The 72089-nt window shown below is 34.5% G+C and overlaps 1 protein-coding gene and 1 non-coding gene across 4 annotated transcripts; one reads left to right on the forward strand and one right to left on the reverse strand.

The window, feature by feature from the left end:
* Positions 1-32915: 32915 nt before the first annotated feature.
* LOC112703276 (probable pre-mRNA-splicing factor ATP-dependent RNA helicase DEAH2) lies at positions 32916-37705 on the reverse strand. Of its 3 annotated transcripts, none has more exons than XR_011864075.1 (7): positions 36808-37630; positions 36081-36283; positions 34870-35954; positions 34336-34572; positions 34008-34246; positions 33764-33882; positions 32916-33438 (listed from the first exon to the last, which is right to left on the reverse strand). XR_011864075.1 is itself a non-coding variant. In XM_025754656.3 (7 exons), the coding sequence occupies exons 1-7, from the start codon at positions 37084-37086 to the stop codon at positions 33312-33314; spliced, it is 2178 nt and encodes a 725-aa protein (XP_025610441.1). In that variant the 5' UTR covers positions 37087-37705; the 3' UTR covers positions 32916-33311. The 3 variants fall into 3 exon arrangements, 1 of the variants encoding a protein (XP_025610441.1); XR_011864074.1 differs by having other exon boundaries at positions 34336-34562; positions 36808-37622; XM_025754656.3 differs by having other exon boundaries at positions 34336-34461; positions 36808-37705.
* Positions 37706-69572: 31867 nt separating this feature from the next.
* On the forward strand, positions 69573-69680 carry LOC112704615 (small nucleolar RNA R71). Its single transcript, XR_003155232.1, has one exon. It is a non-coding gene; the product is annotated as a small nucleolar RNA R71 (small nucleolar RNA).
* The last annotated feature ends 2409 nt before the right edge of the window (positions 69681-72089 follow it).

Raw genomic sequence — 72089 nt, forward strand, 5'->3', positions numbered from 1 at the left:
GGACCACATGGACCATGTACTATATAATTTTGAACAGCTCCACGTAGATTTGGCCTTTTATTTTCATCAGGAATCTCAGTCGTTATATGTTTATCTATGTCATTTGGTATTTGTAGCTTGAACTCGTTACTCATGAATAAAATGATATGTGCATCTGGAAGCCCTCTCTTTTAAAACTCTATAGTGTAAACATCTGAAAATTGAAAAAGACAAATAAGTAAAATATTACAACATAAGATTTTAATAATGTGTTGCATAAACACAGATTTACATCCCAAAATTTTTTCAAAGATTTTTCCTTCATTTAGGTCATCAATCAAACCATCAAGCTTGATTTTGAAAACTCGACACAATATATCAGGGCAGTCTTCTGCCTTCAATCCAATGGGAGTCACTTCTCTATTTATCTCATCCCATTCAGGGTTACAGGTTATAGTGGTAAAATAGATAGGATATCCTAGAAGTGTTCATGGATCAGATCTGATCCGCATATCCGTAGTATTTATCCGAATCCGATCTGAAAATTACATATATGGATCCGATCTACACACTTATAGGATCGGATTGCGGATTTTATGTAGGTATCCGCATATCTGAGGATCCATAAAAATAAATAAATAAGTAAATATTCTTCTTATATTTTATTTTAACTAATAATTATCATATATGTTTTATTATTTTAATATTATTATTTGAGAAAAGTATGTTTAATATTATTTTAAGAGTAAATATATTTAAAAAATATAAAAAAGAATTTTATTAATATTTTTTAATAAAAATAAGTTTTTACAAATATTTTTGTATTTTGCGGATATATCTGATATCCAATTTGATCCAATCCACAAATATCCGGATCGGATTGGATCCAAGCTTAAAAATTGCAGATATTGGATCCGATCCGATCCGATGATTTTAGTGCAGATCAGATTGAAATTTTGATCATATCTGATCCGATCTGATCTGCGTTCACCCCTAGGATATCCTGCATATATGCAAATTGCAAATGCATCTTTACAATTATTCATCATGTTCCTAAGTCCATCGGTAAAAGTATTGGGAAGAATGATTCTTTTGCCAAGCCTTGCAGCTTTGCATCCCCGTTTATAAGACTTTTATGCAGATATTTGTATTTATCAACCCTCAACTGTCGTTGTTTACACCTAAAGAATTTTAACCTCTTTGATTTCATCATTGTGTAGGCATCCATAAGAAACTATTGGAATTCACCCGTCCTTTTCTATAAGCGAAACAAAGAATTGTCGCAAAGTGATTGTTTTATTTTTCTTTGTAAACTTAGCAGAGATAGAATCTGATGTTGCAATACCCAACCGAAACCTATCCTCCCCATACAGAAACAATAATGGATATTGCAAGGCTAAATAAGATGGGTGAAAAGCATCATTCCGTTGGAGCTTTCTAGTTTGACCCTCTATAATAATATCTCTATCTTTGCTTAGTTGTTTGACATCGCCAACAATCAATGCAGCCACTTCAGATGCAGATGGCAAGTTGTATGTGTTGTCATCTATAGTCTTTTTACTAATCAACTTAAGTTTTATGTCTGTGTAATTTTTCTGTTAGTACCTATCTCTTACATAGCAAAAACTCTTTACCAAACTGTTATATTTGTCTAGCATATTTTTTAATATTGTCATAATTTTTCTCTCTCGCTCATTTACAGCTTCATTGGAACTGCAAAGAAAAAAAACACAATAAAATATATGTTATTCTCTCTCATAGATAAAAAATAACTAAAATATTTGACTAGTTGCATACAAATTATTGAAGTGTGCTTATCCGATTATCAATCTCATTTTCTGTGTTATAGATATATAGCTGGACAAATATTGGTCGTAGAATATCCGGAGGAAGTAGACTACCAATGCTATGGTAGTTTTGACACCTAAGCTTAAAAATTGGAGGAGCAGTCCCATTGTTCACCCTACGGTCAATTTTTTTGCCATTAATGTAAAACAAAACATTGAATTAAATGCCTTTATCTTTTTCAGAAAATTAATACTTCTTTGATCTCCTTCAATATAAAGCTGAATGTGCTCATCAGGAGGCACAGAAAGTAGAGAAAGTTCAATCTTTCTTTCCATATAACATAATGAAAACTTTGGTTACAATGACTGTTTGGATTTAGTAAGCCTTTCATCAGACCACATCCATATTTTACAGTGCTGACATTGATAAATAGGATCTCATATATCCTACACACCTGCTGAATGAACTCTCTTTAGATACTCAGTTGTCATACCGACACAATTTAGTCTATGATGTACACAAAGATGCAAATAAACATAAAGATAAAATTTGTACATAACGTCTAAAGTTTCTGAAGATGGTATAAACAATATTCTAAACCCACATTCAACATTGAATTATCATAAGCATTAACAACTACAATAAATAGAAATTATAAAAAGTGAAAACATATATGTTGATGTATTACTAATCATTCATATCTCTTGCAAGCTACCAACTTAAAATCTTGATAGTTGATATAATAAAAAATTACCTTCATAATCAACAAAAGGATCAATATTTTGACCACTTTGTGTGTCACCGCTTGGTGGGTGCACCTTAACAATCGATAAGTGTATATCTTCATAAAGTTGTGCTAAATTAATAGCCACCGAAGTAACAACAAAGGAAGATTGTCTTTTTTGCTTCCTATTTATAGTAGAATTTCTTGACAAAATGTTCAATTTTATTCAATTAAACATTAAACACTGTAGAAAAGAAAAAAATATAATAATGATTACCATCTTTTCTAAATTACATTCCTGTTAGGCACGATCTTTAAGAACCGCAGTGTGACGGAAGCTGATTTTGCAGAACAACTTGTGTTAGATTATTGGTGGGTCCTTGTATATTGAAATATGCTAGAATTGTAATAAATCTATGTTATATAAATGATTCACGATGAAGCATACCTTTTTTAAATATTGGTGCATGAATCATTTGGTAATCATTAATTATACGTATTATTTGTTAAGACGGACAACGGAGTTCTTGTCAATGAGGGACCCGTTGGTAGAGTTAAGAATTATTTAGATCTTATATTTGATGGAGAAGGTCTTACATAAGTAGGAGTAATATTTTCATGTCCAATTCCATGCGATGTATAGTGTACACCATACATAGAGAGTTGCTTTCCTATGAATGAGTAATGAGAAATATATATTTGAGATTCACATCTCTGTATGTTACAAAAGAGAGATGTATTTTACTTTTATGTTTTGTTCATTTTTATGTTCAATGCAATGAATTGTTTAAATTTTTTTAAAATTAACAATTATTTGCTCAGACACTATTAAGTTATTATTATTTTAATTGGTAGTTTTTCATTGTACGTTGTATATATTCCGATTACTTATGTATACTTTTTCAAGAGTTTCAATTTATATATGAATTTATGTAATAGAATTATTTTTATTTTAGTAAGCTATAATTGAATAATTGTTACTTATAGTTTACCATTTGAAATATTATTAGAATCATGTTATATAGTTTCAATGCGAATTAAATTACATGAGAATGTTTCACATTAAATAAATATTTATTTATTTATTATCAATATCTATTCTATTATATAAAAATCGGATTTTTACACTTAATGATGACGCTGACGTGGCATGCTCCGGAGATGTTTCCCGATTTAATTATTTTAACCTATTCAATACAATTTATTACAATGACTTAATTATATCAACTAATTGATTCAATTAGATATTTAAATATCAATGTAATTTATTATAATTTAGATCATAATCTCAATTGTTGTGTTGTACCCTTGCATCCATCGATTTTAGGATGCTGTATTTGTTACTGCCGGGACGATTAAAGAAGTTGAGATCGAGTTTGGTTGGTGGTACAAAGGATGTAAGAAGTGTCACCGTAGCTTAGGGGAATTTGAGAAAAGATATTTCTGTCCCAATTGCATTAAAGACTACGGATTTTATGTGCCAAGGTATGTCTCACGATACTTCTTTAACATTCACACACTACATACTCTTTGTCTAAAAAAATAATGGTATAAACTAATCATTTGTATTATTTCTTGATAAATTTTGTTGTTGAGTTCTATCATTTGTGATTCAGTTAGCCTAATAAATACATTGATATTTAAATATCTAATTGAATCAATTATTTGATATAATTAAGTCATTGTAATAAATTGTATTGAATAGGTTAAAATAATTAAATCGGGAAACACTCTCCAGAGCATGCCACGTCAGCGTCATCATTAAGTGTAAAAATCCGATTTTTATATAATAGAATAGATATTGATAATAAATAAATAAATATTTATTTAATGTGAAACATTCTCATGTAATTTAATTCGCATTGAAACTATATAACATGATTCTAATAATATTTCAAATGGTAAACTATAAGTAACAATTATTCAATTATAGCTTACCAAAATAAAAATAATTATATTACATAAATTCATACATAAATTGAAACTGTTGAAAAAGTATACATAAGTAATCGGAATATATACAACGTACAATGAAAAAATACCAATTAAAATAATAATAACTTAATAGTGTCTGAGAAAATAATTGTTAATTTTAAAAAAATTTAAACAATTCATTGCATTGAACATAAAAATGAACAAAACATAAAAGTAAAATACATCTCTCCTTTGTAACATACATAGATGTGAATCCCAATATTCACAATATTTTGCCATTAGAAAATAAATCTATTCTAATAAAAATATGACAATAAAACGACACAATTAAATTATAACTCCGTAACTAATTAATTTATTACATATGATTATTAAATGAAAACATAAATAAAAGCAGTTTAACAGCACATCACAACCCCAAACAGCACGACCCACAAAAAATACTATGTACACTTTGATATACCTATCCAAATGACAATGATACCGTTTCATTTGGTTAATTATGTTTAACTCTTGCTATATGTTATGCTTTGAAAGAGATGGTTAGCCTTATTTAAAATAAATTATCTTTAACCTATTAGGCTAACTGAATCACGAATGATAGAACTCAACAACAAAATTTATCAAGAAATAATACAAATGATTAGTTTATACCATTATTTTCTTAGACAAAGAGTATGTAGTGTGTGAATGTTAAAGAAGTATCGTGAGTCATACCTTGGCACATAAAACCCGTAGTCTTTAATGCAATTGGGACAGAAATATCTTTTCTCAAGTTCCCTTAAGCCACGACGACACTTCTTACATCCTTTGTACCACCAACCAAACTCGATCTCAACTTTTTTAATCGTCCCGGCAGTAACAAATACAGCATCCTAAAATCGATGGATGCAAGGGTACAACACAACAATTGAGATTATGATCTAACAAACATTAGAATTAATAATTGAAAAAAGGAAGACTAATAAAAAAAGAATTTTACCTGATTATGCTTCTTTATCTCGGTAATTGTTTTGTAGGCTGACAAACGCAAAAAATCTTCCTCAACTGAAACAAGTTGATCACAGACCAGCGACATTATGCCTTGTCCGTCAACAGGATCCAATTTGTTCACTCTTGCATTTTTAAATCAGAATTTATGAAATTGGCTAATAATTAAATAATCAAAAGCCTTGTATAAATATTCTGCTGGCCACACTACTGATCTATACGCTGTACCTTGCAAAGAAATCCCTGGCAGCTAAAAGTTACCTCAACATTGATAAATAGTTTTGAATTGTAGTTTGTGTTGGACACACCCATGACCCCTACAAAAAGGCATAACAAATTAAAAAAATATATCAGAAGCATATGATGACACAAAACATGCATTCAAATACCAGTAAAACAAACCACTATAAAATTTCATCTTGCCCATTTGGAGAATAACCACATAGGTAAGACACGGGTGTTTCTCCAGATATTTGAACAAATCAAAAGCAAAAGACTGCCACAACGTTACCCTTAATTTCTGTCCACCCCTATAAGAAATAGCAATACTTGTACAGTAAAGAGAGGCATAAAATTCTAAAATAAGATTTTAAAACAAAAGCCACTATCAAAAAGATATTAAGCATTACTCAAGATCATCAAGTTCTATGGTGATATAACTTGACGGCTTCCCATCCCGTGTGAACTCGACCAAATTACTCTTAGAGGCAAGCTAACCTGTCACATCTACAAAATAAAGGCACCAATCTTTTCATTAAAAAAACTCTATTTGCTCAAATTTTTCTCCGAAAATGACATATTTTTTCCAAAGTTTCATCCATGTTGAAATCAGATTTTTTTTAATTTTCTTAAAAATAAAAATATAAAAGACTGTTAATAAATATTTATGGCCTAGAAATCAAAGTTCGTGAAGAAACAAAAAATAAATAGGTTAGTACTTGTTACTAACGACACCTTTAAGGGTACTAATTCTTTAGTTGCTATATATATGAAATCTGTCTTTAGATGTGTTAAAATAAAACGCATAATAATAAAAAACAAAGGCAATAACAAATTGAAGAAAAATTTTACTAAAGAATACAATTTTTTTAATACTATACCTATAACAAAAAATGATGCATCAGCCAATTTAAATGACATACATTAAATATAAACATATTATGTAATACAATCAGATTGATAAATTACTTTGCTTAAAAAAATTATATTTCGTTAATGAAATTTTTTAATACATAATTTAAATAAAAATAAGACATATTAATTTTTAAAGTATTATTTAATTGTTATAGAACATTATAAGGATAATACATAAAATTATATAAAATTTTTTTATTAAAAAAATTTAAATAAAATAATATTTAATTGAGTTAGAAATTATATTATTTCTTAATATAAAATCATAGGAAGGGAATAATTATTACAGGAAGGGAATAATAAAAAATTATTCCTTAATACAATTTCTTAATAAAACAACTTTAAAAAAAAGACATGCTCCGTCACAATATATTATATTATATTATGTAAAAATTTTCAATCAATTCAAAAGATACAAAGTTAACATTCACGGCAAAAGCCCAAAATAAAGCCAAACTCTTTTCCGTAGATAATAACTAATTTCTTACGGGTTAGACCCTATAAGCTCTTGAGGTGTATATTTGGTTAGAAGATAAAAAGAGAAGCAAATTTTACTTAAATAAATTTTACGAAAATTAAATGAATCTATAATACTTGAGACTTGAGAGGAATAACAACAACCATTACTTGAATCCATATATGTCCACTATATGCTCATAATAAAAAAGACAACAAATGGTGCAAAACAATATATAGGATTAAAAAATTAGACCTCAAAGAATTAAACAATATATGTATTATAGATTAATCTAACAAAATACTTGCCAACTAAATAACCATTTTCTTTAGACACTGCATGAATTTTTTTGAACGGAACAAAATTGAATCCGTTCAATGGAACTGAAGAATCTTGTACCGGATGCACAATCGTGTCCCTCTTGAAGTAGATTCTAAATTCGTGTCTAGTAAGCTTGAACTTAATGGTATTCAAAGCAACTCCAAAATTAGTGACCATGTACACGTTTCCTTTAGCGAGTAGGCCCTCGAAGATAGGAACAAATATATCTTTAACAGTGCATTGAATTGTATCCCCCTGAATGCATTAATTTTATAGAGTCATAGATAAATGAGGTTTATTGCTCAGTCATTACCAAAGTAAATCTCAAATGCAAAGAGAAGATTTTACTTCTTCATCAAGGACAACCATCTCAATAGGTGCCTTCATCCCAGATTTTGCAAATTGAGAAACGGTCCAAAGTCTAATGACACGTACTTTGAGCTTCCACACCTTATGCGCTGGACCAGCATTGATACACTTGATGAGATCATACCTAAAAATCAAGAACCTCATATTTAGTGAAAGATAAAAAAATATTGTGAAACAATCTACATGGCACATGAATTCACCTAGCTGTCATTGCTACTTGTCACTACAAAATTACTCAAATATTATGAATTTCAGTATAGATAAAGAGTAAGTGTGGTGATCACCTATGCTATACTTATAGAGAGTCACATCACTGTTCAGCCCCAGTATTGGTAAGGATTGCTAGAATCTTTACGTTTCTATCAAAATCCAACTAAGAAAAAAAAAACGTAAAGTTTTTGGACTATTCAAGATTAAAGAATCTGAATCATATCAATAATAATAGAGATTTGTTACCTGTGAATTTCGCTATCTTAATTCAATGGTGATTAATGCTATACTTTTTTCTCTAAAGTAACAATATAACTTTAGAAAAGGCAAATCCATATTAATTAATGCAGAGTAGATATTGACGTTACTTAGTTGTTATTAGTTATTAGTGTATATTTTGAGTAACTTTAGTTTTTTTAAATATTTAATTAAAAATAATAATTATTATTAATTATTTAGTTTATATTTTTAGTTGCATCTAGTTTTAATTTTAAATATTAATTTAAAGCACATAATTATTATTAATTGTTAGTATATATTTCTAATAAATTTATTTTTATTTTAAATATTGATTAAAAAACAAAATTATTGATTGTTAGTATATATTTTTAGTAATTTTAGAGTTATTTGAAATATTTATTAAAAGAAAAGAATTATTAATGGTAAGTATATATTTTTAGGGTTTTATGATTATTTATTTCAAATGTTTATTAAAAAAACTTAAATTAATTATTAGCATATATTTTAAGTAATTTTATTTTATTTAAAAAAGATAATATTATTAAATATTAGCATACATTACTAAATTTAGTTTTATTTTAAATATTTATAAAAAAACAGAATTATTATTAATGGATAGTATATATTTTAGTAATTTATCTTTAATTTTAAATAATTATTTTAAAAACAGCATTATTATTAATTAATTAATTGCATATATTGTTACTAATTTTAGATTTATTTTAAATAGTTATTAAAATAATAGTTTTAGTATTAATTATTATTATTTGTTCAGTAAATTTAGTTTTATTTTAAATATTATAAAATATTAATTTCTAGTAAAAATAGAGATTTTTTAACTAAATTAATTAAATATATTATTTAATAAAATCCAAAACATACCGAATATTTATTGATATACACAATTTCACACATCTCAATTATTGTAATCCAAGAAATATTAAACACATATTTCAAATACTCAATCATTGGGATATAATTTTAACAAAATCTAAATGTATCTTGGATGCTCTCAGAATATGGTATAACTGCGAAGTTGTACATAAACTAAATACTTAATATCTGAGATATAGGCTCGTTGAGTTTAATGTTAGTGTAGCCGATACTATATTATTATAACAATTTACTTACAATATTACGTATTCATATTATTCTACTCGTATGGTTAATTAAATATTCTATTTAAAAATATAATTTGTAAGTATAAAAATGTAATTTTTTTAAAATAATAAAAGATATTAATAATTTTATTTGGATCGATTTAAGAAATAAAAATCAATATATTTTGTTACTACTATCAATATATTGGTGGTTTCAAATCACTAGTTTCAAACAAGATTTTGAAAATGGAATTAGTCATTGAACCGTTTTAGTTATTGGTTTATTGGTTTAATCGATTCAACTGAAAAACTATTTTATAATAAAATAATAAATAAAATATAAATAAACACATTAAAATATAATTATAATCTAAAATAAACTTTAAAATATCATCCAAATTAAAGTATTACATAAACCACAATGTTATAATTTCATCCAAATACAAACTCAAAAGTTAAATAACAAAAGAAACAACCAAACATAAAATGGCAATATCAAAGTTTGTCATTAATCATTAAAATCCGTCAAAACTTGCTGTAAATTTGCTTCGTTGAGACCGTTGTCACCTTTATTTCTACCACTTGGACTAAAACAATCAAGTGATGTAGCGTAAAGTGTACTACTACTTTCACTACCACTGCTACTTTTTTTTGAAAATCGGTATCAATATCATCTAAGAAAATATACAACACGTTATTAATAGATTAAAAATTAAAATTATTCTAATAAATTATCAAAAAAAACTATAATGCTCACGTAGTAAGTCTTCAACATTACTAAAAATATTAGACTTTTTCTCAACAACCTCTTCAATCATCAAAAAATCAACCAAATTAATACTTTCATAATCAATTATATCATATTGTACCTGTTGCCTTTTTTTATCTTTTCCTAATAAATTAAATACAATATATGAAAAATAGTATAACATATTAAATACAAAAAATCCAATGATATGAAATAAAAGTATGAAACATATATTACTTGGATTTAAGATGCAAATTATATGTAACAAACACAATATCATTTAGCCTCTCATGCTTCAATATATCCCTTCTTTTCATATGAATCTGATAAAAAAGACTCCAATTCCTTTCACATCCCAAAAAAGCATATGTTTAACTAAGAATGTGAATTGTCATGTTTTGTAAGCATGAAACAGAATCGCCAAACAGCCTCCACCATTCATCTATAAGTTACAAATCCATAACAATACTATTAATTATAGAATTAAGAAAATGAAAGTATAAAATAAGTTACTAATAAAAATAAGTTACTAATAAATAGATATTCTTATTGGGTTGAAATTTTTTGCAGCTCGAATAACTTCTGGCTTATCAAAATTTTTCTTTCTATCTCTATATAAGTGTATTTCCTTTATTGCCTCAACTGAATATAAAATATTAACCTTGTAATGTAATGTAATAAGATCAAGTAAACATTGCATGACATTAGGCACTTCTTTATAATTTTCATAAAAAAAAGAAAGTAGAATTCAAGAAATAAGTCGTTGCATGAAGTTTTTTTTAAATGTTTGTCCCATCTTGAGTTGGTAATCTCTATGTAAGGATGATATACAGTTTTATTCTACTTGAACATTTCTTTGATTGCATTTTCTACCCTCATTATACCTTCATAGACATATCCCAGTGATGGTACTCCTTCCTAATTTATAACCAATAAAGTATGCATCCACAACTAATGGTTGTAAATCCTCTTTGTGTTCAAAGATACTCTTTAATGTGATGAAGACAATGACAAAATGAGTTAGTATTTAAATCAACAATCTCCTTTCAATTAGTTCTTTATCTTAGCCAAGACAAGAACACCATATGATTATACACAAATATTGTAATCTTCAAAATATGTGATGAAAGGTTAGAAATATGTGACATACTATTTATATCTTTAAGAATAAAATTCAACTAATGAGCAACAGAAGGTGACCAGTGGATATTCTCAAATTTCTGATTGATAAGCTTAACAGCTGCAACATAATTCGCCGCATTATCAGTTATTACATGTACAATATTATCAAGCCTAATCCATTCAATCACCTTCGAAAATAAGTGACACAAGTTTGAAGCATTTTTTACCACATTTGAAGAATTTACAGATTTCACAAAGCACAATCCTTTTGAACAATAAACAAAAAAAATCAATGTTATTTGCCTTTGATCTGTCTAACCATTAGCCATGAGGGTGCATCTAGTTTTTTTCTAAGCACTCCTATAGCTATTAACAACCATTTGGAATTCTCTTTTGAGATTGGCTAACAAGTGAACCCTCAACCTATCATAAGAAGGACCTCTATAACTAGGTCCAATGCCAGTAACACCAACCAATATATCTTAAAAAAATGGTGACATAACTGCATTAAAAGGAATTCTACAATCCAAAAACCATCTAGCCACTCGCTTATCAACCTCATGAAGCACCTTTGTTTTGAAAATACACTTTTTAGACTTGGTTAACCTCCTGAAGTTGATCTTGGTGCAAACATAGGAGGAGTAATGATTTTTTCTTTTGTTTTGGGTCGCCTCCAACTACTTGCTTAGAGGGTAACTGACTTGGAGTTTGTTGTTTTTCTTGCACTATTACTTCATCAATTGCATCCTCAATCTCATTACCACCCTCTTCATTAAAGATTACTTTTCTTTTACTAGTTTTATTTTTTTGAATTTCTTTAAATAAATCTTTCATTGGTTTTTCTACGTCATAAGGAACCTTAGGATATTTTTTAATATCTTCACCTATTTTTGTCAAATACTTTTTCATTCTGTTAATTCACCCTCCTCCAAAAGTACTCCAACAAACCAAGCTTTGGTAATGTAACTTTTTGTTTATTACTTGTAAAGTAATGTATCTCCAAGTTGGATCTATCTTTCTTCAAATATTAGAAGTTTGTGATTGACTATCGTTAGAATCAAGATGATTTAAAGCTTCATTTGAACCAACATAATTTGAAGTGGAATTATTCTTTATATTATTATTCCTAGATGCTTCTTGATTAATGCTGTCATCTATACCTAAAAGTTACTAGCAGTCTAATAACAGTCTTAGAGCAACCCAATAATCTCAACATAGATACAGTGATACGTAATAAAAAAATTTAACAATAGTTCCATAACAAAATAAAAGAAAATCACTATAAAAATTAAAAAGCAAAATAGAAATCAGAGACAATAGAACCACATCATATCAGAATCATGATTCAAGAATATTATCGACAATCCTAAACCACAGTAATGACTAATGACACTAATAATTAAAGAAGAAAAAAAATCACATATTAACAATCCTAAACCAATTAAAATAATAATTACAGTAAAAAATACCTCACAGAGCACAAAGGACAAAGAGCACAACGGAAGACTGGACGCGACTAAACTGGAGAAGAGGTGGCTCAAACTGCCGCAAAACTAGAACCGAGGAGGATGATGCGCAACGGAACTGGATTAGAAGAGGGTGGAGTGTGGCAAAATAGGAGCAGAGAAGGGTTGGAGTGTAGTGGAATAGAGCCAGCGCGTCGAGATAGCGGATGCATGATGGAGGAACGACGCGAGACAAGTTGTAATGGCGATGAAGGCTTCGAGCAGTAGCGGAGACGACCGTAGTGGGAAAGGAAGCTTCGAGCAGTTGCAATGGCAGCAGTGACATAGATGTGGCTAGACGGAGCAAGTGAGGGAGTCAGGAAAGAGCTCAAAGGGGAGATGCTGCTGCCTGGTAGTGTACTTAGTTGCTCACTCAAGAAAGGGGATTAGGGTCCTGACCTTCTGGGACCTGGGTGTGAGTTAGTGAGTTACAGATTATAATAATAATAATAATTATTATTATTATTATTATTATTATTATTATTATTATTATTATTATTAAAGAATGAAACAGCTCCGTTTTCATCCAGGATGCGAAAATCAGCTGGGTCCCGATTCGGTTCGACCAAACAGTTTCTGGTCGGTTCGACGGTCCAATTCCAGTTTTTAAAATAAATGGTTATGATTTTTGATCGAACCGCAATTTTCGTCGGTTCATGGTTCGATTGATTTGAACTAGTTGATTTGAACTAGTTTTCAGAACCTTAGTTTCAAATTAGTGAGAAGATACATAAATTTTGAAAAAATAACAACTCAAATAACCTCGTTACACTTTTTTCCTTTCCATAAATTTTAAATTTAAATAGATTCAACTTAAACACAATAATTTAAATTACACTAGATTCAAAAATAATTTAAAAATTGATATTTTTGAATAAAATTTAATTAAATTAATAAATAAAAATTAAATAAATATTATTTAAATCGTACAAATTATATCAATTTTACGAAAACAAATCTAATTTGATCTAAAAAAAATTTTAAGATGTTAAAATTAGTGCACAGTTAAAATTTAAATTGATTTAGCATTAATCTAATTTTCAATAATCCACTATTGACCTTGGAAACTTCAGTAAAAAATAATAGGCTTTGGGATTAAAATAATTAATAAGTAATAATAGGTAGAAATTACAGATAAATTGATCTAATTCGATCTAAATAGTAATAAATTATATCAATTTTTATTTTATAAATTGATCTTAATCATGTGATAAATATCTTTTTTATTTTGAGATTAAATTTTTTATGCCTACAAATACTATATTGACATATCAAGAGATTTCACTCATATCTTAGATAATTTTAAAATTTAAAATTGTTAATTTTTAATTTAAAAATTTAATTCATTAATTTTTTTAAATCAAATATTTAATTAACCATACGAGCGGCATAATACGAGTATATAAGATTGTATTTAAATCATTACAATAACACATGTATTCCGAATACACTGTCATTAAACTCATTAGATATTGAGTACTCGGTTTATGCGCAACTTCAACTATATCCCGGGTGCGTCTAGGATACACTACGTTATTGTTGAATCATATCGTACCTGCAATATATATTTAATGTGCATTGGATCACAATACCCGAAATGCGTAAAGTTGCTTATATCAATAAATATTTTGTGTGTTACGGATTTCGATAAATAATATATTTAATTAATTTAAATTAAAAAATTTTGGTAAAAAAATAGAATTATTACTAATTGTTAGTATAGAGTTTAGAAAAAAGAAAGATAAAAAAGTGACATCTCACATCCAGACACTATAAGAAAAGATCTATTCTTCAATAAAAGATCTCTGATTTTGTATTGTCCCAAATACATACCCTTTAAGTCATATTTATAATCTTTTCATTTCTTTCCAATTGATCTTTTTACAAATTCCTCACCGCGTATTGGGATAGAAAACTTCTTCTACAAAACATTCAAGAAATTTCTTAATGAATCAAACAAAATTAAATTAAATTAGAATCCATTAAGAATAATAAATTCTTACCCTCACAATTTTCAGCAACTTATTTTTTTTCTCTTTATCATAACATCACCAATCATCTATGTTTAAAGGCATTATCAAAAGGGTTCTAGCTGTAATACCAAGAAAACTATCAAGTTTTATGCCTTCTTTTCTTATAGCTTGTTTGCTTTATTAAATTGCACATCAATTGTCTTTTTACGAGGTATGTTCTAAATTTTTTTCAATAATATAGGTCCTCAAACTCTCTTTGTCTCTGGATAACCTAACAAAAAATACAATTATTCAGTAAAAAATATAAAAATATAATAATATCATATTTAAAGCAATAATAATATCACCTAATTCTTCGTCTTGCTCAGAATTTATACTATTAAAAATATTGAGAGTTTGATACCAATCTTCATCATTCACTAGTTGCTCCATAAGAAGGCAGCACTTTATCCGCATAATTTTTCTCTTCAACAAATCTGACACAACTCTTTTTAGGTACTCTTAAATCTGTAATTGAGATAGCACTCTCAAGATTATTATCCTTAATAAGTTTGTGTCTTTTGCTTGCCATTGAATCACTCATTTCTTGCAATCTCTTTCTTTTCTTTTTTCTATTGGTGTAGCCCTTTTTTTTCCCAAGTCCTTGTAGCTTCTCCATCAATTTCATGCATTCTCTTTCTCATTTTATATTTTTCCTTCTTTTTATTTGACTTTAAATTATTTATCAAATTATTTCCTTCGATATTTGAATTTTTATGTTTGTTCTTTGATGCATTCATATCCTATAAAGTCAATAGAATTTAAAATATAAAAACCATAAATGTAACAGTATAAAAATTATAAATGTAACCAATCTTAAGACATAAAAGATCTTTCAAACTCAAAGGTCAAAATTCAAAATATCAAAGTAAGTAAGAGCTATATATAATTTTACTTGCTTTTCCATACATGTACCAACACCTCTCCAAACGAGCATGTGCGAAAAAATACAAGTCACTTGGTACACCTCTCTAAATTCAAGTCACCTATAGAACCTCACCAACTATACATAAAAAATAAAAAATATAAAATTAATAAATAAAATAAAAAAATTACAGAAAATAAAGAATGCAAAATGTAAGAGTTTTTAAAATATTACCTAACTTATTCAGAATTGTCATCAGTTTGATTTAGTAAATGTCCATGATCAATTACTATATCATTAACCCCACTTCTAATCCTATCATTATTCCTATCCTCTAAGTGACGAATTTCCTCTAACAAAGTTAAGTCACCATTATCATTTTGCATTAATTGCTCAAACTGCATGATTTTCTTTTCTCCCATATTATATATGTCTCAAGGAGTAATTAGCCTAGGATAAACCATTCATGATCATGAGAATCTTTCACAAATATCACTTTGTTGAGCTTGATTTGCAAATATAAAAGGTTCATCACTCTCTTGATTACCGGTATGTATTAAATGTGAAAAGTTTACTAGTGTGAAACTCAAGTCATCTTTCTTAACTCCTCTACCTTTAGTTATGTCAACCCAGTCACATTTAAATAAGACAACCTTAAATTCTTCAAAGTAATTTAACTCTATAATATCAGTCAATATTCCATAATAATTGATTTTTCTCGACTTGAGAGCATTGCCACTTGCACTTGCATAGCTAATCACCTTTGAGACAACCATGACACCAAAATTTTATGTTGCCTTACACTCTTCATACTTCTTTTCGAAATCGATACCCATTGTTCAAATCAGAACCTTTGAATCATCTTGTAATATAACTTGGACCTCGTGAAAGGATTCTTATATCACTTTGGGTACCAAATGCGAGATTCAACTTGTTAATCTAACCAAAAAATAATATAGAAGCTATAAACTTTTGATAAAGTAACATGATATTAACAAAAAAATAATAATTAAATCCTTTTACTTACTTCATCCTTGAACCATTCATGAAATGAATTAAAATGCAAACGATCAAGTTGATGTGAAAAAAGGCGACGCTTGCGATATGTTCTCTTGATCTCACTAATATGTTCACTGTACATGTAACTCATATATATGTAACTAATAGTGTTATATATGGTAAACAATAAAGAGTGCTAGATGATCACTCACTTTCTATAATCTTCAACCACTTTAAAATCAATTGAACAACACATATCGATGGATTTGCAATCATGTTTTATCATCCATTAGAAATGCTTCTTCTTTGCCAAGTTTCTCAATAGAAGGAAAAAAGCATCCATCTTGATCAACCTCATGCTCAATCTCCATTTTATTTTCTGTTGACCAGTAAGATCTTGAATCCCCACCTTTCATATATAATGAGCAAAATGCCAAACACTCGTTTAAAATATATCCTTCTGTTATAGAATTTTTTGGACATGCTTAATTTTGAACATATGATTTTAAAGTGCTTAAGTACCTATAACATAAATTAATGTTATTCTAATATATGTGAAAATGGACTGAACCTGCAATTTAAATATAGTATATATAATTATTCGCACCTTTCTATTGGATACATCCAGCGATAATGGACTGGACCTGTAATTTTAGCTTCGGTTGCTAAATGAATAACCAAATGTACCATAACTGTGAAAAATGTTGGGAGAAAGAGCTTCTCCATGTCACACAATATTAAGGCAATTTTCTCCTCAAGTGGTGTTAATTTTTCCACTTCAAGATTTTTACTGCATACTCCTCGAAAGAATGTGCACAATTCGATCAAAATAGAGCTCATCTTTTTATCTATTGTTCCTCGTAAAGCAAGTAGAAGAAGTTTTTGCATTATAACATGGAAATCATGATATTTTTGTCTTGATATTTTTTGTTTTCGAATGCAACGAGAGACGTTAGATGCATAGTCATGTGGAAGCTTAACATTTTCTAGTACTTCATAAAACAACTTCTTTTCAATGGAAGACATTGAGAAATAAGAATGAGGAAGAAACGTCTTTTCATTAGCTCGTTGTTGAGGCCATAAGCTATGTCTTATATTCATCTCTTTTAAGTTCAACCGAGCCTTCAAGTTATCTTTCAACTTTTTACTAAGACCTAACAATGTATATATCAAGTTATCACACATATTTTTTTCTATGTGCATCACGTCAAGGTTATGTCACACCAAATTTGTTTTCCAATAAGGGAGATTGAAAAAAATGCTCCTCTTTCTCCATGTATTTTTTATCACCCCACTAACATCTTCACAAGCTTATCATGGAAAAAATGTATGCCTCTAGTTTGTTCCAAAACTGATGACCCTGATATTGGATTAGGCGCAACTCTTGATTCTTTAGTCCAATCGAAAGATCTTGAATCATTTCGATATTTATGATTAGACTTCAAGAAGCGTCGGTGACCAAGGTAGCAATACTTTTGACTTTTTGTGAGTCTTATAGAATGAGTGTTTATATTGCAAGGTCAAGCAAATTCACCATAAGTGCACCAACTAGATAAGTTACCATATGTTGGAAAATTATTTATTATCCACATGAGTGCTACTTTCGTATTAAATGTCTTCTTATCAAAGGTATCATAGGTTTCCATCCCAAAATCCCGTAATTCACGTAACTTTTCTATCAAAGATTTTAAGAAAACATCAAATATTATTTCTAGGCGTTGTTGGTCCAAGAATGAGTAATGACAAAATAAAAAACTCTTGCTTCATGCACAACCATGGTGGAAGGTTATATGGCATTAAAATTACTGGCCATGTGCTATATTTACTTTGCATTTTACTATATGGATTAAATTCATCAGCAGCTAATCCTAAACAAACATTGCGAGGATCTTTAGAAAATTCTTCATGAGAATTGTCTAAACTTTTCCACGCTTTAGAATTTGCAGGATGTCGCAAAGTTTCATCTTTATTGCGTTCGCCATGATGCCATCTCATCAATTTAGAAGTTTTTGAAGACATAAATAGTCTCTGCAACCTTGGCTTAAAGGAAAAATACCTTAGAACCTTAGCAGGAATTTTTTCTTATTATTTTTTCACCTAGAAGCTCCACAAACTAAGCATTCGTTGATGTTCTTATTAGCCAATTCATTCCTAAAGGCATACAATCGTTGGGACAAGCATGGATCATTTCATACTTCAAGCTCAAGCCCTTAATAATCTTTTTAGTATTGTAATAAGAACTAGGTAACTTCTCTCCATCGGGTAATACTTCCTTTAATAATCTTAACAACACATTAAAAGACTTATTGCTCCATTTGAATAATTGCTTTAGATGGTAAAGTTGTAATAGAAAAGAAAGCTTGTTAAATTTCTTGCATGCAGGATATAATTCTTCATCTGCATCTTTTAGTAACTTGTCAAACATTTTCATTTCTGGATGAGATTCATTTCTTGACGCATGTCTGGCTCTAAAATTTGGCTCCTCATCACCACTTTCTGAAGGTTAATTATTTATGCTCTGGGTAAAGCCATTATAAACATCCTCTATCATTTTTTACCATATCATCACCCCTAAAAGTTGCTTTTATACAATTAGTTTCTCCAATAGGAATAGGTGAGTTTAATAATTTTCCATGACAAAATCAAGTTTCATATGATGGCATAATACCATTAACCACAAGGTGACCATATGCCATTGTCTGATTCACTAAATAGTTTAATACACATTTCTTGCAAGGATGAACAATTGATTCTTTAGTACTATGACGAAAGGCATAGTCTAAAAACTTTTCTATTCCCTCTAGATACTCTTCACTAATTCTATCACATTGCATCTATTTTCTATTTCTAGAATTGTCCATGATCCTTCAATAGATATTTTATATCCTAATTAAAATAAATAAATTAAAAATATATAAGCATCAAACATCAAAGACTAGGAAATAAGGTAACCAATTCTAACATAGGTAAATAGAAAAGTTAGTTAATTATCACTGACCTTAAAATTGGCAAAAATTTGAATTATGACTACTCAACTTTGACATAAGCTGTAGGTACAATAGCTGGTTTTTATTTTTAATTAAGCTAGGGATTTCATCTCTTTTCTTTCTTTTTCTTTTACTCTTCAATCTGTAGAGTGTATATTAAAAATAATTATTGGTTTGTTTTGAATTCTAATGTGTATTTTGTTGCAACACTAAGTTTTAGAATTGATAAAGAAAAATAGTACATATATCTAAATGGAATGATATGGTATGAATGATGCGTGATGTGATGATTTATATCTAAATACATATTACATATACATATACATATCAATATATAAATGGTAAGTGAATGAGAAAGACAAGATAAAAATGGAGTGAATACTTTACTGAATAGAGAGAGGGTTTGGATCTTCTTAGTGGAATCAGAATCTAAATTTCCAGCAAGTATTTTAAGTTCCTCAATGGATCCAATGAAAGAATTAGAGAAATAGAACAAGTGGAAGTTGCTAAGGAGAAAATATTATAAAATATATGCACGCATCAACACATAAGAAAAGTATGTATATTTATAATAACAATATGGTACACTTTTGAGTCAATATGATGGCTTCTTCTTTTTGTGTTGACTATAACAGTTGCATTATTTTTATGTTCTCCAATTTTTATTTAGGAAAAAACAAGACTAGTAGTGGTATATGAGAAATTGCCCACTCATAAACCATAATCATAAAGCTAACAATTTTTTGAAGCACGCATCTATCTTGACCTTACCAAATTCATACATATTTGAGAAGAATTTCTTATTACATAATGCTATTTAATAATGTAATAAGGACTAGTTAGAATCTAATTGATATGAATTTGTGCTATGGTAATAACTTGGCACTTTGCCAAAGAATAGTAAAGTGACATAATTCATAGTGCAAATTAATGAAATTTATTTAGTCAGTACGAGATGAAATATTATATATCACCTAGAAAGTTATGATCATGTCTCTTAATTGAACAAAGAATGAAGGATATGTCTATTTTCTGATTTTCAATTTGCAGAAAGAAATTTATGGAGCTATTTATCATAGAAAGTATATAGAATCATGACTAAATAAATATATTATTTACTATTTTTTATTTTTTTCTATAGGAAAGAAAAAAAAGAAACCACACAATCAGAATTAAGGAACATGCATGAACCTTTTATGAGCTAGGTATTATTTTTTCCTTTTCCAAGAAAAAAAGGGAAAAACAACAGGAAAAAAGTCCCAAACAATTTGCCCCTTTGGACTGAGAAAAATCTAGCATGGAATAGTATTAATCTAATTAGGAAGTAGGACAGGAAAGATGAAAAGTACTCAATTCGAAGCTAAGACCTCAAATGTAATAATGCAATACCAAAACTAAAGCAATGATAATTTAATTCCGCTCCTTCGATGAATAAAACCAAAATAAACACTTAATAAACAACTGATCCCAACTGAACACCTCAAAATACATCAGATCCAACAATGAAATAAAACATGCAATAAATAACCACGCTAATTATCAGAAATTGTAACTCAAAAGCAATACAAAAGGAATAATTATATTCAAGTAACAACATTTAGAAGCTAATAATAGTTGGAAGATCTCAAATATGTACATGCACTTAAATGATTCTGATGAAGAATTCATGTTGTAGGGTTTAAAAAACTATGTAAACCTCATTGTACATATTACAATGAGTTAGGCACCAGAAAATCAATAGCAGATTAAGAGCAATAATTTGATCATAGATTAAAGTGGTGGCCAAATAGCAATCAAATTATGAACAACAAAATTGATTGACACAAGACATTAAAAAGAAAGAAAAAAACCACGTTAGTAACTCAAATAAAAAAATCTTGTATCCTAGACAGGTATTGATTTAATTTACCTATCTATCTATCATCGTCTATGATAAATAATCTGAACTTATCATAGAAAAATGCTACTGACAAAACTATCATCATGAATACGCCAAATTCAAACATCACAATATAGTGGTAGTGTATCTAAAACCACAAATTCAAACAATAATTATATTAATCAAAACACAATATTCAAGTAATTAAACAAATGCAGAGACACAAATGAAGAGAAATTATGAAATTATACTGAACTAATGAAGCAATTAAATACATTATCAATTTGAATAGTGAGAACAAAGAGAGTGTGCATTTTCACTTCAAACAAACGCAGAGACAAAAATAAAATTATAGGCAAAAGTAAAATAAAAATAAAAAGAGATGGATCAAAGTAAAGAGATGGAGTTAATGAAGGGTAAATGTGACATCGGAAGCAATAAAGGTTGGCAACTATGACGGCGAGGGAAACAACGACTGTGACTGCGATGGCGAGGGTAACAATGACTGCAACAGCAACGGCAACACTGTTCGGTGTCTAGAGCAGCGACATAGATCTGAGTGGATCTAGCGCAGATTTAACCTATATTTGAGGCAGAGCATTAAAACAGAAAGATAGATGCACGTGTAGGATGATAGGCGGCGATCGTCAGCGATGGCAAGGCCTGTGACGGCGATGGTGGGTGGTTATCAGTGCAAAAAGTTGAGATGGAGTGAATTTTCAGAGAGTGGGTTATTGGAGACAAGGGTTCTCTCTTTCTTCGATGGGTTTGCAATTTAAGAAATTAAATAAAATATTATGATAAAATTTTAGTGGCAATTAAATAATTGTCAGTATTAATTAAAAAAAATTAAAACTAAAAAGTAAAATAAATAATAATTTAGTAGCAATAATAATTATTGTCATTATAATATATAATAATAGTGTCAAATATAAATTGCCACTAAAATTTGTTTTTAGATATATGTAAATGTATCCTAATGTTACTCTGTGGTACGACATTATTCAGTGACAAATTCAAAGTCACCATGAACTCGAAGTTTTGCCGTTATTTCTCCAGTTTTTTAAGATTAAGAACTATAGTTGGAGTTCAACATGCCTTATACATATGTATCGTTCATTATCTCGGGCATCAATGTATGATTGCAAGAACATAGACGATCTTCTGGCGTTTCTCCTTATGTAGGCCTGGATATGTATGCCATTAATTGGCTTACGATAAGCAGTATCAGCTTAAGGTTGACCTGACCCATAAGTCGAAATAGAAGAGGATGCTCCAAGATGGCTCAAAACGTGGAAAAAATTAATTTTAAATGAATTATTATACAATTTATCTAGTGTACTTGTGCAATATAATTTTGTACGCATTATGTTGTTTTATAGATGACTTTTATTGTTCTTTAATCTATGCGCAATGTGAACATTGAAATAAATTTTTCAAAAAACTACTTTTTTTTATCCACAAATGTTTAAAATGTTGACAAAACCACCTACAAAATAATTACATTAATACTGTACTCGTGAAAGATGAGATTTGTTTGACAAAATATTCAAACAATAAAATTTCCTTCAAAAAACCACCAAAATTTCCCAAACAACCCTTAATTTCTTCCCCTCACTTCAATTTCTAAAACTATACCATCCATTTTTACTCAAAGCTATAAATCTTAAAAATCTTTCATTTTCATCACCTTAATCAATTTTAACACCATAACAACCACCACAACACCGCCATCACCATTATCATCATTGTTAGTTGTGACCGAAGAAAAAAAAGAGAAGTCTTCAAGTAAAAAATATTTTCCCAATTTGCAGAAAGCATAAGAATATGCTGCTCCCTGGCCCATTAGTTGAATTTCCAAATTCAATAATGGCCAAATTGCTCCTTTAACTTAAAGAGGAAGGAAGGTCGAAGAATATGTTGCAAATCCAAAATTCTTTCTTTGATATGGTTCAAGCCAAAGAAGAAGGAGAAATCATCTCCGCGATGACCGTATGTCCAACTGGAGCAACAAAATTCTTGCTTTGATGGGGTTGAAGCCATAAAAGAAAGAGGGCAAGGAGCCATCATCTCTGCCACTGTACGTCCAAGCAGAGCAGATGCAACCCTCCAATGACGATGGTGATGATAGTATTGGCGGTGGTGGTGTGATTATTGTTGTTATGATGCTGATGATGAAAGGTTATTAAAGATTAAATTTACGATCTGGCAAAAAATGGGACAGTAGTTTTAGAGATTGAAGATGATGGAAGAGGTAAAGAATAGTTTGGAAATTTTTTGTATTTTTTTAAAGGAGTCAAAGAAAATTTATTGTTTGGGTATTTTTGTCAAACAAATCTCATTTTTCATGGGTACAACGTTGATTTCATTTTTTATGGGTAGTTTTATTAGCATTCTAAACATTTGTGGATACAAAAGATAGTTTTTTTCTTTTAGCAAAGCTGCATAACATGATTTAATACAACTAAGACAATTGAACTACATGACTATGAATACAACTAAACAAAAGGACTAAGAATACTTCTATAACAACTAAAGCACTGAATATAAGACTAAATAAAGCGTTGTATATAATCGAAATGACAAATTTTCCTAATATAACAACAACAACAACAACACATCAACGACCACAATAATAATAATATTTACAATAATCATAACAACATTGCCTATATTGGCAAACTCAGAAAACTTTGGTGTATGCTGTTGGGAATAAGTAGTATGACCATAATCCAATCAATCACGTGTTAAATAATTTGTCATTGTTATTATATTAAAATGTTAATATAATAAGGTCCTTGATTAAATTTAGAGATTTATCATTGTGATAGTGATCACAATATTGAGAGATAAATCTTTTATAATTTAATCTAAATTGTTCTTGGTCATAGAATTATTAAAAAGGACATTAATAATTCGAAAAGATCAATATATATATAATGGTCTTCATTGGATGAAGATTAATAGATCTCATTTATTAAATTATATATATAGATGGTGCATATAGGGATATGCCCATTGAACTGGCTCACTCTGAGAAATCCTAATGGTTATAATTACCGCATATTTGTCAATAGGATATTCTCAAGATGAACATAGTAATAGAGTTTCCTTTGACCTATGACTATCATTGTAATTAACAACGTATTTATTATACTTTGATTCCGGACACCTAATACCCTAGGGTGCTAGTTGAATGGATATTGCGTATGATTTAAATACTTGTAAAATTAATGATTAGTCAATAAGGAATCCGTCAACTCTTGATAAAAAGTTTGAGCTCTATGATTATAATGACTGAGATGAATAAAACCTTGGCCAAGGGGATTGAATGAATGAAGAAATGAGTTTCTTAGGTCATTCACAGTTCATTATAATAATGGTAACAAGTTAGAGTTTGACAATTAAACCATACTCTAAGTGTTAACCAAGAGCTAGAAAGATGGAAGGAATTACTTTGTTCTTCTAAGGTTCTTAGTAAAAATTATATTACTTCATACTATCGGGTCGTTGAGGAGTGTTGCTAGACGCCAACCTTAATTAGTAAATTTAGTATGACTAATTTACTACTCGTTTAGTATTGAACCTATGGGGTCACACACTAACGAGTGTTCTAATCTTTTCTGTAGAATTATTTAATTATTATTTTGATTTGATCAAATAAATAATTATTTTAATTCAGATGGAATATTATTATATTTTTTGCTAGCACCAAGAATATAATAATAATATGATAATTGAGAATATTAAATGAGATTTGAGAATAATTAGTTATTCTGTTTCTGAATTTAAATTATAAATTTGGTTGAGATCCAAATCGATTATGTTTTAAATTGTTATGATATGACTCATAAAATTTGAATGATTCAGATTTGAAATTTTAAGATATGATTTAAATTTGAATTGTGAATCAAATTTAAAATTAGTAACAAATCTTGTACTATATATATGTACGTCAAGAGTACAGGAAAGACACGAGAGAATAACAAGAGTTTTATTCTTTTATCTCTACACACATAAATGTATGTGAGCCTAATTCTTGGAGAAGAATTTTATGGCATGCAAAGAGTTGCAAGAGATTTCTCAATTTAGATCAAATGTCCATTGGTCAAGGAGTTGACAGTAAAGGTTGGTCTCGGTGTGGATACGCATAGCGCCTTCGTACCATCGAAGGAGAAAGTGATTTTTACTAGCGTACATACAGGTATTTAGATCTGATTTACTGATCTATATATTATTGGAATAAAGTTTAAGCACAAAATAGATCTTTTAGGATTACCTTCTTTTCTTACGCTGCGTGTTATGAACACATGGTAATCCTTCAGTGGTATCAGAGCTTTGGCTTTTTTGTGTTTAAATTTTTATTCCTATTTTCTTAAAGTTTATGAATTAATAGGATTAATTCAAATTATTTTTAAGCATGTGACGTATTTATTTTCATTGAGATGGTTTTCTAATAAATTAATAGTTAATTTATTTTAATTATTCAATTGTGATTAAATTATCAGTTTTTAATATAAAAGTTATATTTATAATCAAATATTTTGTTTAGTTCAATTTATTTATTAAATTTATTGTGATTTTGATCACAATAAAAAGAATAAGATGCAAAATATCTTTTATTTGTTTCTTATATATATATAAGTGTATATATAAAAGTCAAATTTAATTTGATAATTTTTTAGGCTAAACGTTAATACATGAAAAATCAAATTTTGATTTGATTGATGTGTTTTGAACACTATAATTTTAGAAATTAGTTTTTCTAATATTCTTGATTATAAAGAGCGGCCTGACAACCAGGAGTTTTATTTTCAAGATAATAATCAGTATATACATTTGATGTATTAGGGATTTAATTTTATATTTTACCTAGACAACTTGGGAGTATAAAATTTAATCCACGAATACTGGTAGAAATTCTCTAACAATTGAGATAAACCCTAAAAGTTAAGAGTTTGCCAAAAATAAATTTATCTCTTGTTTACAATGAGTAACCTGACAACCAGGAGACTTGTACTCAAAGACAGAATTTATTTATTCATATGATGATGTATAAAGAGAATTAATTTTATACTTGAACCTAGACAACCTAGGGGTATAAGATATAATTCAGTTAAATAATTGTCTGAAAACCAGATAATTATTTGGGATTATAATTGTATGTGATACAATTTAATCATATTTATTTAGAATAGGTATGAGTAATAACTTGACAACCAAGGTACTCATTCATGATTCTAAATAATTTTAACAGAAATATAGATTTCTTAATTTACTTTCATATTTTAAATTTTAAATATGTCTACCTTTTGTGTGACATACTTAAAAGTAATATATTGACATTTGAGAATTGTTCTCATATATGAAAGGGTTATCATGGAGATGATAATTCTATTAAAATAATATCCTCCAATAAAATTATTTTTGAAATGGTCAGAACTTTTAAAATATTTGTAATATTATTTTACATGAGTTGTTTGGACAGCCATAAGTTCTAATTTCAAAAGTATATACCCACTATTTATTATTGAACATCTTGAGAAGATGTATGGTGCCCAAAGTAAGATAGTATGACTATCAAATATTTTATTTAAACTAGTAGGAGTATTGGGTCATATATTTTGAATTAAACAACTTTAGAAGTTGGAACACCATTAGCCAAATGGCTTTAGTGAGAATTGTTCTTACAAGCATTTTTAGAGATTTTTTTTGTTACAAACAAATTTTTTTTAATATGATTAATGTTTGTGATCGTTTTAGACAAACTCAATATTAGTATTGAGGATGCCAATTAAAATTGCTCTTAAGGATTAGTTTGACCAATAATAAAGATATTGAGTATTTTTATTATAAGAGCTTAAAGTAAAATCTCTAATTATCTAATTGATATTCTATTGAATAGAGAATAAGATTCTCAACACACAAATACTAGTACTCTATGTACTCCATCATGTTTAAAGAAACATGGAATTTGATTTATTTGAAGATAAGTGTTTGTTAAATATTTGGACTACATTTTAGATAATGTTGCTAAATTAACAAATTTCTCACTAAATCAAAATTTTTTTACCCATATGAGATATGGAAAAGGCATAAGCTGAAACTCAAGAATATTAAAATTTGGGGATGTCTTATATGTGTTAAGAGATTGCACAACAATAGAATTGATATTAGGTCCAATAAATGAGATTTATTGGTTACTTTAAAGAAATAATGAGATTATTTTTATTACTCTTCTTATGACAAAGTGTCTATGATAAGAGGTAAAACTCCTTTTGAGAAAATGGATTCCATCTTAAAGAAAGAGTGTGAGTACAAACTAACTTTTCGAAAAAATAGCCTATTTGTATAATGATATAATTCTATAAAGATAGATCTAATGGTTACTTAGATTTTTTATAATCATGTTCAATAAGGATTGTCCTTAAAATAAAATTATGCACTATTGTAATGGGAGATTTCATGTTTTGAAAAAACGTGATATTTATTATGCACTAGGTGTATTTTGCAAAAAGTCAAGCACATGTTCTCGAGAGCTAAGGTGTTTAAGGTCAAAAGAATTTTAATAAACACAAACGTGCATTGAAAAATTATACACATGATTGATTGGCTCTAGTGCAAGTGGGAGATTATTGTGATAATAGTATGCCCAAGATCCAATCTATCATTATTGGCTCTCGTGCAAGTGGGAGATTGTTGGGAATAAGTAGTATGACCATAATCCAATCAATTACGTGTTAAATAATTTGTTATTGTTATTATATTAAAATGTTAATATAATAAGGTCTTTGATTAAATTTAGATATTTATCATTGTGATAGTGATCACAATATTGAGAGATAAATCTTTTATAATTTAATCTAAATTGTTCTTGGTTATAGAATTATTAAAAAGGACATTAATAATTCGAAAAGATCAATATATATATAATGGTCTTCATTGGATGAAGATTAATAGATCTCATTTATTAAATTATATATATAGATGGTGCATATAGGGATATGACCATTGAACTGGCTCACTCTGAGAATTCCTAATGGTTATAATTACCGCATATTTGTCAATAGGATATTCTCAAGATGAACATAGTAATAGAGTTTCCTTTGACCTGCGACTATCATTGTAATTAACAACGTATTTATTATACTTTGATTCCGGACACCTAATACCCTAGGGTGCTAGTTGAATGGATATTGCGTATGATTTAAATACTTGTAAAATTAATGATTAGTCAATAAGGAATCTGTCAACTCTTGATAAAGAGTTTGAGCTCTATGATTATAATGACTGAGATGAATAAAACCTTGGCCAAGGGGATTGATTGAATGAAGAAATGAGTTTCTTAGGTCATTCACAGTTCATTATAATAATGGTAACAAGTTAGAGTTTGACAATTAAACCATACTCTAAGTGTTAACCAAGAGCTGAAAAGATGGAAGGAATTACTTTGTTCTTCTAAGGTTCTTAGTAAAAATTATATTACTTCATACTATCGGGTAGTTGAGGAGTGTTGCTAGACGCCAACCTTAATTAGTAAATTTAGTATGACTAATTTACTACCTGTTTAGTATTGAACTTATGGGGTCACACACTAACGAGTGTTCTAATCTTTGCTGTAGAATTATTTAATTATTATTTTGATTTGATCAAATAAATAATTATTTTAATTCAGATGAAATATTATTATATTTTTTGCTAGCACCAAGAATATAATAATAATATGATAATTGAGAATATTAAATGAGATTTGAGAATAATTAGTTATTCTATTTCTGAATTTAAATTATAAATTTGGATGAGATCCAAATCGATTATGTTTTAAATTGTTATTGTATGACTCATAAAATTTGAATGATTCAGATTTAAAATTTCAAGATATGATTTAAATTTGAATTGAGAATCAAATTTAAAATTAGTAACAAATCTTGTGCTATATATATGTACGTCAAGAGTACAGGAAAGACACGAGAGAATAACAAGAGTTTTATTCCTTTATCTCTACACACATAAATGTATGTGAGCCTAATTCTTGGAGAAGAATTTTATGGCATGCAAAGAGTTGCAAGAGATTTCTCAATTTAGATCAGATGTCCATTGGTCAAGGAGTTGACAGTAAAGGTTGGTCTCGGAGTGGATACGTATAGCGCCTTCGTACCATCGAAGGAGAAAGTTATTTTTACTAGCGTACATACAGGTATTTAGATCTGATTTACTGATCTATATATTATTAGAATAAAGTTTAAGCACAAAATAGATTTTTTAGGATTACTTTCTTTTCTTCCGCTGCGTGTTATGAACACATGGTAATCCATCATATGCATGGCATCAAAATTCAAAGTATGCATGAAAGATGGCTCATCAGATGGATCCTGGCCTGCTAGTGCATTTGCGTTATTTGTCACATCTCCCTCAACCATTATATCATTATCTTCATCACCATCTTTAGTTGAGCCAACAATTTGATAATTGCCTTCAAACTCTTTATCGCTTTTAGTATTATAACTCGTCCAGTCTACGTTGGGTTTTGAAAAATCAATGTCAACGATTTTCTCGAACTCAACATATAACTCGACAATTGAGGCTTGTGCTCTAGTTTGATGGTAGATCGAAAATATTCCTTACATACTTGCTTCATCAACCATATGCATTATTTGAAATTGAACGAAACCACCAAATACTAACACACGTTGTTTATACATGATATTTGTCATTCTGTTCAATGCTTAATGACCTACACTTTGAGAAGTACATTCTTAAATACTTCATATGTTATTACAAGAGGAATAACAATAACACATGGATCCTAATATAAAAGTTCACACCCTCACATGTATCAGGCAAAATTTGACAATTATAGTATATTTTTAAACTAATATAATCTTCCATTTTATACAGTAACCCACTCAAAAAATAAAAAAAAATAAAAAATTCCTCACTCAAAATGTAAACCAAGACCTAGGGATGGCAATACCACTCGAACCTGTGGGTACCCACATCGCCCATACCCGCTTGGAGCGAGTAATTACCCGCTTGGAGCGAGTAATTACCCGCCCCGCACCAGGACGTGTTTTTAGCGGAGCGGGTTCTTGGGAGGGGTGGGGCAGGTCAGGTTTAGGTAATACCTGCCCCTACCCGCCCCACTATATATATAATTTTAATTTATAATATGTATAATATATGTAAAATAATTAGTAAATGATTAATAATATTGTATCACATTTAAATTTTTACTTTAATTTATGTTATGTATGTCATGATAGTTATATAAATTTTTAAATTTAATTTTATTTATTGGATTTTAATAATTATAAGGGCGGGTAGGGACGGGGCAGGTACTCGCAGAGGCGGATACCCACAGGGACGGGTTAGGGTTCAACGTTTTACTACCCGCAGATAGAAGTGAGGCGGGTTCTATGCGGGTTGTTGTACGGCGGGACGGGGTCGGGTAGAGCAAAAACCCGCCCCTACCCGCCCCGTTGCCACCCCTACCAAGATCTTTCTCATTCTCAAAATGCAGAACAACACTGTCCTTCTTCTAAACGTGTTTAAGCACTAACACTATCATTCTTTTTATTTTGTTTTATATATTTTTTTTAATTTCTACAAAGACAAAACATCACTGATGTTTTCACAAATGTCATTACCTTTTTCACTTTTACTGTAATACGTCAATGACGTTTTGACTGGTTCTAATTTTTTAAATATTTTTAATTACAAAACGACAACATTGTTTTATTAACATATGATTTAAAAATATTTTTCACACTATTTTTTTGGCATTGAACCATTAATGACATACTGAGATGGGTTGACAGCTGATAGCTGCCACACTAGACTCTTGTTATGAAGCATGCCTAAAACAGACTGTTAAGTGATTTGGACTTGGTAAAAGATGTTGGAGGTAGCGATGAGGGTGCTGAGGGAGCCTTCACATCAGCTTCGAAATAGTGGTGAGGGTTCCTGCAAAGATTTCTGATACTTAAGTTAGTAAGAGTTTTACACATATTTAAGTAAATTAGAAAAATACATGGTTTAATAGGAGTATTTATATATGAGAGTGATGTCTCGTTCATCACTCCTGAATCTTCCATGTATGAGTAGTGGGTGATTTCTTCCTTTATTATTTAGAAATATGTTCCATGTTGAGGTATTAATGATCTTAGCTAATACTTGGGATAGTGGTGGGAAACAATGACTTATTCTCCAAGTAGGATCCGCCACAGGTTGTGTGGTACTCATTTTCTGAGCAAGTCGGATAAGTTAACCCGTCTTTCTTTGGACACTTCTTAGTTATATTGGGCCAACATATTGGTCTGAATAAGCTCATAAATAGTGGATTAGCTTGTCGTGGGCCATAACTTTTAATATTTATGTTAACAGCTATTTGACGTAACAATTATAACGTTTGTTTTATCTCAATTTGCTTCCTACAAATCATCTAAAACCGTAATTCTAATTTTAATTGCCACCTCAGGTAGCCGTTAGAGAATTTAATTTGGTAGTCGTAGTCTGTTACAGCACAGCGTTAACAATTCTTTGACGGAAACAGAGCCAGGGAGTAAAATGAGTCACAGATACCAAGTTAGAGGACCAAATTGAATAAATTAAATTTTTTAAAAGACCAAATTAAAGCGTAAGTATAATCTCACCATAAAAAAAAAAGAAAAAAGAAAAAATGGGAGGAAGAAATTCTTCTCACCTTTAACACCATAAAATCTCGAGATTTAAAATTTCTAAACCGAAGCTAAACTTCTTCTCACTCGAACAATACAAGAAAAATACGAGGAGAGTAAAATTTTATCGAATTTTCTTCTAAAGAAATTGATATGATTGCGTAAAAGAGAATTAGATTATTTTTTTTTTATCATAATGAAATCTTAATCGGAGGATGGATCACAAATTTGAGTCAGAAGAGGATGGTGAATAATGTGTTTTCTTACTATATTCTCTCTCTTCGTATCTTTCTGAGAAAAGAGAATGGAAGGGTGGAAAACATTTTTTTTTCCTTTCACTTCTCCACGGGTCAATTAAAGCATTCTGCTTTGATTTTTGTACAAAATGTTTATCCAATTCATTTCCCTTTTCTTTGTATCATTGGCAATATCTGTTCTTCAAACAATTTACTAAATGCAAATTTTCAGTTAATCCTCTGATTGTACTTATCAAATTAGACTGGTTAAACTAGATCTATGGATTTATGTTAAATTTAGTTTGAAAAGTAGCTCAAATAGTTTAGCACGATTAATAGAGGTATAATAGCTATCTTAGCAAATTTTTTTAACTAAAACATTCTCGGACAGCTAAAACTCCAGACATCTTGAAAGCACCATAATATTCAACAGGAAACATGAACTAATGTTTTCAACTCGTGCTCATCTTACAAGCTCAATTTATAATTTATGAAACTACTGATAAAGTTAAAGATAACTTAAGCAGACTCTACTCACTTTTGGTTCTAGTACCAAAAGCATTTTGGATGGCTAAACAATCGGAATATCAAAACCTGATAAAAGACGAAAGAACGAACCTACGTGCTAGAAGGGAAACATTCAAATAAAAATGGCCATTTGAAATGGTACCTTTGGATCTACTTGCTTTTTCTGTACTTACTATAATATGAGTACCATTATGCAGGGCATTGGCATCGCATCCGAATTCGACCTTTATCGGAATCTAACATCCAAAAAGAACAAAAATTGCAAATTTCAAAATACTGCTCAGGGTACAAACAAAACAAACACGACGAATACATATTACTACTCTAGCAAATAAATAATACAAGGAACTTGGGCAATTCTTCAACTTCTAACTCGTGAATGTGATAATGACAATAATTTCATTCCTCAGTAGTATTCGCCAACTTTTGCACAATGAAATCGATGTCAAATTGAAGGAGACAAAAAATCCAAATCCATGGTTAAAACGGTGTGGATGGGATAGGACTTCATTTCCTACTCCTGGCTTCATCTCTTTCTTTCTCTCGTTTCTTGTAAAGCCTCTCGAGAACACGCTTCGCTTCGCATTGAGGAAAATTTGACAAATCATAATAATGTGGAGCTACATCAACTAACCTGTCAGATAGCAATCCATCGTCGGGTTAAGTACATGTCAATGACATCAAACATAGTGTAACTGGAAGGTCAAAACACCATACAGGACAAACCAAATTCTTAGTTCCAATTTAGAAAAACAAACTGCAACTATCTTTGTCAGCTTCATAATTCAAAACCTTGAAATTCCGACTTATGAAAGAATGTTAGTTCATGTAATTAATAGAAAAACTATTCTGCAAATTAGGATTTTTATCTAAGATAACAAACCCCCCCTTCTCTTTCCCAAAAATAAAAGATGAAATGGCAGTACAAGAATAAAATTCAGAGACAGGAAAATTCTTACCATTCACCACGTATGTCTGTAACAGTTCTAATAAAATTCCGACTTGTAAGAACAAACTCATTATAGATGACCCATTCAGGTTTGTGATCCAGACAATTTGATGGGTGCAAGTGAACCACCTACAACAAGAACAAGTTATGTAATGAGTACAATCCACCAAGGTACTTCTAGCTATTTTGAAGACACAATTTAAGATGGTGAAAGAAAAAAGTAAATGGAAAAATAGCAGGTCGTCTTTCCAAACCTGGTTGTCTTTCACAGTCAAGTAGTGTCCAGTTCGCTCCAGATGAGCTACCTGCATAAAATATCCCGCCAGCATAGCCTTTCTGATGTTGACGTAGTAGTCCCGACTATTGAAATCAGTGCTGCATAACTTCAGGTTAAACCTGGCCATGATACGGACTAGCTGTTGTCTAACGTTGTCGGCTGCTTTCAGTGCCCTATGATTAACGAAATTATCATAGCACCAAGAAGGATCCTCATCTGAAAAGCCAATTTCAGTTATCACATCAGAGCATGTAACAAGCAAGAAATTGAAAACGAAACAGAAAGCTAGCACATATAGCACTTACTGTTTTGTTTGTAGGCATGATATACATTCAATAGCGTGAGATGATCTCCATCAATGTGCCCAAATCTAGCTTTCGCTTCATCAGCAGCTTTCTGTGCCTCTCTAGGCCGGACAAAGCAATTGGGTACTAAAGAAAGAAATTGATTATCACAGAGGAGGCCCACGGAAGGTCAGCAGATGCATAGAGGCGAGACCACACGATTTTCTTCATGAGAGAATACTGAGAAACTGCAACTATCTGCATCAGCACTTACTTAGAATCCTATGGAGCATGCCAACCGGGGGCATGGAACCCAGAGAAGACAGTTGCTGATGGCTACCTAACAGGACACACTACCGACAGCTTTCATGTGCAAACTAAGCACACACGTAAGCGGTCAAACATCCCCATCATATGCACAATATTATCAATGTACATGAATGCTGGGCGTCCATTTCATAATGGAGCCCAACGCAGCTACATTCCCTTTAACATTATGCGGGAGACTCTGGACAGACATGAAATTAGAAGTATATGTTAATATAAAAACAATACCTGATAGCATGGCAGAAACTGACAGTATCTCATTTGAACAGTTGAATTCTGGACTGACAACGAGCATCTTTGACATCTGTGGGTCCAATGGAAATTCACTCATAATCTCACCCAGCTTTGTTAAGTTACCATCATCATCCAGTGCACCCAAGTAATTTAACACTTCCAGTGCCCGCATTAAGGTCTCTGGAGCAGGAGGGTCCATGAAATCAAAATGCACTAAATCATCTATGCCAAGTTTCTTCAAGGTGAGAACTGTGTTGGCAAGATTCGATCTCAAAATTTCAGGATATGTTTGTGGCTGAAGATCATTATGGAAACTTTTCTCAGTATAAAGTCTAAAACATTTCCCTGGTTGAGTTCTTCCAGCACGCCCAGACCTCTGGTGTGCACTAGCCTTCGATATTGGAGATACCAAGAGAGACTCAACACGGATGCGAGGGTTATAAACCTTCTGCTTAGCAAAGCCAGGGTCAATTACATAGACTATACCATCTATTGTTAGTGATGTTTCAGCTATGTTTGTTGACACCACAATCTTCCTTCCAGGGGGCCCACCCTCATTTACTGGAGGAGGAGCTGGCTCAAAAATCTTCTGCTGCATTGCTGGCGGAAGAGTAGAATACAGTGGAACCACTTTCACAGGGCCCACCTGATCTCCCATATTTGAAACTTCTTTCGTAATTTTGCGGCATGCGTCCTCTATTTCTTCCTCACCGGTAAGGAAGACAAGTATATCTCCAGGAGGTTCACACATGTGTATCTGCACCACCGTCCTAATAGCAGCCTCCAAGTAGTCCCTTTCAGGTTCCTGGGTATAGAAAATCTCCACTGGATGTAACCTTCCAGGAACTTTCATAAGTGGAGCGCCATTAAAATATCCCTGAAACTTTTCAGCTTCAAGAGTCGCACTCATCACGACCAACTTCAAGTCAGGTCTATTTTTAAGCACTTCCTTTAGAAGGCCAAATAGCACATCTGTGGCCAAGGTCCTTTCGTGTGCTTCATCAAGAACAATTACTTTATATCGTTCCAAAAGTGGATCAGCCATTGCCTCCCTCAGAAGCATACCATCTGTGAGATACCTGTAAGGGTAACAAAAAGGCATAAACTTTTAGACTACACAAGTAACAAAAATAGCAGCATGATTAAAAAAACTTTATATTCATATGAAGAAGAACAATAATTTCCTAGATATAAATACAACATACTTCAAAACGGTTCTTGCGCTACTGCAATCTTCGAATCTGATGCTGTAACCAACCTCTTCTCCAATATTCACATCCATCTCTTCCGCCACACGCCGGGAGACAGACATTGCAGCCACCCTACGTGGCTGTGTGCATGCAACCATCATCTTTCTGCGTTTATCAGGGCTTTCTATATCAACAGCCTCCAAAACAAACTGGGGGATCTGCAAGCCAGAACAAAACAAAATAAAATAAAATAAAAAGAAAAAACTCATGCCAACAAGTAATGTAATAATGCTTTTAGTAATTGCACCTTGTCAAATTTTGTTCAGTTATATTTTTCAAACCTTTACCCAATTTCATAGCATATCATGAAAACTCGCTAAACAGTTGCTCCATATAGCGCCTGCAATTGCTAATAGCCTAATAATAACTTAGGAATCACCAATACTTCCAAATAGTCACCGTCCGTCAAAGAAGCAATACTTCCAAACGTGCCATAGATGCAATCTTCAAAAATCCTAATGCCTCTTAAATCCTAACTTAGTTTTGCCCCCTAAGATTTAAGTTCGTAATGACTACATAGTAATGCTTAAATATTATACAAGGCGCTCAAACAGGATTTTAATGTTAAGTACTAATTATTTATTACTAAATTATATGCTTAACCAATCATTTTGCTTTTATTTCCTCAACTACAATATATATTATATATGTAAACATTGAAAATCAAGAGAAAGCAACAAACCTGGGTGGTTTTACCACTGCCAGTTTCACCAACGAGGATGAGTGTCTGATTATTCTTCAACGCCTGCAGGAACTCCTCCTTCTGGTGCCATACTGGAAGCGTCTTCCTCTTCTCCAAGATCTCATAGTACCTCTGCGAGTAAGCCCTCCCATTCCACCGGTTTATGAGGCTGTTTCCTCCGACGACGTTGGCGGCGCCGCCGTTCGGTTTCGCCATCTTAACGGCACCGTCATCAACCACGTCGAACAGGCTCACCTTCCTCTTCCTCTCCGTACCCATCAAAACCCTAATCCTCTCAAAAACAAGGTGTATAATCTCTTCAGCAGCTATCACGAGTTACGGAATAATAATAATAACAACAATAGTAGTAAGTAGTGAAAATGGTTGATTTGGGAGCCGAAACGAAGGCTCTTGAAAGTTGAAACGGGATACCCTGCTAGAGAGCCCTCTACTAGAGTGTTCTTGGCCTTTTGCCCCCTCTTCGGTGCAGGGAAAAAGAATTAGGGTTTCAAGGTGGTTGTTCTTTTTATTTTGTTTCTGTTATGGGGAAAGTGAGGGGGAAAAAGAAAAAAAAAAGAAATTAAAATTAGAAATCACAGCAACTGAAATTATTATTTTTGGTCAAGAATAAACCTATCAATCTCAATCGAAGCTTCGAGGGTTCCTTTTCGGTCATTAAACTTCGAGGTTGTTTAGATTTTGATGGAATGGGTTATGGACTCATGGAGTCTTGGGCTTGATGAATCGAAGCCAGCCCTCTATTTTTCCAAACCCTCCGATAAGTTCTCGTCAAAAAAAAAAAAAAAAAAAAAAAACAAAAGAAAACGTTAAGTTCTATTTGTTACTACCCAGAAAAAAGAACTAATTTCGTAGGGAATCGTTTTTCTTTTTTTCCCCCTCTTTTGGTATCATAAAAGTATTTTTTATATAAATTAAATAAATGTTTTATTTACGATTATGTGTAATGTGTACTGTGTTTATCATTTCCTGCAATGTATATCTGACCATCCAAAATAAATAGAGAACTTAGTTGAATTGATCTCGGATGTATCCGAGATATTTTTAAAAAATGAACACAGGAGTTGTGCACAATTTCTTGTATCCTCAGCACTTAAAATATGAATGGAGGGCGTTTATATGAAGCGTGCATACGAGATCTCTTTTGCATTTGAAAATTTTTCTAAAAATTCTTGCATATTTTGAGCATTTTTCTTCAACTCTTAAAAGCATTATGGTAGATTGTCATAGTGCATTTGGGAGACATTAATAGATTAAATGAGACGGGACACAGAGTCAGACCATTGAGTTTTGAAGTTGGTAACTTGGTATTTTTATCTTTTTTTATCGAGTAGGAATTATTTTATTGTTTAGTTAGATTTACGTAAAATTATTTAGAAGATTGTTAAATTGATTTATATATTTAGACCGTAGAGTAGGTAACAATGACATTCAGGATATTTTTATTTAATTATTTAAAAGACTATTAAATTAATATTTTTATTTGATTATATTTTAATTTACATTAAATAAGATCCGTTAATAACTTAAATAACTTGGATATTTTGACTTAAATCATTTTAGTTACATCACTTTATTAATTTGACTTGTATGATATTAGTTGCAACACTTTAATATTATGACTTACATCAAGTTAATTTATTTAAATTAGTAAATTTTAGACATGTAATACTTGATAGGATTTGGTTGAATTAGTCCCACATTACTTAGGATAGCAAATGGAGTGGGTGGCCTAGGCTATAAATATGAGGCTAAGTTCTCCATATTTTTTTGCATTAGTCAAAAACACTTAAAGCTTGTATCTGACTTTTCTTTTCCTCTATACTCTTTGATTAGAGAGTGTTGTGAGGTGTAGTTAAATAATTGCTTTGAGAGTGTAGGTGTACTGGGGTGCCGGTGTTAGAGAAAAAGAAGTCTATGTGTTGTAACAATTTTCACATAGTGATATTCTCTGGTTGTCATTTGGCAACGGCCGTGGAATTTATTCTTAGCATGCTCTGTGGTTACAGCCTAGTCTGACCTTCCACATCAGAAAAGAATTTTGTCCTGTAACTTGAGGTTGATTTTTGGTTGCTGTTGTTGTTGTTGGACATTGTAAGAGTGCAGTTTGGAAATGTTCTGGCTAAGGAAAGACTTGGAATTTAAGTGTGTCCATTGTGATCCACCTCTCTTTCCTGGGGACCCTTCTTAGTGCACGGTCTACAGTTGAGTTATACTATTCCAGTATACGGTTGCAACAATGTCAAGATATTCAAGTGCTGTGAAGCTTGAAATAGAGAAATTTGATGGAAGAATCAATTTTGGCTTGTGGCAAATACAAGTCAAGGATGTGTTGATACAATCAGGTTTGCACAAGACGTTGAAGAAGAAGATCTCTGGTTGCTCTCTCTATGAGAGAAGATGATATTCTCTAGAAGACAAGAAGTATCCTCATAGTATTGCCGCACTGCCATGGATAAGGATAAGTTGTGGCAATCGGGTCCACAAATTACACACGGGCATTGGTTGGTGTTGAGATGCAAGGTATGTGGTGGAGTTATGTCGATAGCTGAAGAACTTTCAGGAAAAGCCAATTTGGAAGTTGTGATAAACCCCATTTGTAGGGTTTATCTTGTGCTTGATTTAAGGGATTTTATGACTTTTTACCCACATTTATCCATTGAAATAACATGGTTTTATAACTTCTCCTTTAATTGTGCTTAAGAGTGAAAACATGCTTTTTAGGACTTAAAATAGCTAAATCTAATTCTCCTTGATTCCATTAGATGCCTTGATATGTTTGCTAAGTGATTTCAGATTTAAGAGGCAAGGATTGGACCAAGGGAATGAAGGAAAAGCATGTAGAAATGGAGAACTCAAGAAGAAATAAAGGAATCGCAAAAGCTGTCAAGCCGACCTCTTCGCACTTAATCGACCATAACTTGAGCTACAGAGGTTCAAATGACGCAGTTCCAGTTGGGTTGGAAAGCTAACATCTGGGGCTTCGAAATGATATAAGATTTGCCATAGTTGCATCGCGCATAGGGGCGCGCACGCGCACGGTATGCGGACGCGCTGATGGTGGCACATGATCCACTTAATGCAACTCGTGGCCAGCGATTTAGAAGCCTTGTGGGCCCAATCCAACTCATTTTTGATGCTATTTAAGCCAAGGATTGAAGAGGGATGAGGAAGTTAGTTACCATCAGTCATAGTTTAGTTTTAGAAGTAGTTTCTAGAGAGAGAAGCTCTCACCTCTCTCTAAAATTAGGATTAGGATTAGGATTAGGTTAGTTCTTAGATCTAGATTCTCATTCATTCATTCCTCTACTTCTACTCTTCAATTCCTTGTTGTTAGATTTATTCTTCTTCTATTCTTTTGTTGTAATTTCCTTTATGTTGTTTCTATGTTTTGTTGTAGATCTACTTTTGTTCTTTCTATTCTCTTTCAATTCAATTAGAGGTAATTCATAATAATTGTGTTCATTTGATTTGTTGTTGTTAATTCTTTGCAATTAGTTGTTGTTAGATTTCATTCTTGTTATCAATTTACTATGCTTTTCTTTTGTGCCTTCCAAGTGTTTGATGAAATGCTTGGTTTGGTTTTAGTGTAGCTTTTGTTCCTCTTGGCTTTGGAAGAGTAATTAGTGACTCTTGAGTTATCTAATTCCTTTGTTGATTGATAATTAGAAGTTGCTAATTGATTTGAATGCCTCTAAAGCTAGTCTTTCCTTTAGGAGTTGATTAGGACTTGAGGAATCAAATTGATTCATCCACTTGACTTTCCTCCATGGTTAGAGGTTAACTAAGTGGGAGTAATGGACAATTTGTCATCACAATTGAGGAGGATAACTAGGATAGGACTTCTAATTCTCATATCTTGCCAAGAGCTTTGTTAGTTGTTAGTTTATTTTCTTTGCCATTTCTACTTCTTGTCTAAAATCTCAAAAAACCCCAAAATAACTCATAACCAATAACAAGACACTTTATTGTAATTCCTAGGGAGAACGACCCGAGGTTTGAATACTTCGGTTTCTAAATTTTAGGGGTTTGTTTTAGTGACAAACAACTTTTTGTATGAAAGGATTAGTGATTGGTTTAGAAACTATACTTGCAACGAGAATTCATTTGTGAAATTCTAAACCGTCAAAAATCCAATCATCAAAATGGCGCCGTTGCCGGGGAATTGCAATGGTGTTGTGTTATTGGTTATTGTATATATGTGAATATTGTGAATATGTTTGCTTTTTGCTTCTTTGTTACTTTCTAGTTTGTTCTCTTTATTTGTTCCTATTTTTTGTTTTTGCCCTCTCTTACTATCATGAATTCTCACTTTGGCTATGAGTGTGATTACAACTATGTTGTAGGAGATGAGAACTTCAATGAGGATGTGTATCAAGGATGGGACAATCAAAGGTGGGAGGAGCCATATGCATATGATCAATCCTCATGGCAACAACCCCCACCAATGCACTATGAAGAAGAGCTATTCTATGATGCATATCAATCCAATGGCTATGGTGAATCACCTTGTGACTTTCAAGAACCACCACTATATGCCTATGAACCATATCCTCAACATAACTCTCAACCATACTCACAAGCCAAAGCCCCTTCTTACCAATCACCTTCATATGACCCTAATACATACCCATCCTACCAACAACCATATGAACCATATGAACCACATATAGAGCCACCACCATTCCAACATCAATATTTTCAAGAGCCACCTCCTCCACATTATTACCAAGATGAACCACCTCCAATATATGAAAATTTTCAACCACAAGATGAATACTACTCTCCACCACAACCTCCCATGGAAGAATACTCATATCCATTGAACCAAGAGCCGCATGATCCTAATCATATTATCCAAGAGGAACAAGAGTCAAGGGATCATCTCAAAGAAGCATTGGATCGATTTCAGGCAACCATGGAGTGTGTTGTGCAACAAGTGGAAAGAATGGAAAACATTGAACCACCACAACTCTACCAAGAAGAACCACCTTCCTACTATGAACCATTCTTCCAAAATGATGAACCCTTCCACCCACCCCAATCTCTAATGGATGAAACCCTTGGTGTTCTTGTTCAAGGGTAGGAAGAGATGGAAAAGGATGTGCAAAATTTCATGGCCGCCTTGGATGCGGTAACAAATCAATTAGCATCCCAATGCTTGAACACTCAAGGAACTCCCATGGCTACATGTGGAGAATCGAATGAAGAACATAGCATGAAGGAGAGATTGGAAACTCCGGTGGGAAATGAAAGAAGTTGCTTTGTATTGGAACAATTGGAGGAAGCTTTAATTGTTGAAGACACGGAAGAAGTGGTAGAAGACTTAGGAGATGCGGAACCTCCATGGGAACATAGAGTTGAAGAAAACCCCTCCAAGATGATTGAAATTGATGCTAGGGAGGAAAGTGCACACCTTCCAAGGCATATTCCATATGAAGACTTGGATGGGATAGAGCAAGAATTGAGTTTCCATGGCAATGAAGAGCAAGCATCAAGTCCTAGTGGTGGAGAATCCTTTGAACTTGAAGAACCTTCTCCCGGTGCATTTGAAAATATTGTGGAGGTAAACTTCTTTCACCCTCCCAATTATAGTTTGATTAAGGGAAAAGGCTTAGATAGTATTAATGAACAAAGGATTGAATTAGAGAAATCTTGTGAAGAGGTGGAAATCCTTAGAAATATAAAGATGGGAGTGGAATACGCTTTGTCAAGATCTTTGGGAGCATCTTTGCCTAGGTTGTCATCTATTCCTTCACTTGAGTGGGTAAAATTCATTTCTATTAGCTTTATTGTCCCACTTGAGTATGGCTTGCTTGAAACGGATGGTCAACTTAGGATGCTTTGTGGGATGAAGCGTAAGCAAAAGATGTTTCGTGGTTGGCGTTGCAAATCAAGGCTCATTTTGGTTGATACTTCAAGAGTTGAATACAAAGGTGGGAATAATGCTCAAATAGATGGGTCTAGGAGGATTGTTGGCCACTATATAGAGAATTCACCTTATTCACCACCCGGATGGACTAATAATGATGATCAATTTCAAGAAGGGTGTGAAAATAAAGTGTGGGACCCTGGATCACAAGAAGAGGATCTACTTTGGGAGCCCCAAGCTTGTGAAGAACTCCATCAAGACTTAGCTCAATTCATGAAGAATCTTGGGGCACAATGGAGAACCAAGCATTGGTGGGAGTTCCAAGATGAATTCAAGCACAAGCCACCTTGAGAGGAGCTCCCCATAAGTCCAACTTAAGGACAATAAATAAAAGTGCTAGGTGGGAGACACCCTACCATGGTAAAATCTTTTCATTTTCTCTTTTATAAATATTTAGTAGAATTAGTCTAATTTCATGTTTTTTTTAGTTAGTTGAGTATATTTGATAGTTTAGTATGTTAAATAAGGTTTTATGTTGTTTTGGTAGCTGTTTGGAGGTTTGGAATGCTTGGATTGGTGCAAAAAAACATGGCAAAAATTTTTGAAAAACAAAGTACCATCCACGCGTACGCGCACTGTACGCGTACGCATGCATCAAGCATTTTCGACCATCCACGCGCGCGCGCCATGCGTGCGTATGCGTGGATTGAGAAGTTCCACATTCCATACATTTTCCAGAGAGTTATGCCTACGCCACGCCAAAGTTGTGCCTTTGGCACAACCCCACACGCGCGCACGCGCACATGACGCGTACGCACCACTCTCGAAATAAACCATCCGCGCGCGCGCGCCATGCACGCGTACGCGCGGATTTCCTTCCTTCACCACATTTCTTTCATTCTCCTCTTTCCATTTCTTTCCTTTTCCTTTCTTCTTCCCTTCTTCTACCCCTCATCCAACACTTCCAAACACCATTGATAACCATTTATTTTAGTTAGTTAATTAGTTAGTTAGTTAGTTAATTAGTTAGTTAGTTAATCAGTTAGTTAGTTAGTTTTAGTTAGTTTTCATTCTATTTTCGCTTTTTCATTATAAGTGTTGGATTGTTATTCTTGTTTACCATTACTTGCTGCTGAGTATTAAAAAGGGGATGTTATCTTAACATCATTATGTCTATAATCTTTGTTGGACTCTATTATCGAGGTTATATTTTGCTACTTGGTTTTGAGTTTTTCATGCTTACCTTTTAAGAATACCAAGTGATGAGAATTGCCTTCGAGCTTGTAACTCTTTTGAATTGCATGTTGTAGCTAGCCATCATGTGATTTGAATCTTTTTCCTCGATTAGGCAACCTCTTGATGGATGATGTTGTGCATTTACCTTAATGCATTGTGTTTGTGATCATATGCATCCATATATGTTTAGCTTGAATGCTTCCATGCTTCTTTAATGCTTGTTTTACCTTACAAGTTTACTTAAAGCATCTCAAGCACACTAGAATAAGTGAAGTGCATGCTTCTTTTGTGACATGACTTTTATGCTAATGTGTGTTCTAAACCGCGCAATTTAGAATTCACACACCTAATATTTCTTAATGTCACACTAATTCACTCACTCAATTATAGTGATTTACCTCACTCCAACAATGTGTGCTTCCTTGTTTTTATATATTCTCATCTTATGGTGTTATATTTTTGTTTTTCACAAATGATGCACCACAAGCAATGACGGAAGCAAGACTAAGAACACGTAGCAATTCGGAGAGTCGCTGTACCCCCTTAATCATCTTTGAGTGCATTGAGGACGGTGCAAACTTTTAAGTGTGGGGAGGTCGTCCGACCGATCGGCGATTTTGGGTGACGAATTTCTAATCCCAACACTTTTGCATTTCATTTTAAGATTTTAGGATTTTTACTTGCATTTTCTTAATTTTTGCATATGTATACACAATAAGCTTAGTCAAAATAATGAAATTTTTCAAGGATTTCTATCTATAGGGCACCAATTGATTTGAGTGAAAACTTTTCATTAAACTTGCTTGAATTATATATCTTGTGGATCATGTTTTTGAGCTAAGAACACAAGCAAGTGAGTTTTGAGCCTAATGGTGTGGTTACATCTTATAACCACTTATTTTCCTTCTTGTGTGCATTATTCTCTTTCTATGATTGTAATCTTTGATTTGTTTGATTCTTTATTTCCATTATTTTGTGTATTCATGCATTTATATGATTGAGGCCATCATTTCATTTAGCTCACTTACCCAAAAAGCCTTACCTTTTATCTTCCATTGTTAGCCAAATTTGAGCCTACGATTAACCCACTTGTTCTTAATTTTAGCACATTACAAGCCTAAAGCGGAAAACAATAAATGTCCTTAATTTGGATCTTTGATTAGCTTAGGCAAGTGTGTGTGAGTATCATTCAAGTGTGGGAATCTTGGGACATTGGGTGAATAAAAGGGTAGTTTTGTATTTTTATTGAAAATATTGGGAATTGGGTACATGCTCATGTATTGATCAAATGTATAGACCTTATGCGTTGATGCTCTTGTATATAGAAAGAAAAAAAATGAGAAAAACAAAAGAAAAAAATAGAAAGGAAAGAAAAAAGAAAAAGAAATAAAAAAGGGACAAAATGCCCCAAAGCAAGTGTAGCTCAATAAAATCAATGCATGAGTGTTGTGAAATGAAAAGGGATACATGAGTATGTGAAAAAAAGTGAAAAAATGGGTAGCTAGGTTAGAACTTAATTGTATAGGATGTCATAGGTTAGGTGGGAAGTTTAAGCTTATCAAAGATTCAAATTTCAAGCCCACTTAACCATATATGCACCCTACCTTGACCCTAGCCCCATTACAACCTAAAGAAAAGACCTCATGATAGATGTATGCATGCATGAAATATATGTTGATTGTTAGAAGAAGAACAAATCTTGGAAAGCATGATTAGGGGAGAATTGAGTGAATCAACCCTAAACACTTGAGTGAATAGAGCGCAAACACATCCGGTGAGGGTTTAATGCTCAATTACATGTTTCCACCTATGATCATCTCTTCTCATGCAAGTTTATAAAAATATTTAATAACTCAATTCAATTTTGGATTAGACTTGCTAGTCCTTAGCCCTTGTGCATATATGCTTCTTGGGATTGATTTATTTTGACCAAGCAATTGCATTCATTTAGATAGTTGCATATAGGTAGATTGCATTTAGTTAGTTCCATTGAATAAATGCCATACCCTTTACTTCATTCTTGGTTTAAGCATGAGGACACGCTTGGTTTAAGTGTGGGGAGGTTGATAAACCCCATTTGTAGGGTTTATCTTGTGCTTGATTTAAGGGATTTTATGACCTTTTACCCACATTTATCCATTGAAATAGCGTGGTTTTATAACTTCTCCTTTAATTGTGCTTAAGAGTGAAAACATGCTTTTTAGGACTTAAAATAGCTAAATCTAATTCTCCTTGATTCCATTAGATGCCTTGATATGTTTGCTAAGTGATTTCAGATTTAGGAGGCAAGGATTGGACCAAGGGAATGAAGGAAAAGCATGTAGAAATGGAGAACTCATGAAGAAATAAAGGAATCGCAAAAGCTGTCAAGCCGACCTCTTCGCACTTAATCGACCATAACTTGAGCTACAGAGGTCCAAATGACGCGGTTCAAGTTGGGTTGGAAAGCTAGCATCAGGGGCTTCGAAATGATATAAGATTTGCCATAGTTGCATCGTGCATAGGGGCGCGCACGCGCACGATACGCGGACGCGCCGATGGTGGCACATGATGCACTTAATGCAACTCGTGGCAAGCGATTTTAGAAGCCTTGTGGGCCCAATTCAACTCATTTCTGATGCTATTTAAGCCAAGAATTGAAGAGGGATGAGGAAGTTAGTTACCATTAGTCATAGTTTAGTTTTAGAAGTAGTTTCTAGAGAGAGAAGCTCTCACCTCTCTCTAGAATTAGGATTAGGATTAGGATTAGGTTAGTTCTTAGATCTAGACTCTCGTTCATTCATTCCTCTACTTCTACTCTTCAATTCCTTGTTGTTAGATTCATTCTTCTTCTATTCTTTTGTTGTAATTTCCTTTATGTTGTTTCTATGTTTTGTTGTAGATCTACTTTTGTTCTTTCTATTCTCTTTCAATTCAATTAGAGGTAATTCATAATAATTGTGTTCATTTGATTTGTTGTTGTTAATTCTTTGCAATTAGTTGTTGTTAGATTTCATTCTTGTTATCAATTTACTATGCTTTTCTTTTGTGCCTTCCAAGTGTTTGATGAAATGCTTGGTTTGGTTTTAGTGTAGCTTTTGTTCCTCTTGGCTTTGGAAGAGTAATTAGTGACTCTTGAGTGATCTAATTCCTTTGTTGATTGATAATTAGAAGTTGCTAATTGATTTGAATGCCTCTAAGGCTAGTCTTTCCTTTAGGAGTTGATTAGGACTTGAGGAATCAAATTGATTCATCCACTTGACTTTCCTCCATGGTTAGAGGTTAACTAAGTGGGAGTAATGGATAATTTGTCATCACAATTGAGGAGGATAACTAGGATAGGACTTCTAGTTCTCATATCTTGCCAAGAGCTTTGTTAGTTGTTAGTTTATTGCCATTTCTATTTCTTGTCTAAAATCTCAAAAAACCCCAAAATAACTCATAACCAATAACAAAACACTTTATTGTAATTCCTAGGGAGAACGACCCGAGGTTTGAATACTTCGGTTTATAAATTTTAGGGGTTTGTTTTAGTGACAAACAACTTTTTGTATGAAAGGATTAGTGATTGGTTTAGAAACTATACTTGCAACGAGAATTCATTTGTAAAATTCTAAACCGTAAAAAATCCAATCATCAAGTTGCACCATGAATTTTCAGCAAGGTTTCGATCTGTACCAAGGCGAAATGCTTGGAGTGGTCTAATTCCAAGTGAGTATACTTTCATGGTGGAGTATGATAGTTCTCTGAACTATGATTGTCCGTATAGACAATGGCAGCAAAGAATTGTCGGTGTTGACAATGGAAGCTAAAAATGTGTGACTATTTCAATCAAGGTGGAGATTGTTAGGATTTGGTTGAATTAGTCCAACATTGTTTAGGATAGCAAATGGAGTGGGTGGCCTAGGCTATAAATATGAGGCTAAATTCTCCATATTTTTTTGCACCAGTCAGAAACACTTAAAGCTTGTATCTGACTTTTCTTTTCCTCTATACTCTTTGATTAGAGAGTGTTGTGAGGTGTAGTTAAATAATTGCTTTTGAGAGTGTGGGTGTACTGGGGTGCCGGTGTTAGAGAAAAAGAAGTCTATGTGTTGTAACAATTTTCACATAGTGATATTCTCTGGTTGTCATTTGGCAACGACCGTGGTTTTTTCTCCGGTAATTGGAGTTTCCACGTTAAATTCTTGTGTTGTGATTGTGTCTATTTTATTTCTCTGTCAAAGGTATTTTCTCAAGGGGGAATGGTGTATTATTCCAACAATACTTTATAAAATATTATTAAAATGTATTCTTACAGACACTTGAGATGCTCATGTCTCATCGTGTGAACTTGTCCGTCCTAGTATCGGACGTCCTACTACCATATATTAGGAGACTAGGTTTGGCCATACAATTGCCCTTAGAGATTTTATGTTTGACAATTTTTTAATTTCTGCTTTTGTTCCGCGGTAAAGGTTTAAGACCCATAATTTTTATCTATTTTGGAGTGAGTGTATCAATACACTCAAAGATGTGATGTAAGACCTAAATTTTTAGAAATTAAATAATAAATTAATTATAATCTATTTTATTTATTCATGATATTAATTTTAGAAATTTATATATAGGTTGGACATTTTCTTATTATTGATTTGAAAAGTTGAGTAATTGAAAAATAATGAGGATTTCAGATAAATGGTTTAATTTAAATAATTAAATTTTGAACTCTATTTTATGATTTTAAAAGAAATTAATTTAATTATCCTTAATTATTGAATTAGAATATTTATTTGAAAATAAATTAAAATAATAATTAAAAGATTTATAAGGCAATGATAATCACTGAGCTCGAAAACGGTTTTCTTATTAAATATCTTCTTATGACAACTTTGAAACTCCGTGGTGAGACCGTGTGGTTAGGTTCTCACCCCCCTACAGCTTTACCTTTTGAGGAACCAGATGAAGAGGCACTAAGGAGAACTATACTGCGTTTGCTTTATATGCTGTTATGTTAATTAGATTGTTTTCTTCCCTCGTCTTTGTTATTACCAGTTTGTAAGAGGGATAGGAGTTGTATGTTTTATATGTATATTATTTTATAAGATATTATGTAAAAAATTTTGTATATGAATCTATGACTGCTTGTATTTTTCTTAGGAAATTATTTATTTCCAATTTTCAAAGAAATCGACGATATAGTGTCGAGTCACAGACTCCTATTTTAATATTTAGTATGTAAAGTAGTCGTAATACTTCTTGCAATCAGAGTAGCGCAGCCGGAAATGTGACTTCTGATAGTGAGGGTGTTACATGTGACATACCATCTTAGTTTGTGCATAAATAGTGAGCTAATTTGGAGGTGTATTAGAGATTTCTAACAATTCTTTGATTACCTTATGTGGCAATGGGTTAAGGATTTACTCGATACTAGGCTTGCACTCCAGCTCGGTACTTGGTTATCTATTGATGATGATTGGGGGTTCTATTTAGGGACAAGTATGCCAATCTCGTCTCTCTCTATTGATGTTGATTACGGAGGAAAAATGAACTGAGTACTCCCTCCACTTGGAATCTCCAGTACATACTTGATGCGTGAAAACTTGTCTCTCAATAAATTTCCCTTCAGCAAGTATAACGAATTGTCGTCAAGTAAAACTCACAATAGAGTGAGGTCGAATCCCACAAAGATTGATTGATCAAGCAACTTTAGTTAGAAGAATATGCTAGTTGAGCTAAATAGAATTGAGATTGAGATGCATGAATTTAAATGACTAGAAAGTAAATAACAGAAATTAAAGTGCAGAATCTTAAATGGGGAGTTGGGATAATGAGCAGAAAATTAAATGGTAGAAAGTAAATAGAATGGGTAAGATCAGAAATGGGGAGATCATTGGGTTTAGGAGATGTTGCATTCTCCGGATCAAGTTCATTCTCATCTCTTCCTCAATCAATGCATTCATTAATCTCCTTGGCAATCTTAAGTGATTGGATCCTAATTCCTTGGCAACCCAATCTCTCTAAACTTGAACAATTGCCCAATTCCTTGATTTAATTGCTCATGGGAAGAGATGAAAGTGTGGTCACTGATTATAACACATGTATTTCCAAATCAAAGTGTTGGGAGGATTAAATGTCACAATATCCATCCAAACCCCAATTTGGTCCAACATGAGAAAGCATTTCTAGCATGATTTTCTCATCCCTTTTCCAAGGTTCAAAGGAGATCCAATTATGGAGAGTTTCTTTTCCAAGACAACTAACCAATTGAATTAAGATCGAAAGCTTTCTAGTAAGATCAAGAGAAAAGAAAGAAGAAGAAGAATGAAAACTATAATTGATCCATCAAATTACAACAGAGCTCCCTAACCCAATGAAAGGGGTTTAGTTGTTCATAGCTCTAAGAATAAAAAATGGCAGAAAAGAAGAATCCATGCTAGAAGTACAGAAAAGTAAATATGCAGAGAGTAGTTCCCAAAAGTGCTAAGCTTCTCTCTAGTTCAAAACTACTCCTATTTATACTACTACTCATGATCTTCTAGTGAGTTCTTCAAGTCTTGGATGTGGGCTCTGGACCTTGAGTTGAAGCAATTCTCATCTTTAGTGGGCCCAGCTTGCAGAGAAATATGAATTAGGCTTGGGCATTTAGTGAGATTAACGTTGGGTAATATTTTGAGTGCGAGAACGTTAGTGGCATTCACTTTTTCCACTAACGTTCCACCCTTATATACCCTCGTTAATTCCAACGTTAGACATCTTAACGTGACTTCTAATGTTTCTTACTCAATCCTTGGCCAACGTTAATGGGACTCACTTTTCCCATTAACGTTGGCTTGTGCCCCTTTTCGCAAACGTTAATGGGAATCACTTTTCCCATTAACGTTGCTTGCCTCTTGGCTAACGTAGCTCTTAACGTGGGTCTCTATCACCTTCGAGAGCGTTAGTGACACTCACCTTTGTCACTAACGCTCCAATTGCCTTAAGTCCCTACGTTAGAACCCACGTTAACTAAGTTAACGTGGCTCTTAATGTAGTAATGAAGCCATCTCCCAACGTTAGTGACAAAAGTGAGTGTCACTAACATTGGTTCTTTGAATTCAACTCCACGTTAACTTTCACGTTAACAATCTTAACGTGAGAGTTAACGTAGGCAATGCTAATGATCCAACGTTAGTGACAAAAGTGAGTGTCACTAACGTTGGCGTTGTTGATCCTCTTCCACGTTAGAGTTCACGTTAACTAAGTTAACGTGACTCTTAACGTGGGGCATTGCCTAGTTTCCCAACGTTAGTGGTGTTCACTTTTACCACTAACTTTGAGGAGAAACGTTATTGGAGTTCATGTTTCTCGTTAACGTGGAGTTCTCTTTCTCTTCTACGTTAAGTACCATGTTAACTTAGTTAACGTGGCTCTTAACGTAAGCTATGAATGGCTTCGCAGGCGTTATTGGTGATCACTTTTCTCATTAACGTTGCAAGCTCTTTGACATCCCACGTTAGTAGTCACATTAACTAAGTTAACGTGAATGCTAACGTGGTTCTTCCATGCTTCATTTGTCCTGAAATCAAGCAATTAAAGTGTATCAAAGCTCTAGCCAAAGTCATGAGATTATGCATCATCAAATTCTCATGCAATTCTGGCAAAAATCTCATGAAATCATGCAAAATTCACAATAGTTGCTTAAATGAAGGTGTAAGTGTATTTTCACCCAAAACTTGCCTTATTCACTAGGAAAATGCATGAAACTACCCTAAAACAGTAAAGAAAAGGTCAGTGAAACTGGCCTAGATGCCCTGGCATCACAACACCAAACTTAAAGCTTGCTTGTCCCTAAGCAAGTACTGAAGTATAAGAAAAATGAAATGAAAGAACAAGAAGATAAAATGGAAGTAGCATTCCTGGTTCATGGAGTTTCATGCATAGCAACTTAGGTTCTTTCCTTTTAGGTTTCAAGCCTTTATCTAATCCCTAGTCACTCTCTTGATTGCATCCCTTGAGGCTTCTTTCTTATTGATCATTCTCTTCTTTTTTTTCAAAGTTTATTTTTCTTTTTGCTAGGTGCTTTGTAAGAGGGCGACTCTTTATGATAAGCTTTCAGCCAACACTCCCAAACCAGTTGGTTTTAAGGTGCTAGGTGTTAAGACACCCCTAAGGACTTACTCCCTCAAGTCTCTTTCCTTCATACATACACACCATAGGCACGTGGTTTGTTATTCTTCTTTCTTGAGACCTTGGTGTCCAGCACCTCTTTGGGTTACTAAGTGCTCTGTAACAAGGGTTATTCTTGATAGTGGACTTTCAGCTGATAATCCCGGATTAGTTAATCCAAGTTACCAAGTGATAAGGCACCCCTAAGAGCTTATTCATCCAAGTATATCCCTTGTACATAAACACCACAGACACATGCCTCAATTTTGAAACCCTTGGTGCCTAGCATTGTTTCTTATTGTGTTTCCTTTCTTATTTTCACTTGTATTACTCTTTTTCTTTTCTTGTTGGGATCTTATTGGTTAGCTAGCCTCAAAGAATGTGTCTCAAACATAGGACTTAGGATGGATAGTTGCTTTCTTTCCTTTCTTGGTGAACCAACTTAGCTTACTAATCATCCTACCACAAACATTCAGAATGCACTTCACAAAATGACTCCACTCTTGTTCTTCCCATAACATTTTCTTTTTTTGATTAACTTAAAGAGACAAGCATACAAGTAAGAAAGGTGAAGGTGAGCATTCAAGGCATTAGGTTAGCACACTAGGATGTGAATAAGGAAGAACAAGTACAATATGCAGGTTTCATTCAATCAATTTTCACTTAGAGTTCGGTATTTCGAGATGGTTTGATACAACCTCATGATATCTTCCTTGGCGTTATCGTCCTAGCAATCACGTCCTTGTCTGTTTCCTTGGATAATGAGTATGCTCATCCCCTGGGGTTGATTGGAATCCTGTAACACTATTGAAAGTTGCTTGTTCTCTAAGCACTTGGAAAAGAGTTAGCATGCATGTGTATGTGTGAGCTTCTGAGCTTGGCTTGGTGTGTGAACACCAAACTTAGTTTCTTGCTTACCTTGACAAATTGGATGTATGCAATAACTTTGTGTGTTTTTTATTCTGAAACACTATGAGTTAAAAAGACAATCTATGTATTAGAGGCTAAGCCTCTGTCAAGTGAATTCTCTAATTGCTAGAGCAATGCTTCATCATTAAGGGCTGCAATGCACTCTTAGGCTGGGGTTTTGGTAGGACACCAAACTTAGAGCCTGGTGCACGAAATTGCAATCACACTTTTGCAATCCCGCACAACTAACCAGCAAGTGCACTGGGTCGTCCAAGTAATACCTTACGTGAGTAAGGGTCGATCACACGGAGATTGTCGGCTTGAAGCAAGCTATGGTTATCTTGTAAATCTTAGTCAGGATATCAAAGATTATCAGGATTGATTGTAAAAAAAACAAAAGAACATAAAACAGGTACTTGAATTGCAGTGATGGGGAATAGGTTGAGGTTTTGGAGATGCTCTGTCTTCTGAATCTCTGCTTTCCTACTGTCTTCTTCTTCAAACACGCAAGGCTCCTTCCATGGCAAGCTGTATGCAAGGGTTTCACCGTTGTCAGTGGCTACCTCCCATCCTCTCAGTGGAAATGTTCAACGCACCCTGTCACGGCACGGCTATCCATCTGTCGGTTCTCAATCAGGCCGGAATAGAATCCAGTGATTCTTTTGCGTCTGTCACTAACGCCCCGCCTTCAGGAGTTTGAAGCTCGTCATAGTCATTCAATCATTGAATCCTACTCAGAATACCACAGACAAGGTTTAGACCTTCCGGATTCTCTTGAATGCCGCCATCAGTTCTAGCTTATACCACGAAGATTCCAGTTAAAGAATCCAAGAGATATCTACTTAATCTAAGGTAGAACGGAGGTGGTTGTCAGGCACACGTTCATAGTTGAGAATGATGATGATTGTCACGGATCACCACATTCACCCGGTTTAAGAGCAAGTAATATCTTAGAATGGAATCAAGCATGATTGAATGAAAAACAGTAGTAATTGCATTAATCCATCAAGACATAGCAGAGCTCCTCACCCCCAACCATGGGGTTTAGAGACTCATGCTGTGGAAGGTACACAAAGAAACGTGTAAAGTGTCATGAGGTACAGATACAATGTCAAAAGATCCTATTAATAGTAAACTAGTAACCTAAGGTATACAGAAATGAGTAAATGACGTAAAAATCCACTTCTGGGTCCACTTAGTGTGTGCTTGGGCTGGGCAATGAAGCATTTTCGTGTAGAGACATTTTCTGGAGTTAAACGCCAGCTTTTATGCCAGTTTGGGCGTTTAACTCCAAGTTTTATGCCAGTTCCAGCGTTAAACGCTGGAAATTCTGAGGCTGATTTGCCACGCCGGTTTGGGCCATCAAATCTTGGGCAAAGTATGGACTATCATATATTGCTGGAAAGCCCAGGATGTCTACTTTCCAACGCCGTTGAGAGCGCGCCAATTGAGCTTCTGTAGCTCCAGAAAATCCACTTCGAGTGCAGGGAGGTCAGAATCCAACAGCATCTGCAGTCCTTTTCAGTCTCTGAATCAGATTTTTGCTCAGAACCCTCAATTTCAGCCAGAAAATACCTGAAATCACAGAAAAACACACAAACTCATAGTAAAGTCCAGAAAAGTGAATTTTAACTAAAAACTAATAAAAATATACTAAAAACTAACTAGATCATACTAAAAACATACTAAAAACAATGCCAAAAAGCGTATAAATTATCCGCTCATCACAACACCAAACTTGAATTGTTGCTTGTCCCCAAGCAACTGAAAATCAAAATAGGATAAAAAGAAGAGAATATACTATAGACTCCAAAATATCAAGGAAACATAGCTCCAATTAGATGAGCGGGACTAGTAGCTTTTTGCCTCCGAACAGTTTTGGCATCTCACTCTATCCTTTGAAGTTCAGAATGATTAGCATCTATAGGAACTCAGAACTCAGATAGTGTTATTGATTCTCCTAGTTAAGTATAATGATTCTTGAACATAGCTAGTGTATGAGTCTTGGCTGTGGCCCAAAGCACTCTGTTTTCCAGTATTACCACCGGATACATACATGCCACAGACACATAATTGGGTGAACCTTTTCAGATTGTGACCCAGCTTTGCTAGAGTCCCCAATTAGAGGTGTCCAGGGTTCTTAAGCACACTCTTTTTGCCTTGGATCACAACTTTATTTCTTTCTTTTTCTTTCTCTTTCTTTCTTTTTCGAATTTTTTTTTGTATCCACTGCTTTTTCTTGCTTCAAGAATCAATTAGATGATTTTTTAGATCCTCAATAACAGTTCTCTTTTTCCTCATTCTTTCAAGAGCCAACAATTTTTAACATTCTCAAAGCAACAAATTCAAGAGACATATGCACTGTTCAAGCATTCATTCGGAAAACAAAAATTATTGTCACCACATCAAACTAATTCAACTAGTTTCAAGGATAAATTTCGAAATCCTGTACTTCTTGTTCTTTTGTGATTAAAGCATTTTTCATTTAAGAGAGGTGATGGATTCATAGGACATTCATAGCTTTAAGACATGAATTTTAAATTTTATTAATTATGAATTAAGAACAAGACTCAAAAATAGATATAAGATGAGACTAAAAAAGATAAAATTAGAAAACAAAAATTTAAACTAGGCTCCTAAAGATAGAGGTTTTCACAGAGTTAGGACTCAACAACCTTGATTTTGATAAGTGGATGCTCCCTCAGCTTGAGAGGAGAGCTTTTGGCGTTTCAACTCTTGGAGTTCACGCCCCTGCTTCTCTTGTTCCTTCAGCAATTTGCAGAGCATGCAGTTCTGATTCTGCTGTTCTTCCTTCAGTTGCTCCATAGTCTCTTGCAACTTGTTGATAGATGCTTCTAGGCTGGCCCAGTAGCCAATTTCAGGGAATTCAGGGAGGAACTCCTACGCCCTCCTTTTGATAGAGTTGTCTTGCATTTGTCCTTCCATTGACTTCTTGGTGATTGGATGTTCAATGGGTATGAATTCATCTACTCCCATCTTTACCCCAGCCTCTTTACAGAGCAAGGAGATCAAGCTTGGGTAAGCTAGTTTAGCTTCAGTGGAATTCTTATTTGCAATTGTGTAGATCTCACAAGCAATCACATGATGAACCTCCACTTCTTTTCCAAGCATAATGCAATGAATCATCACTGCTCTCTTGATAGTGACCTCAGAACGGTTGCTAGTGGGCAGTATGGAACGCCCAATAAAGTCTAGCCAACCTCTTGCAATTGGTTTGAGGTCTCCCCTCTTGAGTTGGTTTGGGACACCCTTTGAATTGGTTATCCACTTAGTTCCAGGGAGGCATATGTCCTCTAGAACTTGATCCAACCCTTTATCTGCTCTCACCATTCTCCTATTAAAGGATTCAGGATCATCTTGCAGTTGAGGTAATTTGAAGATTTCTCTTATTTTTTCCAGATGGAAGTACATAACTTTCCCTCTGACCATGGTTCTGTAGGAATGGTAAGCAGTTCCAGTCATTCTCTGCTTATCTGTTAGCCACAGATTTGAGTAGAATTCCTGAACCATATTCCTTCCAACCTTTATTTCAGGATTGGTTAGAACTTCCCATCCTCTGTTTCGAATTTGCTCTTGGATCCCCGGATACTCATCTTCTTTCAGATCAAATTTTACTTCCGGGATCACTGACCTCAGACCCATTATTTTGTGATAATGGTCTTCATGTTCTTTGGTTAAGAACTTCTCTTGATTCCAAAGATTCTTTGGATTATTCTCTTTCTTTCCTCTTAAATTGGTTTGTTTTCCCTTAGGAGCCATGATCTTGATGAATCTTGGCTTAGTGATCACGGAAAAGCACACCAAACTTAGAGGTTTGCTTGTCCTCACGCAAAAGAAAGGAAAGAGGAGAGAGAGAGAGGAAGAGTAAATTCGAATGGTGTGGTGGAATGAGGGGGGCCAAACGTGTATTTATAAAGTGGGGAGGAGAGATTTCGAAAAAAAGAAAAATTTGAAAGGAGATTTGAGAAGATATGGAAAGAAATTGAGAGAAGGGTAAGTTTTTGAACAAAATTTGGGAATGATTTGAGAGATTTGAAGAATGATTTTAGATTTTTGAAAATTTGAAAGTGAATGATGAGAGATTGAAATGTGTTTTTGTAGAAAAATATGGGTAAGAAAAGGAAAGTTTGAAAAAATTTGATTTGAAAACAAAATTGTGGTCCCCCCCACCTTTCTGGCGTTAAACGCCTAGAATGGCACCCATTCTGGCGTTTAACGCCCATTTGTTGCCCCTTTTGGGCGTTTAACGCCCAGCCAGGTGCCCTGGCTGGCGTTAAACGCCAGAATTCCTTTATCACTGGGCGTTTTTTTAAACGCCCAGGATGCTGCACACCTAGCGTTAAACGCCCAGAATGGTGCCCATTCTGGCGTTTAACACCCAAAATGGCACCATTCCTGGCGTTAACGCCCAGAATGGTACCCATTCTGGCGTTTAACGCCCAAAATGCCCCTTACTGGCATTTTTTCGCCAGTAAGCTCTTTTTCTCTGCTTTTTGAGCTGAATCCTTCTGTAACTCTGTGAATTCCTTCATTTTTGATACTTGCCTCTGTAAGAACAAATCATATAACCTCCTAATGACTGGGTTGCCTCCCAACAAGCGCTTCTTTACTGTCTTTAGCTGGACCTTTACTGAGAATCACTCAAGTCTCAATTTTGAGCATTCCTGCTCAAAATTGCCTTCAAGATAATGCTTGATTCTCTGTCCATTAACAATGAACTTTTTGTCAGAATCAATATCCTGAAGCTCAACATATCCATATGGTGATACTCCTGTAATCACATACGGACCCCTCCACCGGGATTTAAGTTTTCCTGGAAACAGTCTAAGCCTAGAGTTGAAGAGCAGAACTTTTTGTCCTGGCTCAAAGACTCTGGTTGACAACTTCTTGTCATGCCATTTCATTGCCTTTTCCTTATAAATTTTTGCATTCTCAAAGGCATTGAGTCTGAATTCCTCTAGCTCATTTAGCTGGAGTAATCTTTTTTCACCAGCTAACTGAGCATCCATGTTTAGGAATCTGGTTGCCCAGTAGGCTTTATGTTCCAGTTCCACGGGCAGATGACAGGCCTTCCCATACACCAGTTGGTATGGAGAGGTTCCTATAGGAGTCTTGAATGCTGTTCTGTATGCCCACAGAGCATCATCCAAGCTCTTTGCCCAATCCTTTCTTCGGGCTATCACAGTCCGTTCCAGGATTCTTTTTAGCTCTCTGTTAGAGACCTCAGCTTGCCCATTTGTCTGTGGATGATACGGAGTTGCCACTTTGTGGCTAATTCCATATCTTACCATAGCAGAGTATAGCTGTTTATTGCAGAAATGAGTGCCCCCGTCACTGATTAGTACTCTGGGAACACCAAACCTGCTGAAGATGTGTTTCTGAAGGAATTTTAGCACGGTCTTAGTATCATTATTGGATGTAGCAATTGCTTCTACCCACTTAGATACATAGTCCACTGCCACCAGAATGTAAGTGTTTGAGTATGATGGTGGGAATGGCCCCATGAAGTCAATTCCCCATACATCAAACAATTCTATCTCTAATATCCCTTGTTGAGGCATGGCATATCCGTGAGGCAAGTTACCAGCTCTTTGGCAACTGTCACAGTTACGCACAAACTCTCGGGAATCTTTATAGAGAGTAGGCCAGTAGAAGCCACATTGGAGGACTTTAGTGGCTGTTCGCTCACTTCCAAAATGTCCTCCATACTGTGATCCATGGCAGTGCCATAGGATCCTTTGTGCTTCTTCTCTGGATACACATCTGCGGATCATTCCGTCTGCACATCTCTTAAAGAGATATGGTTCATCCCAGAGGTAGTACTTGGCATCTGAAATTAATTTCTTTCTTTGCACTCTGCTGTACTCCTGGGGTATGAACTTCACAGCTTTATAGTTTGCAATATCTGCAAACCATGGAGCTTCCTGAATGGCAAAGAGTTGCTCATCTGGGAAGGTCTCAGAGATCTCAGTAGAGGGGAGGGACGCCCCAGCTACTGGTTCTATTCGGGACAGATGATCAGCTACTTGGTTCTCTGTCCCTTTTCTGTCTCTTATCTCTATATCAAACTCTTGCAGAAGCAACACCCATCTTATAAGTCTGGGTTTTGAATCCTGCTTTGTGAGTAAGTATTTAAGAGCAGCATGGTCAGTGTACACAACCACTTTGGATCCCACTAGATAGGATCTAAACTTGTCAATGGCATAGACCACTGCAAGTAACTCTTTTTCTGTGGTTGTGTAATTCTTCTGTGCGTCATTTAGAACACGGCTGGCATAATAAATGATGTGCAGAAGCTTGTTATGCCTCTGTCCCAACACTACACCAATGGCATGGTCACTGGCATCACACATTAGTTCAAATGGCAATGTCCAATCTGGTGCAGAGATGACTGGTGCTGTGACCAGCTTAGCTTTCAGGGTCTCAAAGGCCTGCAGACACTGTGTGTCAAACACAAATGGTGTGTCAGCAACTAGCAGGTTACTCAAAGGTTTTGCAATTTTTGAAAAATCCTTTATGAACCTTCTGTAGAATCCTGCATGCCCTAGAAAGCTTCTGATTGCCTTAACATTGGCAGGTGGTGGTAATTTTTCAATTACCTCTACCTTTGCCTTATCCACCTCTATTCCCTTGCTTGAAATTTTGTGCCCAAGGACAATTCCCTCAGTCACCATAAAGTGACATTTCTCCCAGTTTAAAACCAGGTTAGTCTCTTGGCACCTTTTCAGGACAAGTGCTAGGTGATTAAGACAGGAGCTGAATGAGTCTCCATATACTGAGAAGTCGTCCATGAAGACTTCCAGAAATTTCTCTACCATATCTGAGAAGATAGAGAGCATGCACCTCTGAAAGGTTGCAGGTGCATTGCACAGACCAAAAGGCATCCTCCTGTAGGCAAACACGCCAGAAGGGCAAGTAAATGCTATTTTCTCTTGGTCTTGAGGATCTACTGCAATTTGGTTGTAGCCTGAATAGCCATCCAAAAAGAAGTAATAATCATGACCAGCTAGTCTTTCTAGCATTTGGTCTATGAATGGTAAAGGAAAATGATCCTTTCTGGTGGCTGTATTGAGCCTTCTGTAATCAATACACATACGCCACCCTGTGACTGTTCTTGTAGGAACCAGTTCATTTTTTTCATTATAAACCACTGTCATGCCTCCCTTTTTGGGGACAACTTGGACAGGGCTCACCCAGGGGCTATCAGAAATAGGATAAATAATCCCAGCCTCTAGTAATTTAGTGACCTCTTTCTGCACCACCTCCTTCATGGCTGGATTTAGCCTCCTTTGTGGTTGGACCACTGGTTTGGCATTATCCTCCAACAGGATCTTGTGCATGTATCTAGCTGGGCTAATGCCCTTGAGATCACTTATAGACCACCCAAGAGCTGTCTTGTGTGTCCTTAGCACTTGAATCAGTGCTTCCTCTTCCTGTGGATTTAAAGCAAAGCTTATAATCACTGGAAAAGTGTCACCCTCTCCCAGAAATGCATATTTCAGGGATGGTGGTAGTGGTTTGAGTTCAGGTTTGGGAGACTTATCCTCCTCCTGAGGAATTTTCGAAAATTCCTTTGTTTCCACTGATTCTTCTTGATTAGGTTGAGCATCTCTGAGGATGTCCTCAAGCTCTGATTCTAGGCTTTCAGTCATATTGATCTCTTCTACCATAGAGTCAATAATGTCAGCGCCCATGCAGTCATTTGGTGTGTCTGGATGCTGCATAGCTTTTACAGCATTCAACTTGAACTCATCCTCATTAACTCTCGGGGTTACTTCCCCTCTCTGTACATCAATGAGAGTTCGTCCAGTTGCTAGGAAAGGTCTTCCTAGAATGAGAGTTGCACTTTTGTGCTCCTCCATTTCCAGCACCACAAAGTCAGTTGGAAAGGCGAATGGCCCAACCTTGACAATCATATCCTCTATTATGCCTGATGGATATTTAATGGAGCCATCAGCAAGTTGGAGGCATATCCGGGTTGGTTTGACTTCTCCAGTCAACCCAAGCTTTCTGATAGTGGATGCAGGTATTAGATTGATGCTTGCTCCAAGATCACACAGGGCTGTCTTGGTGCAAGCACCTTCTAATGTGCATGGTATCATAAAGCTTCCTGGATCTTGAAGCTTTTCTGGTAAGCTTTTTAGAATGACTGCACTGCATTCTTCAGTGAGAAACACTTTTTCAGTTTCTCTCCAATCCTTCTTATGACTTAAGATTTCTTTCATGAATTTAGCATAAGAAGGTATTTGCTCAAGTGCCTCTGCAAACGGAATCTTTATTTCAAGAGTCCTTAGATAGTCTGCAAAGCGGGCAAATTGCTTATCCTGTTCCGCTTGGCGGAGTTTTTGAGGATAAGGCATCTTGGCTTTATAGTCTTCAACCTTAGATGCTGCAGGTTTATTCCTTACAGAAGTGGTTGAAGAAGCCTTGTTAGAGGGATTACCGTCAGCACTCTCAGGTGTCTGATATTTCCTTGGCGTCTGAACGCCAGGATTGGATGGAAAATGGGCATTTAACGCCAACTTTTCCCCCTTTTCTGGCGTTTGAACGCCAGAACTGGGCAAGGAATGGGCGTTTAACGCCAACTTTCCTTCCCTCTCTGGCGTTTGAACGCCAAAAGTATTCCTCTCTGGGCTCTTACTGTCCTCAGAGGGATTTTGAACAGTGGGTTGGTTATCCTCTGTCAATTGTTCCTTATTTGGCCTTTTGCTCTTTTGAGCAGTGTTATTTAGTGTCTTCCCACTCCTCAGTTGAACTGCTTGACATTCCTCTGTTATCTGTTTAGATATTTGCTGTTTTGCTTGATTCAACTGCAGTTCTATGTTCTTGTTAGCAACTTTAGTTTCATAGAGCATCTCTTTAAATTCTGCTAACTATTCTGTCATCAGAAGCAATTGTTGATTAAGCTCAATCATCTGTTCTTGAGGATTAGGGTCAGTGACTACTGTCATGACTTCCTCTTCTGGAGAGAACTCATTGCTAGAGTACAAATATTGATTTCTAGCAACAGTGTCTATAAGTTCTTGAGCTTCTTCAATTGTCTTCCTCATGTGGATAGATCCACCAGCTGAGTGGTCTAAAGACATCTGAGCTTTTTCTGTGAGCCCATAGTAGAAGATGTCTAACTGTACCCACTCTGAAAACATTTCAGAGGGGCATTTTCTTAGCATACCTCTATACCTCTCCCAGGCATTATAAAGGGATTCATTATCCTCTTGTTTAAAGCCTTGGATGTCCAGCCTTAACTGTGTCATCCTCTTTGGAGGGTAAAAGTGATTCAGGAATTTGTCTGATAACTGTTTCCATGTTTTTATGCTTGCTGTAGGTTGGTTATTCAACCACCTCTTAGCTTGATCTTTTACAGCAAATGGAAATAGTAATAGTCTGTAGACATCCTGATCCACCTCTTTATCATGTACTGTGTCAGCAATTTGTAAGAATTGTGCCAGAAACTCAGTAGGCTCTTCCTGTGGAAGACTGGAATACTGGCAATTTTGCTGCACTATGATAATGAGTTGAGGATTTAGCTCAAAGCTGCTTGCTTTGATGGGAGGTGTACAAATGCTGCTCCCATATGCAGCTGTAATGGGGTTAGCATATGACCCCAGAGTCCTTCTGGACTGATCAATCCCACTTAGGTCCATAATGGATAAAGGGAAATGATATGGATTGCAAATAGATAAAAATATCTTTTTATTTTTTTTATTTTTTTTTGAATTAAACGAAAAAAATAAAATATAATAAAGAAAATAAAATAAAAATTCGAAAATTAAAAAGAAAATAAAATCAAAGCAAATTGAGAACTAAATCAATTAGTCAATTAAGAAGATTTTGAAAATAGCAATTAAAAAGATATGATTGAAAAATTTTTATGAAAAGATTTGATTTTTGAAATGAGGAAAGAGAAAAACAACAAAATGACACCAAACTTAAAATTTTTAGAAAATCAGACACAAATTTTTCGAAAATTTTAAGGGAAAAACACAAAGAGGACACCAAACTTAGAAGTTTTACGGATCAAAAAGGGACTAAAGACATGCAAATTCGAAAATTAAAAGAAAAACAAAAGCATGCAATTGACACCAAACTTAAAATATGAAACTAGACTCAACTAAAAGACTCTAAACCAACAGAATTAAAACATTCCTAATCTAAGCAACAAGATAAGCCGTCAGTTGTCCAAACTCGAACAATCCCCGGCAACGGCGCCAAAAACTTGGTGCACGAAATTGCAATCACACTTTTGCAATCCCGCACAACTAACCAGCAAGTGCACTGGGTCGTCCAAGTAATACCTTACGTGAGTAAGGGTCGATCCCACGGAGATTGTCGGCTTGAAGCAAGCTATGGTTATCTTGTAAATCTTAGTCAGGATATCAAAGATTATCAGGATTGATTGTAAAAAAAACAAAAGAACATAAAACAGGTACTTGAATTGCAGTGATGGGGAATAGGTTGAGGTTTTGGAGATGCTCTGTCTTCTGAATCTCTGCTTTCCTACTGTCTTCTTCTTCAAACACGCAAGGCTCCTTCCATGGCAAGCTGTATGCAAGGGTTTCACCGTTGTCAGTGGCTACCTCCCATCCTCTCAGTGGAAATGTTCAACGCACCCTGTCACGGCACGGCTATCCATCTGTCGGTTCTCAATCAGGCCGGAATAGAATCCAGTGATTCTTTTGTGTCTGTCACTAACGCCCCGCCTTCAGGAGTTTGAAGCTCGTCACAGTCATTCAATCATTGAATCCTACTCAGAATACCACAGACAAGGTTTAGACCTTCCGGATTCTCTTGAATGCCGCCATCAGTTCTAGCTTATACCACGAAGATTCCAGTTAAAGAATCCAAGAGATATCTACTTAATCTAAGGTAGAACGGAGGTGGTTGTCAGGCACACGTTCATAGTTGAGAATGATGATGATTGTCACGGATCACCACATTCACCCGGTTTAAGAGCAAGTAATATCTTAGAATGGAATCAAGCATGATTGAATGAAAAACAGTAGTAATTGCATTAATCCATCAAGACATAGCAGAGCTCCTCACCCCCAACCATGGGGTTTAGAGACTCATGCTGTGGAAGGTACACAAAGAAACGTGTAAAGTGTCATGAGGTACAGATACAATGTCAAAAGATCCTATTAATAGTAAACTAGTAACCTAAGGTATACAGAAATGAGTAAATGACGTAAAAATCCACTTCTGGGTCCACTTAGTGTGTGCTTGGGCTGGGCAATGAAGCATTTTCGTGTAGAGACCTTTTCTGGAGTTAAACGCCAGCTTTTATGCCAGTTTGGGCGTTTAACTCCAAGTTTTATGCCAGTTCCAGCGTTAAACGCTGGAAATTCTGAGGCTGATTTGCCACACCAGTTTGGGCCATCAAATCTTGGGCAAAGTATGGACTATCATATATTTCTGGAAAGCCCAGGATGTCTACTTTCCAACGCCGTTGAGAGCGCGCCAATTGGGCTTTTGTAGCTCCAGAAAATCCACTTCGAGTGCAGGGAGGTCAGAATCCAACAGCATCTGCAGTCCTTTTCAGTCTCTGAATCAGATTTTTGCTCAGAACCCTCAATTTCAGCCAGAAAATACCTGAAATCACAGAAAAACACACAAACTCAGTAAAGTCCAGAAAAGTGAATTTTAACTAAAAACTAATAAAAATATACTAAAAACTAACTAGATCATACTAAAAACATACTAAAAACAATGCCAAAAAGCGTATAAATTATCCGCTCATCAGAGCCCTATATGCACCCTTGTATTGTTTTTGGTGTGTAACACCAAACTTAGCTCTTCACACTATAGAGAACCCACTTTGACATTTTTATCAAAAGACCTATGAAAAGAAAATTACCTCAGGTTGGGTTGCCTCCCAACAATACGGTTTTTTAGCGTCGCTAGCTCGACGATTCCTTTCTTAGTTGAGGTTGTACTTCTGTTTGGGGGTCTCCCCCATACTGCCCAAGTAGTGTTTGAGTCTTTGTCCATTCACCGTGAACCTTCTCCTTGAGTTTTCTTCCATTATTTCTATGTGTCCATAAGGTGAGACTTTTGTGACTAGAAAGGGTCCCGACCATCTTGATTTGAGTTTCCTAAGAAAGAGTTTCAGTCTAGAGTTGTAGAGAAGCACATGTTGCCCTTCTTCGAAACTTCTGGGTACCAAGTTGAGATCATGTCTCCTTTTTGCTTTTTCTTTGTAAATCTTGGTATTTTCATAGGCTTGAGACCTAAATTCTTCCAATTCTTGAAGCTGTAGGACCCTTTTTTCACCAGCAGCAGTGCTATCTAAGTTCAGTGTTTTAAGGGCCCAGGAGACCTTGTGCTCCAACTCTAATGGCAAGTGACAAGCCTTACCATACACCAGTTGATATGGGGACATTCCAATTGGTGTTTTGAAGGCTGTCCTGTATGCCCAAAGAGCATCATCTAGTTTCTTTGCCCAATCTTTTCTTGATATCCCCACAGTCTTCTCCAGAATCCTTTTCAACTCTCGGTTGGATATCTCTGTTTGCCCACTTGTCTGTGGATGATAAGGTGTGGCAACCTTATGCTTCACCCCATATCGCAGGAGTAAGGCTTCCAATGGTCTATTGCAGAAATGGCTTCCTCCGTCGCTAATGAGAGCTCGTGGGACTCCAAACCTGGTGAAGATATTCTTTCGAAGGAAGTTTATAACTACCTTGTTGTCATTAGCTGGGGTTGCCACTGCCTCCACCCACTTAGATACATAGTCCACTGCCACCAAGATAAACCTGTTTGAATATGAGGGTGGGAATGGTCCCATGAAATCGATTCCCCACACATCAAACAGTTCAAGTTCTAGAATATATTGCTGTGGCATTTCATTTCTTTTGGGCAGGTTCCCAACCCTTTGGCATTCGTTGCAGCTTTTCACCAATTCCTTGGCATCCTTGAAAATAGTGGGCCAAAAAAACCCACATTGCAGCACCTTTGCGGTAGTTCTTTCTCCTCCAAAGTGACCTCCATAACTAGCACTATGGCAACCCCACAGGACCTTTCGTCCCTCTTCTTCTGAGATGCACCTCCTAAGGATTCCATCTGAGCATTTCTTAAAGAGATAGGGTTCATCCCATATGAAATACTTGGCATCATTGATGAGTTTCCTCCTTTGATATTTGTTGATTCCAGGAGGTAAGTCACCGGCTGCTTTAAAATTGGCAATATCCGCAAACCAAGGTGCTTTATGAATCATCATTAGCTGCTCATCTGGAAAAAATTCATTTACACTTGTATCATGGGCATCACTCTTCTCACCAGGGATTCTGGATAAATGATCTGCTACTTTGTTTTCCACACCCTTTTTGTCTCTAATCTCAATGTTGAACTCCTGCAACAATAAAATCCATCTGATTAGTCTTGGTTTTGACTCTTGTTTAGCAAATAGATATTTGAGTGCTGTGTGGTCAGTGAAAACAATAACTTTAGAGCCAATAAGATATGATCTAAATTTGTCAAATGCAAACACTATTGCTAGCAATTCCTTTTCAGTAGTAGTATAATTCCTTTGAGTATCATTAAGGACCTTGCTGGCATAGTATATGACATGCACCAAATTTTCTTTTCTCTGCCCCAACACTGCCCCAACCGCGAAATCAGATGCATCACACATCAGTTCGAATGGTAAATTCCAATCAGGTGGGGTAATAATGGCAGCTGAGGATAGCCTCTTTTTCAAGTTTTCAAATTCTAGCATGCATTTCTCATTAAAAATAAATGGTGCATCAGACATTAGGAGATTGCTTAAGGGCTTGGCTATCTTTGAAAAATCTTTAATAAATCTTCTGTAGAAGCCAGCATGTCCCAAAAAGCTCCTAATTGCCTTGACATCACTTGGTGGAGGTAACTTTTCAATTAGCTCCACCTTAGCTTTGTCTACCTCAATGCCTTGATTAGAAACCTTATGGCCAAGAACTATTCCTTCTGTCACCATGAAATGACATTTTTCCCAGTTCAAGACTAAATTGGTTTCTTGACATCTTTTCAATACCAAGGCAAGATGGGTTAGGCAACTAGGGAAGGAATCGCCAAATACGGAGAAGTCATCCATGAAAACTTCAATGAACTTCTCTATCATGTCTGAAAAGATGGAGAGCATGCAGCGTTGAAAAGTTGCAGGCGCATTACATAGCCCAAATGGCATGCGCCTGTAAGCAAATACTCCATATGGGCAGGTGAAGGATGTTTTCTCTTGGTCTCTTGGATCAACCACTATTTGGTTATATCCTGAATAACCATCTAGAAAACAATAATATGCATGTCCCGCAAGTCTTTCCAGCATTTAATCCATGAAGGGAAGTGGGAAATGATCATTTCTTGTGGCTTCATTGAGCTTCCTGTAGTCAATACACATTCTCCAGCATGTGATGGTTTTTATAGGGATTAGCTCATTCCTTTCGTTGGGTACCACAGTGATTCCTCCTTTCTTGGGAACTACTTGAACTGGACTGACCCACTGGCTATCTGAAATTGGATAGATTACTCCTCCCTGCCACAACTTTATAACTTCTTTCTGTACCACTTCTTTCATGGCTGGATTTAACCTTCTTTGAGGCTGAATGGAAGGTTTGACACCTTCTTCCAAGAGTATCTTATGCATGCATATGGCTGAACTGATTCCTTTCAGGTCAGCAGGTGTCCATCCTATGGCATCCTTATGTTTTTGTAAGACTTGAAGCAACTCTTCTTCTTGTTCTTGGCTGAGGGCTGAATTTATGATCACTGGATAACTTTTGTTCTCTCCCAAGTAAGCATACTTGAGAGTGGTTGGCAGTGTTTTAAGCTCCAGTTTGGGTACTTCTTTTCTTCCCTCCTTTTCTTCTAGTATCCCTTGAATATATGTTTCAGCAGCTGCAGCTTCTTCGCTTGCTGCTAATTCCTCTTTTGTTGATGCTTCAAATTCTTCTTCGAGCGTTTCTTGTATCAAAGCCTCTACGGAATCCAACCTCATGCATTCTCCCAATGAGTTGTGTGGGTAGCTCATGGCCTTAAACACATTGAATGTCAATTTCTCATCATGTAGTCTAAGGACAAGTTCACCTTTTTGGACATCAATAAGGGCTCCGGCAGTGGCCAAGAATGGCCTTCCCAGAATGATGGAAGTATTAGTTGCTTCTTCCATGTCTAATACCACAAAATCTGCTGGAAAGATGAAATCCCCCACCTTCACTAACAAATCTTCTAATATCCCACGGGGAAACTTGAATGATCTGTCTGCCAGTTATAACACCATTCTTGTTGGTTTAGCTTCCTCAATCTTCATTTCTTTCATCATTGCTAGAGACATTAGATTTATGCTGGCTCCTAGATCACATAAAGCCTTTTCTACAGTGGTTTCCCCAATGATACAAGGGATTTGGAAGCTTCCAGGGTCCTTCAATTTCTGGGGCAATTTGTGTTGGATGATGGCACTGCATTCCTCTGTGAGTACTACAGTCTCATTGTTCTTCCAGCTTCTCTTTTTGGTCATCAACTCCTTCAAGAACTTGGCATAGAGTGGCATTTGCTCTATTGCCTCAGCAAAGGGTATGTTTATTTGTAATTTCTTGAAGATTTCCAGGAATCTTGAGAATTGGTTATCCTTCCCCTTCTTCTTTAATTGTAATCGTTTGAGATATGGAGCTTTTGGGAGACATGATCTGGGCGCTTCTCCTTCTTGGTGTGGCTTAGGGGTTGAGGGTTGAGCCTACTCATGTCCCTTGTTTTCTTCACCCGGTTTCTCCTCTGGTGATTGCTTGTGGGTCTCCTTCAGTTCCTTTCCACTTCTGAGGGTGATGGCTTGACATTCCTCCTTTGGCATTGAGTTAATATTGCTGCAATTGTTGTGTCCAGGAACTTGCTTGAATAAGAATTCAATCTGTGTTTCCAGTTTCTTGATGGTAGCATCTTGATTCTGCATGTTAGATTGCACTTCTTCCCGGAAAGCTTTGCTATCTTGAATGTCGTTGCATAGACTTTCAAGCAGAGCCTCAATTTTTGAGAGCCTCTCCTTGGTGATTGATGTGGGGTTGAGAGTAGGTGGTTGTGAAGATTGGTTGGATGGGTGTTGGTAATATCTCTGTGAGGTGTTTTGATGAGTAGTATTATTGTTGGGGTTGAAGTTGTGGTGTCTCTGATCTTGCCCTTGGTCTTGTTGATTTTCCCATCCAAAGTTGGGGTGATTCCTCCATCCATAGTTGTAAGTTTTGGATTTTGGATCATGGACTTGTCTAGGTGAGTTTCCCACATAGTTGGCTTGCTCCCAGTCACCTTCTTCTCCCATATTTACTCCGTCTTGAGTTGGTGATGAGGTGATGGCTGCTGCAACTTGGTTCTTTTCCACCTTCTTGGTAAGATCTGCTAGCTGCTTGGTGATCATCTTGTTTTGGGCTAACAGTGCATCCATGTGGTTTAGCTCCATTACTCCTCTAGTGTTACTTCTTTCGGAGGCATAGAAGTAGTCATTCTCAGCAACTGTTTCAATGACATCTATGGCTTCTTCAATGGTTTTCTTCTTGTTTAAAGAGCCTCCTAATGAATGATCCACAGCCTTCTTTGACTCATAGGAAAGACCTTCATAGAAGATGTGAAGTTGAACCCACTCATTAAACATCTCTGGTGGGCATCTCCTTGTCATGTCTTTGAATCTCTCCCATGCTTCATAAAGTGTCTCACCATCTTGTTGTCTAAAAGTCTGCACCTCAGTTCTTAGCCTATTGATCCTTTGAGGAGGATAAAATCTTGCTAAAAACTTGTTCACCACTTCTTCCTAATTAGTTAAGCTTTCCTTTGGGAAGGATTCAAGCCATTTGGATGCCTTGTCCCTTAGTGAAAAAGGGAACAAGAGCAGCCTATAGACATCCGGGTGGACTCCATTGGACTTCACTGTGTCACAAATCCTCAAGAAGGTGGTCAAGTGTTGATTAGGATCTTCTTGAGCACCTCCTCCAAATGAACAATTATTCTGCACCAGGGTGATGAGCTGAGGTTTTAGCTCGAAATTGTTGGCATGTATGGTGGGCTTCTGAATGCTGCTTCCACAGTTTCCTGGATTAGGATTGATATAGGATCCTAAGACCCTCCTTTCTTGCCCAGCCCGGTTTGCATGGCCTTCTCTGGCAAGATTATGAGCTTCTTCTTCATGATTATTCTCCAAATTCTCTTCCATGTTGGGTTCGAAATACTCTTCCTCTTCCTTAGCACCAATAATCCTTTTTCCTCTTGTCTCCCTTCTTAGTCTCCAAAGGGTTCTTTCAGGTTCTGAATCAAAGGATGTTGAGACTCCTTCTCTTCTCCCTGTCATACAAAAAACAGATTGCACAACAGGAGGTATAGTGAAGATTATTCTTGTTAGAGTAATAGTTAGTGTGAGTGATGCAATTTATCAAACAGTTAGTGGGTTAGTGAGCTGAATTATGATCAACTAAGAAAAAGAGAACAGAAAATAGAGAGGGTATAGGGGGTGAGGAAGAAATTAAAAACGAACTAAGGTAAATTGACTGAATAATACAAAACGAATAACGAAAAATAAAAAAATGCTCAATCTAGTGATCTTCTAACTTAATCATTGTTGATTCAAAATCAATCCCCGGCAACGGCGCCATAAACTTGATGTGTGAAAACTTGTCTCTCAACAAATTTTCCTTCGGCAAGTATACCGAATTGTCATCAAGTAAAACTCACAATAGAGTGAGGTCGAATCCCGCAGAGATTGATTGGTCAAGCAACTTTAGTTAGAAGAATATGCTAGTTGAGCTAAACAGAATTGAGATTGAGATGCAAGAATTTAAATGACTAGAAAGTAAATAACATAAATTAAAGTGCAGAATCTTAAATGGGGAGTTGGGATAATGAGCAGGAAATTAAATGGCAGAAAGTAAATAGAATGGGTAAGATCAGAAATGGGGAGATCATTGGGTTTAGGAGATGTTACAGTCTCCGGATCAAGTTCATTCTCATCTCTTCCTCAATCAATGCATTCATTAATCTCCTTGGCAATCTTAAGTGATTGGATCCCAATTCCTTGGCAACCCAATCTCTCTAAGCTTGAACAATTGCCCAATTCCTTGATTTAATTGCACATGGGAAGAGATGAAAGTGTGGTCACTGATTATACCACATGTATTTTCAAATCAAAGTGTTGGGAGGATTAAATGTCACAATATCCATCCAAACCCCAATTTGGTCCAACATGAGAAAGCATTTCTAGCATGATTTCCTCATCCCTTTTCCGAGGTTCAAAGGAGATCCAATTATGGAGAGTTTCTTTTCCAAGACAACTAACCAATTGAATTAAGATCGAAAGCTTTCTAGTAAGATCAAGAGAAAAGAAAGAAGAAGAAGAATGAAAACTATAATTAATCCATCAAATTACAACAGAGCTCCCTAACCCAATGAAAGGGGTTTAGTTGTTCATAGCTCTAAGAATAAAAAATGGCAGAAAAGAAGAATCCATGCTAGAAGTACAGAAAAGTAAATATGCAGAGAGTAGTTCCCAAAAGTGCTAAGCTTCTCTCTAGTTCAAAACTACTCCTATTTATACTACTCCTCATGATATTCTAGTGAGTTCTTCAAGTCTTGGATGTGGGCTCTGGACCTTGAGTTGAAGCGATTCTCATCTTTAGTGGGCCCAGCTTGCAGAGAAATATGAATTAGGCTTGGGCATTTAGTGAGATTAACGTTGGGTAATCTTTTGAGTGCGAGAACATTAGTGGCATTCACTTTTTTCACTAACGTTCCACCCTTATATACCCTCGTTAATTCCAACGTTAGACATCTTAACGTGACTTCTAACGTTTCTTACTCAATCCTTGGCCAACGTTAATGGGACTCACTTTTTCCATTAACGTTGGCTTGTGCCCCTTTTCGCAAACGTTAATGGGAATCACTTTTCCCATTAACGTTGCTTGCCTCTTGCCCCTACGTTAGATCTCACGTTAGCTTGGCTAACGTAGCTCTTAACGTGGGTCTCTATCACCTTCGAGAGCATTAGTGACACTCACCTTTGTCACTAACACTCCAATTGCCTTAAGTCCCTACATTAGAACCCACGTTAACTAAGTTAACGTGGCTCTTAACGTAGTAATGAAGCCATCTCCCAACGTTAGTGACAAAAGTTAGTGTC

Source organism: Arachis hypogaea, chromosome 7 (assembly GCF_003086295.3).
Source record: "Arachis hypogaea cultivar Tifrunner chromosome 7, arahy.Tifrunner.gnm2.J5K5, whole genome shotgun sequence".
In the NCBI taxonomy this organism is placed as follows: Eukaryota; Viridiplantae; Streptophyta; class Magnoliopsida; order Fabales; family Fabaceae; genus Arachis; species Arachis hypogaea.

Excerpts from the sequence above, each read along its gene's own strand:
- LOC112703276 (XM_025754656.3), bottom strand. The coding sequence starts at position 37,086 with ATGGGTACGGAGAGGAAGAGGAAGGTGAGCCTGTTCGACGTGGTTGAT. Across the intron at positions 35,955-36,080 it reads AGCGCAAGAACCGTTTTGAA|GTATCTCACAGATGGTATGC; the intron begins GTATGTTGTATT and ends TTACCCTTACAG. Across the intron at positions 33,883-34,007 it reads TGACTGTGAAAGACAACCAG|GTGGTTCACTTGCACCCATC; the intron begins GTTTGGAAAGAC and ends TTCTTGTTGTAG.